We start from the raw sequence: 71348 nt of genomic DNA, 5'->3' as shown, positions 1-71348 counted from the left end.
GGTGGTGTCACTGCATCTCACGCCCTTCTCCCCTTCAACTGAATTTGTCTTTAAAAGCTGATCTGAGGGCATTCCATGATGCTTGTCCCAAAGCCAAAATTGCCAGCTGTGGCTCTGTCTGACCTGTGGGGATCAATGTCTCCAGCCACCCAATGGACCCTAAATGGCAGCAACTTGGCTATTTAAACAGCTCATCTGTTCTCCAACTCCCTCCAGCAGGTGTCCTTGACAGGATCTTCAGTCCATTCTTCAACCCTCCTTCCTTTCTTCACAACACAGCAATCCTTTGCAAGCTACTCTTACCTTCATCTCAATAAATATCCACCTCTATATTAATTCAAAGGATATAGTCAATAGGGCACTGGACTTTGATAGTCAGAAAACTTCTTTGTTTGAGGGTTCTATGGGTTGAAAGGAAGGGGACTGGTAAGTGATAGAAATAGTTTTTAAGCATCAACAAAACATTAAAAAAAAACAAAATAAAAGAGTCAAAATATCTGAACTTAAAATTCAAGCTCCACCACTCACTAGCTGTGAGACCATGGACAAGTCATTTAACTACTCAGAGACTCAGTTGAAAGCTCCTTAAGGACAGGATCTGCTTTTAGAGCCAGAAAATCTGGGTTCAAATTCTGGTTCTGCTACTTAATACCTGTGTAAGCTTGGGCTAAATAATTTCACTGCTCTGGGTCCCAGTTTCCCCATATGTAAAATGAAAAGATTACATTAGATAATCCCTCAGATTCCTTCCAACTCTAAATGACAATTCCATAACTATCCACACAGGAAAAACCAAGTGGATGAAGATTGGCTGTTGTCCAGAGTATGATATGCACATACCCACAGAGCTGATCTATCAAATGAACAACAATATTTAGCTGAAATCTGCCTCTCTTCAATTTACTCTTAATTCTACCCCTGAGACAAGATCATGTCCTATAGCTGTTTTTCAGATACATAAAGAAAGCTATCATGTCCAGTGCCAGCCCCCCATGCACAACCCACAGAGTTGGTCTATCAAAATATAGACCGTGGACAGTCACCATAAATGGATAATGAGCCAGGCATAGTATTGAACAAAAGGAAGAAAACTAGATGGATTGCTTTTGGGAAATTTTGTGTAGTGCTTTTAATGACTACATACCCCTTCAGGAAACAAAGCCCATTTTAAAAAATTCTTCTGGTGATATTAGATAGCTTTGATTGATCAAACACTGTAGTATATAAAGAATTAAAGATGCAAGTCACCTATAGGGTCTTTTCTCAGTACATGGTAGTCAAAAATTTGATACAATTTATTACCCATGAGGTATTTCACAGGAAATGCACTGCAGAAAATGTCATAAGAAGGTATGATGGTCATGCCAGCCAGTCATCCAGTAAAGAAGCATTTATTAAATGTCCACTATGTGCCAGACAGTGTGCTAAGTGCTGGGGATATAAAGAAAGACAAAAAACAAAATAGTCATGCTCTCAAGGAGCTCACAGTCTGGGTGGACCTGTGGTGGATTTATGGGACAGTAAGGACAAGAATCACTCAAGACAAGAAGGTACGGGTGAGTTATGATGTACAGTGATGGAGAGAGTACCCGCACTGACAAGATCCAAATCCGTTGATATACTTTCTACAGAGAACTTGTGAGATTTGAGTTCTAGGCCTGAGATTGCCATTAACTATCTATGCAACATTGGGAAAATCACATCACATTTCCCACTGCAAAAAAAAGTGAGGTGCGGACTAGTAGGCTTTTCTTTTTCCCTGTTCTACTCTTTTTAAATCTTTCCACAGCTATATTCTAGTCATATGCTCCATCTCACAAAGTCTCTTACATTGAGGTGAAGTGGGGTGGAGTGGGGCTGGACATGATAGCTCTCTTTATGTATCTGAAAAACTGCTATAGGACTTGCAGAGCAGGTCGAAGAGAGGCAGTTTTCAGCTCAATATGAGGGAAAACATTAATAACTATAGCTATCCAAAAGTGAATTGGTCTTCCAGTGAGATATGTATTGAGCCTATTATTATCCTACCTTAGAAATGATGAAATTGAGACTCAGAGAGCTGAAGTCACTTGCTCAGAGTCACAAAGAGAGTAGAATCAAACTAGAAATTAAGCAGAAAGTATTTATGGAACACTTTCGGTGTTTGGCCCTATGCTTGGTGCCGAGAAACATGGGGGCCATTTCCAGTTGTCCCGATCTGTATCTTGCCACTGGATCCAGGTAGCTTTGGAGAAGAAAGTGGAGCTGCTGACTTTGCACAGCCCTCCCTCACTTAAATCCAATTCTCTTGCAAGTCATGGCATCACCTTCCTGATGTCATGGTCCTCTTTGAGAAAGGACAAACAACAACAACAGCCAAGAAACAAGATTCAGTAACTGCCCTCAAGGTATTTACAGTAGGCTCGAAAAAATAACTCCTTATGAAATAAGGGAACCCAAGGATAGCATGGAGACCAGTGCCCCAAGGTGTGAAGTCAACTGGCAATGAAGAAAGTAGGAAAGAGATACATGCCTGCTGATTTTGAGGGATAGGGAGAGGAGTGCTTCTGGATCTGACAGCAATAAAGAAGAACACTAACCTGACGAGGTCCATGAAGGCATCAGCTGTAGGGATAGATTCAATGCGGCCCTCTCGGTGCAGCCCTTCTTTGGATCCTTTCCCAGGGTGGATGATGGTGACCATGAGGATGCCAATGAAGACTGCAATGACTGTTGTCACCATATAGTAAATAGCAGCCCGCATCCCCATCCGCCCTGAAGCCTTGTTGTCCAGAGATGCCATACCTGGGAGAAGCCACACAATTCAGCACTTTGCTCCACCCTGTCCAACAGATCAGTTCCTCTATGTGATGCTTACCTTACTTCCCCCTAGTCTACCCACCATTAATACCATTGTTTCATTGACTCCCTTCCCTTCACCTGTCCCTCCTCCCTATCCCAACAACTCTATTCCTACCGCTATCCAAATTTCACTGTACTCTTCAAACCCCACTCCATCCCTGCTTCGTTGGCTCTCCTCATTCCTAACCAATCCTCACCTGACCTACTGGCCTACCCTCTGGGTATATCCCTTTTCCACTGGTTCTCCCACCTTTACTTATCCCTATCATTACTGCACAACAACTTCTCCATCGCCATTATCATCCCCTCCTATCCTTAGACTTTCCAGCTCCCCTGTTGCCCAAAGTATGCCTTGGTACTCCTGGTTCTAGGAAGTAGGTATTTTCTCTGGCACAAGAAGCAGAGCAGGCCACGCTCCAACTTTCCCTCCGTCCTAGACATAATGGGTAGTTCTGGGAGTCACTTCATGGATGGCTTCGCAGAAGAATAACTCACCATATGGTCATTGACCAGGTCACTTTAGGGGCACAAAGCTATCCTCATCACAGAGAGCCTGAGAGCTGAATTTTCTGGAGCTCAGAGCTAAACCCTAATAAGGAGAGCCCTAGACTGGTATTCTCCAGTGCCCCACTTCAAAATTGTATGAGAATTATGTGTATATATTCTTTGGCCATTCATATTCCTACCCCCATCTCATAGGACCAATCCAGTTTTCACAAACCCTCAGCATATAGTACACACATATAGGCCACTATTGACCACTGCCATCTGAAAGCTACATTTTGACTCCCCTTATTCCCCCTACCAATGTTCCTCTCACTGTTTTGTCTTCTTGCCCTCATAACATGGCTGCATCCCCAAAGTCCAGCATTTTTCCATTGCCCCCTCCAAAAAAAAGTCTGGTCCATAAATGCTCTCACAACCTCATTAGTGAGAAAATGTAGAAAGAAACAAAGAATAAAAGGAGGTGACTCCTTAGAGCAAAAGGGAACTAGGGTTGGAAGAGTCGGGCCAAGTTGTTCTGAGTAGTTGGTGTGTGTCAAGATTTGAACAGGAAAGCTTGAGTCCCCAGACAGAATAATGGCTCTAATTTAAGTTATGATCTCACTCTAGGTCACCAATGACTGGTTCAAGGATCTGGACCAAGGTAGTGTGTATGTACATGTGGTCCTGGGCCAAGACAATATCCCCAGGTTTGGGGTGTTGGAAAGGGAGTGATAGTTCTGGAGGTGGGTGTAGGACCTCCTTACCTGTGATTAGGCTGGAGACAATGAGCGGCAACACCAACATTTGCAACATCCTCATCAGCAGCTCTCCAGGAAAAGAGAAGTATTTTATCTGACGATAGGTCAGCTGATAAGGACGAAGGGCAAAGGCAAGACTAATCCCTAAGGACCGAGAAGAAATCGGGGAAACAAAAGTGGTGAAGGACTGTGGGTCTCCTAAATGAGAAGCCGAGGGGCATCTGTAGGGGCTTCTGCTTAAAGGAAACTAACCAACCCCAGTCCATCAACAGGACAGCCCTAGACAATACCTCTTCAGAAGCCCATATGTATGTGATGAGGGAAGGGAGATTGTCTGTTTTCGAGAGTTCATAACCATGATCCATCCTGAACTACTCCCCAAACCCCATCAACACAGACCTTGTTCTAAAGGGCCATCCATCCAATACACACCCACTCCCCTGACAAAAGCATCTCTACCCACTGCTCCATGCTTACCTATGACCACAGCACTGACTGTGAGAAGGATGAAGGCATTTCTCCGAAGGAACCGGAACACTCGCTCTCGGTTCATAGTTTGGATTTGCAACCGGGTTCGGGCAGCACGCTGTTGCATGGAATCCTGAAAACCTTGTAGCCAACTCTGCCCCCCAAGGCGCTGGGAAACACTTTCCCTCAGGAAAAGACTATTGGCGTGGCTACTCATCCTTAGAACCAGTGCACAGTCCTGTGGAGACTTTGGAGGGAAAGCACACAGGGAGCCCCAGCTCTGGGGAGAAAAGAGCAAGGGGCTGAAAGGAGGGCAGCAAAGGTACGGAGGTGGAGAGAGTGGGGAAAGAAATGAGAACAAGGAGGGACAACATGGAAAGAAGTACATTAAGCTCCTTCACATATGGATGTTAGGTGCACAGAAGGGTGCAGGAACCTATGAGAAACTCTAGGTTAAGACTCCATTTGCAAGGTTGAGGTAGGAGTAGCTAGAACAGTGAGATGGGGTGGCTAGCTACACAGAGGCCTGCATGAGCCTAGAATCACATAGAGTTCTCCTTTTTCAAGCTGAGAAATATGTATGGAAATGGTGGTATTATCACCTGCATCAGAGGAGTCTGCTAGCAAAGAGAACTCTAGAGCAGGGATTCAGAACCTTTTTCTATCATGAACCCCTTTGTTAGTCTATGGAAACCCATGGATACTTTCTCAGAATCATGTTTTTAAATAAATAATATAAGATGCATAGAATTACAAAGAAAACCAATTACGCTGAAATACAATTATCAAAATATTTTTTTAAAAAAATAAGTTCACTGACTCCAGGTTAAGAACCTCTGCTCTAGGCTGACTGCTTCTGGTACGTACTCATGAGTGCTCACGAGAATGTGATACCAGTTGGATCACAGAGGAGACTACTCTCTACCTGACACATACCCAATTATCTTGGCCTTTCTGTTCTTTCAAGTGGCTCTGAAGGCCATAATTGCATAATATTAACTGAATAAACCCAAAGCTGTTTCCTTTCTACTGGGTACCTGTTTTCCGGTTGGTGTTTTCCTATTGTCAATTGCAAAGAAATTAGGCTATTGTCAACATTCCCCTTTCTAAGCTTTTTGGGGGATACTGTTGCTTGAAGGGTATTCACATTCCCTACTTTTTCTAGAGACCATAGTTCTTTCATTCTATCAAGTGATGCCCCTGCCCACCAATTATCTTGCAGTTAAGGATTGCTTGCAAGAATATTCCACCTTCTTCCTCATTTGGACTTGGATCAGGACCTCACGTGGTCATCTGAAGAGATGAATAGAAAGGACTAATTTCATACTAGGAATATAAGTTTTAGAGCTGGAAAAAAAACCTTAAAAGTCATCCAGTCCAGGCTTCTCATTTTACAAATGAGAAAAATGGGATCCAGAGAAGGTGAGGTGAGTTGCCCAAGGCCATATGGATATTAAAAAGCAGAGTTAGAATTCAAACCCATGATCCTGATTTCCATGATGCTATGAATCTCAAGTCTCATTGCTACTTCCTGAGTAAATGCATCAGGAACTAAGGTGGTGGAGTCCAAATGTAGCATTTCTATAAGTGTTGGTAATGACACTAAACCACCCTCAAAATGCCTACAGATCTGTTTTATTTCATGTGCACTGGTTGTTCTCCTTCTAATTATGTCTACAAAAGCTCCTGGAATAATCTCACTTAATTGGGCCTCACACCAAACTCTTTACATGTTAATTCTCCCCTCAAATGGTTTTTTATTTTCTGATGAGAAATTATTGCACTTAACCTTCTCACATTCTCCTCTACAATGTTTTTTTAAGATGTTGATACTCTTAAGTCTCTTCTACTCATGGCTGCCATGCCTCTGGTCTTGCCAAGTAGATCAAACATTTCTCTTCAGAGTCAGTTTTATGCTTCCTTTGGCTTTCTCCTGGTGGTGACTGTTGGGTACCAGTTAAATTTCTCTAAGAAATGGTGATAAAGTCAGTGTCTTTACTTATGGCTATTTTCTATTTCAGCGAGTCAAGTACTTGCTTAAATTGGGGCCATTAAAGCTACTATAATTAAATATAGTATCTTTTCATTTTATATTTTATTCTAATTAATATTGATTCTAATTTTTGCTCCAATTAGTCCACGAGCTGACTTCACAGATGGTTGATTCTCAAATGACTCCCACATCAGTAGCCAGTCATTTTCTCTCTATTAAGATAGGTGGTGCAGTGAGCAGATCTGGGTAAGTTACTCTTGGACGCAACTCCAGCTCTTTCACTCTTTGAAATATAATGTTCTAGGGGCAGCTAGGTGGCCCAGTGAGTAGAGTACTGGTCCTGGAGTCAGGAGAACCTGAGTTCAAATCTGGCCTCAGACACTTGACACACTTACTAGCTGTGTGACCTTGGGCAAGTCACTTAACCCCAATTGCCCTGTCTTTCCCCTCCAAAAGAAAAAGAAAAACAACCTAAGCGTTGCTTTAAAAAAAATCTGTTTTGTCCTGTTTGGGTGGCATGGCACAGCAAAATGATAGACTTATAATCTGGGAGACTGGAGTTTCAGGCCCCCACCTCTGACATTTGCTAGATGTGTAGCTGTGGACAAATTGCTTAACCTTTCTAAGTCTCAAGTATCCTTTAAGACCTGCTTAATTTTTGTCTACTAAATTATAGACAGTTTACAATCTGCATTAGTAAAAAACATTTCCTATTTCTATGAAATTATAGATCTTTAACTTTTAAGGAACAGTGAAGGTGAGAAGCTGAAGGTGTGTGAGCTGGGAGAAGTCCAAGGAAATTGGAAAAAGGAGAGGAAAAGTTACAACCTACTAATGGGATGGAGGAAGACCCTGAAGTAGCAAGCACACTAAGCCTATCCACCTCCATCTCACACACCCAAAGCTTCCCAAAGGCTCCTTTGCTCATTGTCCACTTTCCTCTAGGGGAGAGGTTTTCTCTTGGTCAGCTGGGAAGCCTGATGTTTAGGTCCAGGAAACAGAAAGTCCATTATGATATAATGTGGATATGGGTTTCACTTCCAGCTCAGCTACTTACACCTGTGTGACCTTGGGCAATTCACTTTCCCTCTCCAAGCTTCAGTTTCTTTATCTGTAAATTGAGAGGATTAGATTGAGGGATCTCTAAATTGAGGTCTAAATCCCCAGAATAAAGTCTCTTGGGATTGGGCTATGCAGATCCAGTCAATCCTTGGGGCCCCTAAGGCATTCTGAATTTATTCTCTCCCCCACATATACACTTTCAGGCAATCCCCTCCCCCCAGCCCTCAGGCATCCAACCCCTTTAGCCACTGGCAATATCTACTATTTAAGACTGCTGCCCTCTATGGGCCCCAAGAATTTCCTTCAAATAGAGAGCCCGAGGCACAGGCAAATGTACACAGAGAAGAGAAACAGGGGTAGGGATGGATAAGGACATCAGGAAAGGGGCACGGACACAGAGACAGGGACATGAAGGCAGAGATGAGAACCATGGACTTAGGGATGGAAAGGAAAGGAGGAATATAGATATGGAGTTAAGGATATAAACATAGAAATAGAAACAGGATGGGGACATAGATGGACATCAAAATGGCAACAGAGTCATGGAGACGTGGACATGGCTGGAGAGAGAGACGTGGACATGAAGATAACGACATAGACAGGGGGTTGTGGACAGACAAGAAGGAAAGACAAAGACACAGAAATGGGGATAGGAACAGGGACACAGAGATGGTACCCCATACACAAGGGCATTGTATAGAGAGATGGAGACGAGGACATACGAATGGGTACAAGGCTGAACAGATGGGTACATGAACATGGAGATAAGGACACAGAGATGCAAGTAGGGACAAAGAGATGGGAACATGGACAGAGAGATAAGGACCCAGAGACAGAAAAAGGGACACGCACACAACTGGAAAGAGAGACATAGAGAAATGGACAGAGATGAGAATGGACACACAGAGAGAAGATCAGATAGATAGATAGATAGATAGATAGATAGATAGATAGATAGATAGATAGATAACATACACCCACAGGGAGGTGGGACCATGGACACAGAAACTGAGACACAGAAATAGAGATGTGGATATAGACATAGACATGGAGACGAGGACTTGGACATTAGGGAAGGTGACACAGGCACAGTGACAAGGACACAGACACCAAGCCAGAGAGAGAGAGAGATAATAACATGGAGCATGTAGATGGGGACACAGGCATGAGTCCAGAGACACAAAGACAGAACACAGATCTAGAGGTGTACTGGTAGAGACCAGGGACACAGCCATGAGATTAAAAACAAAGAAATGGATATGTGGGCACAGGAACGGGGGTGTGCACCTGAGGTACGGACACAGAAAAGGGGATATATACATGAAGATAAAGACGTGGGCACAAGAATAGGGACCCAGAGACAAGGACATAAACACAGAGATAAGAACACAAACATAGACACGGGAAAAACAGGCACAGAGATGGAGCCACGGATATGGGAGTGAGGGCACGGACAGACCCAGACTGAGGAACAGACCAAGAGTCAGGAGCAGGGAGATGGGAAGTCAGTGTGCCCATGTGCATACCCAGATCCTTCCCCATCCTCCCATCACCCAAAGCCTGAGAGCCCAGGGCAGGATTTCACAGAACCCAGGATTGATCAAACTCACCCGGTGCCCTGGGGACAGCCTCAGCCCAGATGCAGCTGTGCTGCAGCCTCCCAGGTAGGCTGTTCACAGCCTCAGGGAGTTGGTGGGAATGGACCAGATGGGAAAGACTGAGCAGTGGCAGAGCCGAGGAGATGCCCTGGAGATGGCTGAGCTGCAAGAAAGAGGGCAGCTCCGAGGAGGAAGATGAGAATGGGAGCCCACGGAGTGATCCGGGCTGTCCCTGCACTCACGTGTAAGCAGAGGGGGAGGGAGAAAAGGAGGGGGACTGACTCTGGGGGACCAGGATTCCCCCGCCCACCCCTGATCCTTGGCTTCTCTCCTGTAAGCAGGCAGGAAGCCTCACTGGTGGGAAAGGGGTGGGAAGAAAGGTGTCTGTTGTCATGCTCTGGCTAAGCCTTAGCAGTTCCTATTCTGCTCTGCTCTCCTCTCCTCCCCTTCCCCTCCTAACTGCTGTGTCAGCCATACACAAGATGCTCAGGGAGGGGGAGGAAATAACAGACACACTGAATGTTCTTCCAGTTTCTGAAAGGACACAGTCATAGATTCATAGCAGAGATCATAGAATACTGAAGACAGAATATCTGAGATGAAAGGGACCCACGGTGATCATCTAGTCTCCACTCCAAAAAATTTACAGATAAGGAATCCGAGGACTAGAGAGGGAAAGTAACTTACCTTAGGTCACAAACAAGTTATCAGCAGGGCCAAGACTTGAACCCAAATCTCTTGACTCCCAAACTTGGGATGTTTCTCCTACATCATGAATTGGTGATAGCCTGAATTGAATCTGAACCCTGCAAAACCTCTGTCCCAAAGGGGATGGGTTATTGTTATCATTTTTGGCTATCCATCTACCTGTTTTGGGAAGGGAAGGGGCTTGAGGGGAAGAAAGATGGGAAAAGAGAAGACCAAAAAAATTAATGCGGCCGTAGACTGCTTTACAAGAGGCAGAGAGTATCTAGGATAAGTGACAAGGTAGCCCTGCTGTACTCTGCTCTAGAATGTTGAGTTTCATTCTAAGCACCATTTTAAGAAGACATTATTAAGTGGAACAATGTCCAGAGGAGGGTGCCAGACTTCAAATTCCTGCATTAGAGGGATGCGTTGATGGAACTGGGGGTGGACAAGTGAAGGCTCAGGATCATAGATTTGGAGGAGTGGGGGCCTTCAGAGGTCATCTGCTCCAAACCTTTCATTTTAGAGATGAGAAGCTATACATCAACAGAAGTGAAATGACTTGGCCAGCCTCACATAGGTAGGGGGCACATGGTATCCAATGAACTGAGGAGGGATCAGATGCATCTTGCTTCACTCCAAAGGGCAGAACAATGAGGAGAAGTTGGAGGGAGGCCAATTTGAGCTCAACTAGAGCTTCCCCAAAGAATAATGAGATGTCTCATAAGGTCATGAGTTCCCACTCCAAGCAAATTAATTCCTGGGTATGTTGTAGAGGGGATTCTTATTCAGGTATAGATTGGATTAGATGATGACCTTTGAGTTCTCTGCAGCTGGTGGCATAGTGGACAGAGCCCGGCCTGGAGTCAGGAAGACTTGAGTTCAAATCCAGCCTCAGACAGTAGCTGGGTGACCCTGAACAACTTAACTGCTATCTATCTGCCTCAGTTTCCTCATCTGTAAAACGGGGATAATAATAGCATCTACCTCTGAGAGTTGTGGGAAGGGGCAAGTGAAATAATGTTTATGAAGTTCTTTGTAAACCTTAAGGTGCTGTTGCAATAATTGTGATTCTGAGACACTTATTCCTGAGTTCCTAACAGCCAAGAAGGCTGGGGAAGAGCAGGGTCTGGTACTGTGTTACTACTCAGGCCAAGCTAAGAACAGGCACTTGAGGGATATCAAAGTCTCTGGTTCATTTGATTCTGTGATAGAAATGCCTCTAATAATATCCCCTGGTCATCCAGGGGTAATCTCACTGCTCCACTGTTCCAGAGTACACACCAGCCCAGCTCAGATGGAAATAGCCCACAGCTGACCCAACAGGGCTTACCACCTGGATTTGCAAGTTTGGGGGTCAGTCATTGTGCAGAAGTAAGGCTGAGGACAACTCCCATTTCTAGACTGCTTTGGAGTTCTTGCCATTCATAGCAGCCTTGTGAAGTGGACAGTGAAAATCCCTTTTACACAGAAGGAAACTTAGAGTCTGAAAGAGGTGAAAAAACTTGCCCCCAAACATAGAGTTAATTAGTAACAGAGACAAGACTCAAACGCAGGCTTCTTGCCTCCAATCCTTGTAATAACGTCCAATTCCTGGTGCTATTTTTTGTTTAATTTTGTTGCTGTTGTTGGTTTTTGTTTTTTGTTTTTTTACCAGATCTATGATTTTATTGATGTAGAAGAGCACCTGGTGAGGAACTTCCTCCACCAACAGAGATGGATTTTCTTCTGCAACCAGAGTCTTACAGAGTTGCACCAGGCAATGAAATCCTAAGTAACTTACTCTTCTCACAACAACCCTATGAGGGAGGTTGAACAAAATTATTTCAGAGATGAGGACAGTGACAGCCAAAGAGGTGGAGTCACTTGCCAAAGGTCACAGAGCTAATAAGTGACTGAGTCAGGACTTGAATCCAGGCCTTCTGACTCCCATCCCAGACATCTGTCCCTTACTTTAAGGAAAAAATTGAGGCTAATCCCTCAGCGGAGAAAGGCACGGGGCTAATTATGGTAGACTCCATCTGGGCCATCCCTACGGCCCCCAGAGCTCATTACGGGAAAGAAAGAAACTCATTATTAGATGTTGGATTGGTTTTTCAGTGTCCCCACCAGGGACCAAAACCCAGAGGCTAAAGCAAGGCTCAGCAACTGCAAGGGTAGCAAAGACTCCCTCCCTCCCTCCCTCCTTGAACCCATTCCTTCTCAGCTATGCTGCTAGAAATGACCATCTGGGCTCAGTTGAACCTCAACTGAAGTCAAAAGCACAGGGACAAGGGACATTTAGGAGGTTTGAGAAAGTCTTAATTGAAAATGTTTTAAAATCGTTTTCCCCACTCCTAGAGGCTTTTCCCTTTATCCTATTTCTGTCTGCTCCTTCTGCGTGTCCTTTGCTGGACGCTCTTTCTCTTTGTGACCCCAAATTGTGGGTATTCCTGAAGTCTCTATCTTCTGCTCTCTACTATTCACTCTCTCCCTTAATGAATTTATCTGCTCCCATTGCTTCAACATGGGTTACTTCCAAATCAGCCCTGACTTCTGACCCCATCTGGTCCTGAATTTTCCAGTTACATTTTACACCGTAAGAACTTTTTGTTGGTACACTGCACCACAGGATATCAGAATTTAGATTCGACAAGAAGGATCTAACCCTGAGTCCAAGTCCTAGCTTATCCAAGTCAGCTTCCCAGGAAATCCTATTCCCTCTCAGAACTAACACAAGGGCACTTTACCCTTGACCCCAGGGCTCTCTCCTTTCCTATTTTCTTTATCTTCACTGGTCACAGAACTTTAACTCATTTCACTAACCTTTAATCCAAGGCACCGAGCTTCCTACAATCCATCTGCTGCACTAGATCCCTATTCCATGCCACACAAGGAAAGGTTAAAGGAACTAGGGGTGTTTCTCCTACAGAAGAGAAGGCTGTTGGGGGTGGGGAATAAGATATATCCTTTCAAATACCTGAAGGGCTTTCAAGTTTGTTGATTGGTTTATTGATTCTTGGCCCCAATAGGGCAGAACTAGGAACAGTTGGAAGGGGAAAGACTAGAAGGCTGCATATTTAAGATAAATGTAAGAGGGGAAAATCCTAACAATTAAATCTGTCCCAAAATGCCTTGGGAAATAATGAGTTCCCTATCAATGTAGGTCGTTAAGCACTGTCAGGTGCTATAGAGGACATTTCTCTTCAGGTGCAGCTTGGACTAATTGGCCTCTGAGATCTCTCCCAGCTCTGAGATGTTGTGAGTTTTCTAGGTAATACTCACCTACACCGGCATTAGGAAAGGTATAGTCCCCACAGCTTCCAAATAGCACTGGTTACTTGGTGGGTCTAGCAGCAGTGTGCAGACTCACATTCAGGACCATGGATAACAACAAATTACCTCATTACTATTAACAGCATTAGGGATGAAGGATTCACAGGAAACAAACAGGGCAAGATATCCAGGATAATCCCACAGCTTCTAGGCAGGGGTAGAAAGCAAATCATTTTGTCACCATCACAAATAGAGTTGGAAGGCACCTCAGAGAATAGTTAGTCCAACCCAAATTTGAGGAAGAATCTTAGGTCTTTTTTTCTGAACTTGAAAAACACCAACAAACATGAACATTTCCACAGAAAAAACAGAAAAAATATTCTCCATTGTATACAATTTGGTTTTTTTAATATATAATAAATTCAATGAATTGATTTCAAAGCTATCTTGCTTATCTCACTCTCTCTCTGAACTTCTTTCTGTTCTCTTTTGTGCATTTTTAAAATGCTTCATTGGTGCTCTCTTTCCTTTCCTTGTTTGGTATCATTGGCAGCCCTCAATTCTACTACCCCCTCCGTGGAGAAAGAAAGGGAGAGGGAGAGGGAAAGGGAGAGGGAGAGAGAGAGAGAGAGAGAGAGAGAGAGAGAGAGAGAGAGAGAGAGAGAGAGAGAGAGAGAGAGCTCATTCCTTTTTGACAAATAAGCACAGTCAAGAAATATAAACTGATTCCTGAATGTTTTTAAAATTGTGTCACTTTCAGCAGATTTTCTTTCTGTATATATTTGGCTTCTAGCCATTCTTCCCAAATTCATTTGCTTAAGTGTGATTGCTGCTTACTCACCTAATACACATGGATATAAGGCAAGAAAGGAAGGAGGAAAATTGTGTTTCTAAAAGACCTAGTCTTAATATGGGATTTAATCCTGTAATCCTATGACCCTTTGAAGATTAAGTTGTAGAAATAAGCAAGCAAAAGCCCAGGCATTCACACAAGTTCTTTCTTCCCAAGTGGATTATAAACCCTCTAAGGACATACCTAGAAAGGGAAAGATATATATATAGAGATAGATAGATAGATATAGGCATAGGCATAGGCATAGACATAGACATAGGCATAGGCATAGGCATAGACATAGACATAGACACAGACACAGACACAGACATAGACATAGACATAGACACAGACACAGACACAGACATAGATATAGACATAGACATAGATATATCTTAATGTGGGCCACCAGTTCATATTTCTCACAGACTTACCTTTCAAAATGTCTCCATAACTATATTCCTCCTTAGGCTTTAGCAAAATTGAAGATCATAAGGGACATAGACAATGAAATATAAGGGGGAGGCCCTTTCAGAAAGTTCCTAACTGAGGGAATCCATTTCTAGAGCAGAAAGAATTGTGGAATAAGAGAGCTTATACCTGTCCTACTCCCTTCCTTGTAAGTGACAAACTTCAGAGCCCAGACCCTAAGGGAACTGAACTGGAGAGGATTCTGCCAATCCTAGACTGAGTCTCCCTCCTTTCTGAAATTGCACAGTAACCCTGGAAAAAGAACAGTGATAGCAGTGCCAAAAGAGTACTCAATTGAATTTAAGGCTGGAGGTGGTGGAGATAATGATAATAATTATAACATATTTATATTTAGTAGTAATTATAGCTTACAATCATATAGCATTTACTATGTACAGCTACCCATGAAAGAGCAAGTCTAGAGAGTCCAATTAAACTACCCATCCAGCACAGATGCCACACCCTGTGAAGAACTATCCCAGCAGCAAAGCAACCTACCTGGCTCAAGACATTCAGAAGATATGTCACAACCTGTGAGAAGCCACGCCAGAAGCTAAGCTACTTACTCGGTTACATCTGACAGCAGATCATCCCCTCTAGCTGAAATGCTAGCCCTATGAGGAGTGAGCCTTGCTAAGCTATCCATCCAAGTGAGATGCAGAACCCATCAGTAAAAGTCCACCACTGCTATTGATACCATCTCCCATTGTGAACTTCAGGAAGTCTACAGAGAGGATATCAAGGCTCTGCTTTTCTAGAGTTGAGTTGTCTTGGCCAAATGTATTTCTTTCATGAGTGTCTCACTACCACTGTACTTTGTTTCCACTCTCCCCTCAAAACCCTTATGTATTTATGGACAGTAAGCTTTGGAATTTTGAGGGAACCCTTTTGTGGTGCCACCCGAGTGAATATATTTTCTGATGGAGGATAATTGTTCATGTACAGTGAGTAGTCCACCATGGAGTTACTTCTAGAACTTTTCCAAAGCTACAGTTGCCCCTTTGTGGACCCAACCTACCAGCACCAGTGATAGTTGGGGGAGTGAGCCCAGAGGATAGCTACATTTGCAATTTGATTCAATGCAGCACCTATTAGTTGAATACCTCCTTGATGCAGAGCACTGCCAAATGGGGCAGGTACAAAGCTTAGTTAGGACCTGCTCCTTGTCTTCATGATACCTATAGTTTGCTCAGGAGATATACTGCATACACATGTAACTATAATACATAGTAGGTCTCATGTATTAGAGAGATGCAAAATAAAGTACTGTCTGGGATCCAAAGAAGAAAGGCTGTAATCAACTTCAAGTATCAGGGTAGGTATCCTGGAGGGAGGGACATTTGATTTGGGCTTTAAAAAATGAGTAGGAATTCGACAAGTGGAAAGTTGGAGGAAGAACATTCTAAACATAGGAAACAGCATCAGCAAATTCACCAAGACAGAGCAAAAAGTAGTCAAGCGTCTAGAGTACATGTTAGGGGAATGGGACACGAGGGAATAATATGAAATGAGGCTAAAAGTGTCATCTAGAACCATCCTATGAAGGAACTTTAACACCAGGAGAGAAGCTCAAAAGTTGTTCAGTGGGCAATAGCAGAAAGCAATTGAGGAACCTTGAGCACAGGAGTGACATGATCAAATCAATGTGTAAAAAAGATATTTTGGCAGCAATAAGAAGAATGGATTTGAAGGGGCAGAAAGTGGAGGCAGAAATACCTATTAGGAGGCTACAGAAATAGTCTAAGTGGGTGATAATGTGGGTCTTAATTTGGATGGTAGCCATGGAAATAGAAAGCTGTGGGGGGAGGGGTTAGATGGGACAGCAGTTGTGGAGGTGGAATTGATAGGATGTGGTGTCAGATTAGTGATGAGAAATAAAGAGGGAGAAGGAAGAGATAAAGATAGCAACCATGTTGTGAATCTGGCAAACTACATGTTTGTCTCACTCTGGATGCAAAGTGATATTGGCTTTATGCTGTGGCCGCAGAGAACCCAAGAAACACTGATAGGACAGAAATATCTGAAAGTTCTGTTAGTTTTCCAACTGTGGTCTAAGATCACAGACATGTGCTCTCTTCGTTGCTGTGAGAGAGAGGCAGCAGGCCTACTTTCCACCCACAGACCAGTCATCTTACATCTCCATACTGCACTTGCAGGGTCCCCCATTGGCTCTTGACTCTTTTCTGAGGGATGTGACCTTATTTCTCAAAGATAGAACTGATTCTAGGTCACATCCCCATGGAATGCATGAGCCACCAATGTGCTTAACTCAAGGAGAAAGGGAAGTATTTCCTAAAAGTAGATCCTGATGCCCCAGAAGAGAAGCCACAAGGGGCCCTGGAAAGGGGTCTTTGATAATTAACTGCAGAGGGACAGTGCAGAAACTAACTCCATGCTTTACTGAGAGAAAAGGAAAAGGGAAAAGTAGCTAGAAAGTAGTCAAGAGATAGGACTATGAATTGACTCTGACAACAACCAGCTGTGTGACCTTGATCAGGTCATATAATCCCTGTTTCCTTGTCTGCAGTATGGGGAAATACACTAAATTACCTTTAAGGATTCCTTCCAGCTCCAGCAGCATGTAATTCTATAAAATCCTCCCTATAAGTCCTCAATCCTAGAAAACATTGCTGAAGATCATAAAATCTTACGAGATAAACTAAAGATTTTAGGGTGTTTAGATTTATGTTTAGATTGTGGCTGGTATTCTCATTACTCCCAATATTTAAAGGTAAAGGATACAGAAGACATGAGAATAGTTTGGGATTTGAGAAGTAAAAAGTTAACACTGCCTCAGGAAGCTCTCAAGAGTGAAATCCTGAAAATACAAACAGAAACAACTGTAAAGAGGAAGAAGTGGGAAAGATGTGTAAAGACAGTAATGAAGAGGACAGGTGCTGAAACAGAATGGCGGGCAACAAACAAGTATAGATTAATGCATACATGATCTCTGCATTAATTGGCCTCGTAAAACTGTTTTTCTTTGTTAAAATGAAGGATTTCTTATAACAGGAATATTGGAAATGAATGTATAAAAAACTCATACTATACAGTATGCAAGTAAGAGGTATATATTCTCACTATAGATTTTAGTCTCCTGCTCAGTATCAGACTTAGTCTTTCAACTTCCAGAACCACTACCCTGGCTTAAGTCCTTTTAAGTTATCCACCTGAACTACTGTAAGAGCTACCTCTTTCCCCTGCTATCCTTTTCCAGTCTTTACCTTTCTCTTCCACCCTTCTGGAACTGCTGGTCTGCATCCTTCTGAGCCACAAATCCCAGGATGCCAGGCTATTCTCAAACCTCTATTCTTCTGTTATTAATAAACTTCCCCTTATCCTACCTCTTCCATCTCTTGCACTCATGAAAACTGGATAGTGGATGTTCCTTCTCTCATTTCCCACTCTGTTCCTCACTGATGCTTCCAGACATTCCCCCTACTACCAACACCCAGCTAGTTCTTTTCATTTAAAGTTCATTCCATTGACCTATGTGACTCAGACCAGACTCTACAGAGGCTTTAATGTCTCAAATTCAAGTCTCTTATCATCAATGGCCTGCTGGGCACCTCTTCCTGGATAGTTCCATAGCCATCTTAAACTCAATATTTCCAAAATGGAAATCATTATCTTCTCTCCTAAACCTTCCTCTCTTTCCAATGTTGCAGTTTCTGCAAAATGATTCATTCTCTTTCCATTCACCTAGGTTTGTGAGCTCAGCGTCATTCTTTAATTTTTCCCTCTCCCTCACCACTCCATATACAACCAGTTGCCAGGTATTATTGTTTCCAACTCTATCTTGCTCTACCTTCCCTTCCCATTGTGCTCCTTATCTTTCATAACTTTCCCTGGGTCTTAGAGATCTGCCTCACATGTCCCAACAACCTTCTTGCACTCAAGGACATATGATCCTCCCTGGGGCATAGTGCATCCCCATCCATTGCCTCACTGTCCCTTTGGTACTAGCTACTGGGCCAGGAAGAGAAGAAGTAAGCAAAGTACCCCTTTGTCACTTACCAGAGGTCTCTCTGAACCACACTTTCAACCACTTCCTCCTCATTACCCCAGGGTTGGAATGCAGGAAAATTTGAGAAGCTTAGCAGGGAAAGAAAGGGTCCTCTGGATGGGGGACAGGGAGGGTTGTCACTCCCTAGCCCACTTGTGGTCACCAGGCTGCACCTCTCCCCAGGGCAGGCTCTGGGGGAGCAGAGAGGGAACCCTTGACAGGAAGCCAACATGTATGTCTCCCAGGACACTCCTAGGCCACATTTTCTTCTTTGCACTTTTTTTTCCCCTTTGAATCTCATTTATCCCCAGAGTTTCAAGTACCCTCTCTATGTAGATTTCCCCTAAATCTGTCTCTAGGGCTTTAATGTCTCCAATTCAAGTCTCTTGTCATCAATGGCCTGCTGAGCACCTCTTCCTAGATAGTTCCCTAGCCATCTTAATCTCAATATTTCCAAAATGGAAATCATTATCTTCTCTCCTAAACCTTCCTCTCTTTCCAATGTTGCAGTTTCTGCAAAATGATTCATTATCTTTCTATTCACCTAGGTTTGTGAGCTCAGTGTCATTCTTTAATTTTCCCTGTCCCTCACCACTCCATATATAATCAGTTGCCAGGTATTATTGTTACCTCTCATTTCCATCTCGTCACTCCATTCTATTCTCTTCACTCTACTTTGCTTCAGGTCCTCATGACCTCTGACCTAGACTGTTGCAATAACCTCCAAATTGATCTCCCAGTTTCTAATCTTTCCCCTCTCCAATCCATTTTCCTCAGTCACCAAAATATACTTCCTAAGGTGCAGGTCCGACTATGTTGTGCTTCTGCTCAAAAATCTTCTGTGACTCTCCTTTGCCACTATGGTACATGAAATGTCACCTGGCTCATACTCAAAGCTTTTCCAAAGTGACAGGGTGTCCCAGAGCCTGGACTCCACCAGCATAGAATAGCCTTCGAGAACCCAAGCTTAGCCCCATGCCGTGATGGGGTGTCAGAAAAGGACATTAAAAGAGGAACATATGCACAACCAAGTTTGATTTGCTTCCTTCTAAGCTTCTCCTCCTTTGGATTTTACTATTATTGTCATTGGCTCCACCATTCACCCAGTCTGCCATATTCATAATCATTCATGTCGCATTCACCTATGAAAGAAATGAGAGGCTTAGAATCGATAGGATTTGACAAGTGATTGGATGTGAGGGTTGAAGGAAAGAAAAGTTTAAAGGAATACCCTAGATTGTATGAGGGTGAGTGGGTGGTGAAGAAAGGAGGCAGAGGCTGGAAATTTGGTGGTGAAGTAAAAGAAATAAATAAGATGACAGCTTCACTGCATAGCTAGGACCAGAGAAGGCATTTTTAGGATAGGAAAGATTTGAGCAGATTTTCAGAAGGAAAGGAAAGAGGAGAAAGACAGAGACAGAGACAGAGAGGAGAGAAAGAAAGAGAGATAGAGACAGAGAGAAACAGAGATCCCAGGAGAGACAGGCAGGAATGGAATCAAGGGTACAACAGGTTCTCTTTGGCAAGAAGAATGGCCTGCTTCTCCTCTGAGACCAGAGCAAAGGAGAAGTAAATGGAAGTAGATGCAGGGATGAAAAAAGGGGTGTCTGCCTTGTTTGGAGAAAGAAGGACAGGAGGAGAGGGAAGTCTGGGGTCGGAATGGGAGGGGTAAGAGGGCAGAGGAAGTGTTCCCCTCCCCCACTTCTGGAACCCCGTCCCTGAGTTGTAGCCCTATTCACCATGGTGACGGGAGGACTGCACTGAGCTCACTTCTACTTAAGGAGAAGGAAGGAGTCTCTTGCCGTCCCCCTACTGTGGGGCCCCAGGTAGGGGGCGGCAGCTAGGACCATGCCTGTGTTCCTGCATCCCCTTGAGCCGGCTCCTGAAGATCGGGTGGGCGCCCCAGAATGGCGACGGCGTACTCGGGATACAGTGAATGCTGCCCAGCAGCTGACGGAGCAATGTGGCAGAGACGCGGTGTCCGTGTGGCAACCCCACGAAGGCATCTCAGACCAAGACGTTGCCCACAGCAAGTCCCGACAAACTCACACGGCCCCCTGGCGTTTTCGCGTAGAGATGCTCAAGGGCGGCGGGACAGTGGAGCAGCCTCCCCCAGGGGACGGGGTCACTCTCTGGAAGCAGAAGCTTAAGCCCCCCGCGTGGCTGGCAACCGTACCCCTGCCCCTGCACAGGGAAGCCCGGGCCATTCAGACTAATGAGTATATCCAGAACTATGTCCGAGGGGTAAGGCTCTTGGCAGCTCGCCTGCGCCAGGCAGAGCAGGAGATCAACGAGCAGCTCCGGGCCCTCCTTCGGCAGAGGGAAATCACAGACCACAGGCTCAGTGAGATACGAAAGGGCCTGCTCATCAATGAACAAAGCAGGGAAATCCGGCTGTACCGGCCTGCCTCAGAGAAGGTGAGACCCTCTCTTCCTCAAGCCTCCCTCCAAGCTGTCAGGCCAGGGCAGAGAGATGAAACAAGCCTTCCAAACACCCAGAAGTCCGGGAGGTCTCTCCAATACTCTCATCAAACTTTCAGGTCAAACACCCTCCACTCGAACTCCCAGGAGAACAGAGAGCCCCTCCTAGAACCCCCAGCCTCCAGGATGTGGGATTCCCCACCCCCACCTAACTCCCAGGGGATCACTCCAAGGTAGCCATATAGCATATAGAAGATCAAATAGTTCTTTGTTCTCACCCCTCCTCCAAAAAAAAAAAAGAAAAAACCTCCCAGGAGGACAGAAAAGCCTCCAGCCCCTCACAGCCTCCAGGAGGTAAAATAGTCCTTCCCCCAAATTCCCAGGACATCACACCACCCCGCCAGGCACCTACAAACCCTCGGAGATCAAACACCCTTTCGCCTCTCAGTCCTAAATCCATCAACCCTTATCCCTGCTCTTTATTCCCCAAATTAAATACTCCTTCGTCCCACGGGAGACCAGATGCTTCCTTCTCCCTGAGCCCTCAGATGGGGCACACCTTCCTGGTCCTTTCTCTCTATATATACAGGGCAGATGTCTCTTATTTTCCTCTTTCTCTAGGTCACAGACAAAGCTGACACACTGCTCATGTGGGAGAAAGAGGAATTTCAGAGCCTGAAAAGGAAAATGGAAAAAGACATGGAGACCTCAGAGACTTTCCTCAAGGTAGGAGAATCATGGGGTCTCTTTTTCTCTCCTCTCTTTTCCACCTGCCCCTTTGGGAGAAGGTTACTTTTGGCAGCACACAAGGGAAATCTTGTGGGGAGAGCAGTTAAATCAGTTATCATTTCTTAATGCTATCGAAGTATGCTATAAAGAGTTTTGGCCTTGGAATCTCCACAAAACAAAAACAGATTTGAGTTCTGCCTAGGAGACCTTGAGCAAGTGACTTCCTCTTTCCATGCCTCAGTTTCCTCAGTCATAAAATGGGGATACTTGACTTATTCATGTGCTGCTGAACAGAGCTGGAGAATCCTCTGCTTGGTATTGAAAGTTCTCCATAACCTGCCTCCTCCCCAGGCTTTGCACACTTCATTCCCCTCCAGGTAGGCTCTCTCAAATCCAGCTGCATTGGCCAATTTACTGTCCCTCCCAGGTGACACTGCTATCTACTGTCTCTTTGTCTTGCACTGGCAGTACCCCATATTTGAATGGCACTGCCCCTTCACCCCTGCCCCTTAGCTTCTGTACTTCCCTCAAGATTCAGTTCTAACCTCTCCTTCTGTGAGGGGCTTTTCTAGCCCCCATCCTAACATTCCAATCTACATTGTGTATATCTTGTAAGCACAGAGTTATTTGTACGTGGCCCTTCCCTTCCCCCTCCACTATTAGACTGAGCTCATTGAGAGCAGTGACCATGTTTTTGCCTTTCTCTGTCTCCCAGGTGCTTAGTAGAGTGCTTGGCACATAGTAGGTATTTCCTCAGTATTTGTTGACTGATTGACCTTTGTGCAAATCAAATGAGATGTTATATGTAAAGCCTTTTAAAAACCGAGAAATGTCCTAGTAAGAGGAGTAACTATGAGTAAAATTTATTGTGCCCTGATACCAAGTACTGCTGAGCACACAAAAAAGCAAACAAGGCATCATTCCTGCTCTTTTGTCAATCTGATCCAATGGTTATTTATCAAGCACTTACTGCGTAGAGAGCCTTGCACTCAGTGCAGGACATATGAGAACAGTTATTAGGCAGCTTTTCCTCTCAAAGAGTTTAAAATCTACTGTGGGAAAACAACCACAGGCTCTTTGAGGTAGAAGGGGCCCCAGGGGTCATTAGATCTGCCTTGGACCTGTACAAGAATCCACCTTTAATAACCTCAACAAATGGACATCCAGCCTCCGCTTAACAACCTCTAGGGATGCAGAAGGCCCCTCCCTCCAGAGACAACCCATTCCTCTTTGGCACACCTCTCGTGGTTGGGAAATTTTTCCTTAGATCAGGCCTAAATGTGGCTCTGTTGCTTCCACCTGCTGCAGCTAGGTCTAGCCTTTGGGACCAAGCGGAACAAGACTATATGACAGTTCTTCAAAGTCTTTAATGAGGCAGCTAGGCAGCACAGTACCACAGTCCAGAGCACCAGACCTGGAGTCAGGAAGACTTGAATTCAAATTTGGCATCAGACACTTACTAGTTGTGTGACCCTGGCCAAGTCACTTAACCTCTGTTTGCCTCAGTTTCCTTATCTGTAAAATAGGGATAATAATAACACCTAACTCCAGGGGTAGCTATGAGCTTCAATCAAATGAGATAGTAATTGTAAAGTGTCTGGTACGTAGTAAGCACTATGTAAATGTTTGATATTACTACTACTACTACTACTACTGCTACTACTACTACTACTGCTGCTACAACTGCTACGGCTACTACCACTACTACCACTACTACTACTACTACTGCTACGACTACTAACACTACTACAACTACTACTACTACTACTACTACTACTACTACTGCTACGACTACTAACACTACTACAACTACTACTACTACTACTACTGCTACGACTACTAACACTACTACAACTACTACTACTACTACTGCTACGACTACTAACACTACTACAACTACTACTATGACTACTACTACTATTCATCACTTGAAGACAGCTAAACTGTTCCCCTGGAGTCTTCTCTTTTCTCGACTAAACATCCCCAAATCATCTTGCAGCATGATCCCTAACACTCTCTAACACCTGGTTGCCCTCCTCTGGACAAGTGCCTCCAATCCAATAGGTAACATAGCATAGAAGCAGAAACCATTAAGGTCGAAAGGACCTTAGAGGTCATCTAGTCCAGTGGCGTCAAATTCAAATAGAAACAGATGTCCAAGGGTCAAATGCACACAAGTCTTGACACCTCTGATTCTAGTCCAACTGACCACTTGAGTCAAGGAAGCCAGTGTGCTCCAGCTTCCTACCTGGCTGTGATACAGAATATGTTCACATCCCCATTGCCATGATTTTAGGGATTATGACATGTTTTCTCCCCAGCCGTCCTGTGACGTAGGTATCCATATGCCCATTGTATAAGTAAGGAAAACTGAGGCTGGGGCTGTGAAAGTGGAAATCACTGTGGAAGTGACTTAACAGTTAGAAAGCCAGTAAGTGACAGGGCAGGTACCCAGTTAAGACGCCATGTGCATCTCATTTTGCCCTCCAGAGACAAGGCTGTCTCTTTAGCTGTTGTCCACTAGTCCCTCAATATCCATTTTCCTAAGGTCTTCTCTGGAGTCCTGAGCTACACACACACAAATAAAACCAGGTCAGAGATGGGGGTGGGGGCAAGTCTAGACCCGTGATTTTATCAGTTTAGGGAACTCTTGCTGAAAGAGCTCCTGTGCTAATGCAGACCTTGCAACCTGTTCCTAATGCTTATTCTTAGAAAGTTGCCTGGGGACCCTGAGAGTTTAAATAATTTGCTCAGGGTCTCAGCCGGTAGGTGTGAGAGACAGGACTTAAACCCAGGTCTCACCAACTTCAAAGCTAGCTCTATATCATCCACCCCTCCCTCCCACCTCTTGGTGTTTTCTTATACAAGACCTATCTCACTCCAGTGAGGGTTGGGTCCAGTGTGAGGTAGTCTTCTCATCCTCACAAAGAGTGAGACCAAGGAAGAAGGGCAGGGAAGTATAGGGAGAGATTCCCATCTTCTCCTGGTCTGCCTCTCCCCAGAGGCCCCTGCCCACTCCCAGCCTCTCCCTCTCTGCCCACTGGAGACCCCTATGACTTCTCCCCACTTGCTTTCATTCTTGCCCCAAAGACCTTTTTGACCTACCCTCTTCTTTGCCCTCCTCCAGGCCCTGTCCAAATGCCGTGATGATCTATCATTTTGCTGTGAAGAGCGGCTTCGGGCGGTGGATCTCATGAACCACTGCTTGGATTCAGTGCTGGTGGAGGCTGGGCGTCAGTCCTGGATCAATATCAGCCGAAACCACACTCCCAAGGTGCAGGGTACCGCCAGCCCACCAGTCAACCCTGTGGGGGTCAACCCCCCAGGTGCGTCCTATCCCAGTGTGGGGACACTCTTCCCTCACCTGCCTGAGATGCAGTCCCCATGGAACTGGACAGACTTACACCTCTGTATCCCACCCCACACTCAGTAACTCCGAGCATCTAGTAACATGGGCAACGGCCTTTCATCATTAGAAAGGCAACATGGCAGAGTAAAGAGAGTGCTTACTTTGGAGCCAGGGAAATCTGGGTTCAAATTCTGCTTGCCACTTACTGGTGGTGTAACCCTGAGTCTCATCAGTAAAATGAGAGGTTTGGGCCAGAAGGCCTCTAAAGTCTCTTCCAGCTCTAAACCTATGATCCTATGATACTACTCCTAATGAGCTTGTGGGCACCTACCCTCCCACTAACACCCAAAGTGACCCTCTCCAATAATACATATCCTGGGGAAGCCATTAACCTTTCAGTGCCTGGGCAACTCTTCAACGCTGATGACTTATGGAGCTCCCTCAGCTGCATCTGTGGCTGGAGTTTCCTTATTAGGCATTTTCCAGGGATAAATACAAAAGTCCTAAACTTCAGTTCAAGAAATCGACTTCAGAAGTCACAGATATGAGACGCATTGCTAGATAGCAGCATGGTACCGTGGGAAGGATGCCAAACTCTTGATACAGGATCTTTTACTTGCTACTTGTGGGACCTTGGGCCAACCACTTTCCCTCTCTGGGCCTTGGTTTCCTCATCTATAAAATGAAGGGGATAGACTAGATGGCCTCTGAGGGCCCTTCCACCTCTCAATCTATGGATTCTATGATGTTATAAGACTTCACAAGACAAGAGATGTGACTAGAGAGCATTTGGTCTGAAAAATATCTGAGAGCTTCAGGGACTTCATGCTTAATGTAAACCAACAGTGTGGTATGGCAGCCAAGAAAAACAGCCTAATCTCTTGCTTTCTTAAGAGAGGTACAGCTTCCTGGGATAAGGAGGCAATGGATAATTCTGCTTCCCCTGGTAAGACATAGCTGAAGTGTTGTGTTCAGTTCAAGGCATCACAGTTTAGGAAGGATCTTGATAAATCGGGAAGTGTCTAGAGGAGGACCACCAGAGTGGGGAAGGATCTCAAGTCATCTCTCAGCTCCAGGCATCTTTTCCGCCGGTTCCCCATGCCTAGAATGCTCGCCCTTCTCAACTTTGCCTACTGATTTCCTTGGCTTCCTTTAAGTTCCAACAGGAAGCCTTTCCCAATCCTTCTTAATTCTAGTCACTTCTCTCTGTTAATTACTTCCTATTTGTTGTGTATATACCTTGCTTTGTATAGATATGTTTGCATGATAGTTCCCCCATTAGATTGTAAACTCCTTGAAGACGGTGATATATTTTTTGCCTCTTTTTGTAACCCTAGAATTTAGCACAGTGCCTGGCAAATAGTAGGTGCTTAATAAAAGTAATCATCATATTAATTATTTTAATATGTTATTTAATATTTTAATATTAATTAACAATACTATTATAATAAGAGTTATTGATGATTGAAGGAACTTGGGATGTTTAGTCTAGAGAAGAGAAGGGTGGGATGGGGGAGAAGGGAGGAAGATGATCACCACCTTCAATTATTTAAAATGTTGCCAGGTGGAAGTGAGATTAGGCTTAAATTTGAGGTAGCTAATGGGATAAGAGTGCTGGACTTGGAATCAGAATGGCCTGAATTCAAATCCAGCCTTAGACGCTTACTAACAATGTGACCCTGGGCAAGTCACTTAACTTCTGTTTGCTTCGGTTTCCTCAACTGTAAAATGGGAATAATGGTAGCACCAATTTCCCAGGGTGGCTGTGAGCATTAAAATGAGGTAATATTTATAAAGCATTTAGTGCAGTGCCTGGCATATAGTAGATGATAAGTGCTGTCTTTTATTATTAGCTATTACTATTATTTACCCTCTATCTTGCCTCAGTTTCTGCATCTGTAAAATGAGTTTAACAATCGCATCTACCTCCCAGAGTTGTTGTGAGGATCGAATGACATAATGTATGCAAAGGGCTTTGCAAACCTTCAAAGCGTTGTAAACATTAGCTATTACTATTATTATTCCTGTCGTCGTCGTTGTTACTATGCCTCAAAGCGTAGAACTAGGTCAGTAAAAGTGTCTGAGGCAGGATTCTAATTCAGTGCATCCTGGTTCCAAGTCCAGAACTGTTATCCCATGTGCTGTCTTAAAGAAGTGTAATCTCACACTTCCACATGGCAATATTTAAAATACTTGAAGGCAGTTAGCATCTTCTTCCCCTCTTCCCCCACCCCAGCCTTCTCTTCTTTAGGCTAAACATCCCCAGTTCCTTCAATCATCAATAAATCAACTTTTATTAAGCATCTACTATTTGCCAGGCACCGTGCTAAGTCCTGGGGATACAGAAAGAGTCTGGCCGAAAGTCGCAAAGAGACAAATTCAGGTGTGAGGTAAGGAGCTTTCTAAACACAAGAACGATACAAGCGTGTCATGGATTCAGGAGACAGGGGAGTCCCCCTTACTGGGGCGGGGGGAGGGGACGGGGTCTTCAGGTAAAGGCTGAGTGACCATCCAGAGATGCTTTTTCAGGAATGGGTTGGTCTGAAGGGCCACTCAAGTCCCTTCCAAGTCAGAAACTCTGATTCAGGAACTACCTCATTGACTTTGTGAACCTCTCCTCCCTCCACCCTGCCCCAATGCTCCTAGTAACCCTGTGAGCATGGAACATGGAACTCCTAATGACTCTATGAGCATCTGCTCTCTCCAGTAATGATTCCAATGAGCTTGTGAATATCTCCTCCTCAGCAATCTCTCCCCTGGTGCCATTGAACCCTTCTGGCACCATGTCTAGCAGTAATAACAAATAATTAATAAAAGCCTTCCTTTCTATAGCACAGAAAATTTATACATACTTTCCTGACCACAACCCTGTAAATTAAGTAGAAAGAATTATTTCCCACCATCTTTAAAGATAAGGAGAGTGAGAGCCCAAGTGTCTTACCTGAGGTCATACAGCCTAGACCAGGGGTGGGAAACCTCTGGCCTCAAGGCCCCATGTGTTCCTCAAGTATGACCCTTTGACTGAATCCAACTGAGGACCTAGAGGGCCACTGTGGCCTTGAGGCCACAGGTTCCCCACGCCTGGCCTAGATATAGCCGGACAGAGATTTTGAGGATGCCAAGTCTAGTTGTTAAGAGAGACCTATAGAAAAACAAAGAGAGACAAAGATACCTGAGAGAGACACAGAGACAGACAAGCCTCCATAAACATAAACAGAAGGAGATAGGGGAAAAGATGGTGGAAACTCAGTTGTCTTGGAGAGCTCTTCCAACAGACACTTCCTCTGTCCCCTCAGAGTGTAACGTGGCTCTGGAGGATGCCAAACGACTACTGGTGGAGGGAAAAACGGTACTGGAGAACATGATCAAGAGCGAGCATCATGCCCATACCTGGCAACTGCATGTCACCAAGTCTGTGGGGAATTCTCTGTCTCGAAAGATGCAAGAAACTGTGCAACTCAAGGTGAACTGGATGAAGGGGTAGGGCCATGTTCATGGACTGGAGTTGGGTGGGCATTACAGAGGAAGGAAATATTTATTAAGCACTTACTCTATTCCAGGCTCTGTACTAAGAGCTGGGGATACAGATACGAGCAAAAAAGCTAACCACTGCTCAAAAGGGGCTTACCTTCTGATGGTGAAGAAAACAGGCAAAAGGGAGCTGGAAAGTGGGAGGTGGGATAGGTGGGGGAGGAATGAAGGTATCCAGAATATGGCATGTTTTTGCGGTCTGGAAGCCAGGAACAGGGACAGGAGGGGAGTGAAGGCTAGCCTGGGCCCTTCCACAAAATGGAAGATCAATGGACTACCATGTCAAGAGTTGATTGGTAGGGTAGTTGGGGATTAATAGCGAATATATGTAGAGTTGTTTGGATGTTTGAGTGAAAGCCTCACAGGGGTTCAGTGGGAGCCATATTTGGAATTGATTTGAGGGAAGAGATCATTTGAAGGCTGGTTGGAGGTCCCGTGGAGTTAGTTGGGACTGCACATGGAGTTGGATGGTGATGACATTGAAGTATTGATTTCAGGGTGGTTAGAGGCCTAGTAGAAGTTAGAGGTCTATGTAGAGTTATTTGGATGGCTAGTGGAGAGCTACACACGGAATTTATGTGTGAAGTTGATTGGGGGGGGGCATTTGGCCCCTACTTGGGGGCACTGTGGAGTTGGTTAAGGGCCTTGTGTGGAATTGGTTTGGAAAATAGTTAGAAGTTGTGTTTGAAATGGACTTGAGGATGGTTGGGAGTAAGTGGAGCTCGATGGTATCATACATGGAATGTGGGAGGGATAGTGCCTATGCATATTAATTATTATTATAGCCATTATCATATTATTTTAATTATTGTAATTAATATTTTTATATAATTGTATCTTTAATAATTATGATAATTATTAATTAGTTATTATAATTAAATATTATACTGTTAATTAATATGCATATTAAAATGGTTGTGAGATCTTGGGTAATTTAATACAATCATAGGATCATAGATTTAGAGCTGGAAGGAACCTTAGAGGTCCTTGAGTCCAACCCTCTCATTTTGTAAGTGAGAAAATAGGTACAAAGGGGTTAAGTTACTTGCCTAGAGTCACTCAGCTAGCATATGAGGCAGTATTTGAATCCAAGGATCAGCACCCTATCCACTGCACCACACTGTCTTCTCTCAGGAAAGGATCAACATGATGACTGGTCTCATGAGAGGGACCATTCACCGATGCCAGAAGTTCAAGGAAGAGATTCTTTTCACAAAGGAACTCAGCAAGGTAGGGAGGGGCCTTCCTTGAGGACAGGCATGGAAGGAGGTCTGGGGAAGATAGAAGAAGCTGGGAGGCATGTGCCATGGAGGGGGAGGGGGCTGTCTCAATCCTCAATAACTTCATACTCCATCCCCAGGGTCCTGTGACTCAAAAACACGCAGAAACCAGAGAGAAGGTGGAGAGGCCCATGGTGCGTGTGCTCCAGAGACATGTTGGCACCCAGCTTCCAGAAGCCAGTCGCCTTTCTATGGTACGATCTCACCCTCCCATCTATAGAACCTGACCTTCTTTCCTCTCCCCTCCATCTCCTTCCTCTCCATGTTCTCCCGCTCATCTTTCCTTTTCCCCTGCTGCCCCTTTCTTCCCTCTTCTCCCCAAACTCTTCCTCCCTCAAACGATCAATCAATAAACATTTATCTGATGCTTACTATGTGAAGGTCCCTATCTTAGGTGCATTTAGGGTTAGAGTGGTGCAAAGTTTAGATGAGAAATGATCCTTGCCCCCACAGATAATTCATACACGCATGCACACATACACACACACACACACACACACACACACACACACACATCCTGAGGTAAGTGCATTAGACAAGTGAAAACACCAGTGAAGTCTAAGTAAAGTGATTTTACTTAGGGAGGGGTAGGGGAAGAATCCGTGAGTTTTTCTGGAGAAGAAAATAGTACTTGGGCTAAGCTTTGAAAGATAGGTAGGAATCTGACAGGTAAAGAGGGAGGGAAGTATTATGGGTATGGGGAAGCTCTTCAGTAACAGCATGGAGGCCTGAGGGCACAGGTGCATATGTTCATGGAGAAGAGAGATGGAGCATAGAATATAAGGGAAATAGTCATAGGTTAAGTTTGGAACAATAGGATGATTCAATAGGCTGTGGAGGGTTTTTAATGGTGTCAGTAGAGAAGTTCAAACTTTACTCATTAGGCAATAGAGAGCCACTGAAGATTTTTGAGCAAAGGAATGACACAGCCAGATCTAATGAGAAGAAAGTTTCTTCTAACAGTATGAAGGATGAATTTTTTGTGGTTGTTGTTCAGTCATGTCCAACCAGTCCATGGGGTTTTCTGAGCAGATATACGGGAGTGGTTTGCCATTTCTTTCTCCAGTATGTTCCCATTTTACAGATGAGGAACCAAGGCAAATAGGGGTTAAGTGTTTGGCTGCTCACAGTCACGTAGCTAGTAAGTATCTGGGGTCACATGTGAATTCAAATCCTCCTGACTCTAGGCCCAGTGCTCTATCCACCTAGCTGCCCCTAGTATGAACAGGATGAGTGACAGACAGGAAAGGAAAATATAGTATAAATCTATTTCCAAATTTTTCCTAATTTTTCTCTCCTTACCAGCAAGTCATCACTTATAACAAAGAGGTAGAAAAACCTGTAAGAAGCTTTTACTATTGCAAAAGTCCAGACCAGTAGAAATGAAAGGCCTATACTATTCTTAGACTAGAGAGAGGATAGTCATTGGAGAAATGTGATAGAAATGAAATTGACAAAACTCAGTCACTGACTAGCTATGAGAGGTGGGAGAAGGGAGAACTCTTCCCCTGAAGAGTTAAAAGTATAGGATCATAGATCTTCAATTTAGAGCTAGAAGGGGCCTTAGAGGCCATCTAGTCCAACTGCCTTATTGAACGGTTGACATTAAGTGACTTGACCTAGGTCACTCAGGTAGTAGGTAGCAGAGCTGGGATCCATCAGTACCTAAGTCATGATGAACTAACTCAACCTGGAAAGTTGGATGTCATAATCCAGGCCATAGTGCAGTCTTGGGCCACTTAGTTTTCCTTGCATAGATTGTTGGGTCACTTTCTTTGGAGTGGCCACGGATCTTATCAAGAAAGCCTCGTAATGTTCTAGAGTTACTATTCTATTGCCTCATCGCCTAAAGACAGGAACAGCTGGAGGACTTCAGCATCTCCAAGGAAGCCTTCTTCTATTTAGAGTCTACATAAGACAGCCTTAGAGATAGTGGTGAACCCCTTTGACAAACACACCTCTCTTTTATGTTTCACTTAATATTGATAATAGTAATAATAATGGCTAGCATTTCTATATGCTCCCCCAAAACTCTCTTTATTTCAAACTTACCTATTACTATCGATTACTATTACCAGCATCACCCCTGTTACCTAGTCCCACCACCCTTGACTCTTCACTCTCACCTGTCCTATCCAATTGGTTGCCAAGTCTTGCCAATTCTACCTTCACCTCTTGTATTATGCCCCCTTCTCTCCTCTAACATGGTCACTACTTTCCCATTACCTTACTCCTGGATGATTTGCAACTGCCTGCTAGTTGGTCTCCCTACCTTAAATCTCTTCTCATTCCAGTTAATCTTCCACTAAGCTGTCAAATTAATCTTCTTCAATCTTATGTTTGACCTTCCTTCCTCTCTCTCTCTCTCTCTCTCTCTCTCTCTCTCTCTCTCTCTCTCTCTCTCTCTCTATCTCTCTCTCTCTATCTCTCTCTCCGTCACACACACACACACACACACACACACACACACACACACACACACACCCCTTTCTGGCACAGACATAGATCCCATCAGGTTGCTCAGATGACATCCCTCCTCATAGATAAGACTAGAGAGCAATGATATTCGTTTACTAAAGCATTTATGTAAATTTCTATGCTTGTATGCGGGCACTGTCCCATGTATGTGGCCTGCGGGCTGCATTTTGGACAGCCTTAGGGAAGACACTAGGGAGCTGCCTCTTAAACAGTTTTGATGATGTGTAAGGAGAGCACCTTGGAGAAGAGACTGGACCATGTGTGAACATTCCCTAGCTGGTTCTGTTTGGCTGAGTAAGAATAAGAGCCACAGAAATCCAGGCTTCCTAATGTAGTTTCCCAACCAGTCAACCTCCAGTCAACCATTCCTTTTGTTGTTTGGTTGGTTTGGGAAGGCAGGGGAACAGACCTGTGGTCACACCCAATGAGGAAACTCGCTCCACCAATGTAGATGGGTGCCCATTCTGCAGTGCTAAGAATAGCAAGGGGCTGTGACTTCTCCAGGGTCACAGTGGGACTCGAACCCAGATCTTTCTGGCTCTCTAGCCACAAGGACCTCTCTGCTAGTAATCATTCCCTTCCCATTTTCCCTAAGTCTCACGCCGGGCTGGATGCAGGTCTTTCTCTCCCACCCATCCCGGTTCATTCTTTATGTAGAGGGGGTCTCCTAAGTCCTTCTCCATGGCTCACACTGTGTCTCCCTCCACCGCCATCCCGCCCCTCCCCACAGGGCACCGAAGAACTGAAGCGCCAAGCTATGAGAATGGATAAGGACCTGGAGAAGCTGACAGCCACCAAGGAGCACCTGCTCAAGTGCCTGCGCCACAAGCAGATCGGTCATGATGTGGATTATGCTGTGTTGCGCCTGCGCCTACGCCAGAGCCATCCACATGTGTCCTATGAGCAAGTCCAGCGCATGTGCCACAATTGACCCCTACCCCACCCCTGCCCTTGCCCTGGTCCCTGCCCCCGATCTCCAATAAAAGTCAGGTTGAAGATTGAAAGAGCTGTCCAGTGTCTCTAACTCTGCTGCTTCCTCCTAGGATGAAGCAGGAAGGGACCCCTTGTTGTACAGATGGGAAAACTGAGGCCCATGGAGCGCAAAGGTTCACAGGTTGGCGGGGACAGGATTCGAACCTTGGTCCTCTGCCTCCCCCTTCAAAGGACTTTGATCTAAGGCAGGGATGTCCAACTTTAGGTTTTTATTGAAACAATAGACAATACATTTTGGTTTGCCATTTTAGTGAGAGCTCTGCGGTAGCTCTGCGACTTCATTTACTAGGGCATTTATGTAAATTTCTACGCTTACATGTGGGCCGCATAAATCGCACTGCCAGCTGCATGTGGCCCACAGGCTGCATTTTGGACAGCCCTGATCTAAGGCATACTGTGAGAGAAAGGAAGCAGCCTGCTAGCTAAGTAGAGGCTGAACACACACACACACACACACACACACACACTTATGGGAAAGTTAAATTTAAACTGCCTGCATGATAAAATGTCAGAGCTGCAAGAACAGGAAAAGAGCTGACCTCAGCACAGAGAGTGAGCTAGAAGGGCCTGCAGAGACCATATGGGTACACTACCCTCCTTTTTTCAGATGGAGAAACCAAGGGCCAGATAAGTGAAGGAACTTCCTGAATATCACAGTGGAAGTCTGTGGGAATGTGACTATAACACAGGTCTCAGATTTCCAGTCTAAGGTTCAGGGACATTGAATTTTTAGAAGTGCAAGGGACTTTAAAGATGATCCAAGTCAAGCTCTGGACCCCTTTGGCAGCTGGTCTGTGGAAGCCTATGGATCCCATCTCAGAATTATGTTTTTAAAAGCATAGAATAAAACACAGAGGATTACAAAGGAAACCACATTGAAATACAGTGATCAAAAAATTGGGGGAGGAGGGGCAATTGGGGTTAAGTGACTTGTCCAAGGTACACAGCTGTCTAAGGCTGGATTTGAACTCAGATCCTCCTGACTCCAGGGCCAATACTCTTATGCTCTGTGACACCAAGCTGCCCCAGTCAAAATACATTTTTTTAAAATGAGTTCACAGACCCCAAGTTAAGAATCTCGATCTAGTTAAACTATTGATTTTACAGATAGGCATTCACTTTTGATCACTGGACAGTGTTCACCACAGAAAAGCCAGCCAAGTGGTGCAGTGGATAGAGCACTGGGCCTCAAGTCAGGAAGACCTGAATTCAAATCCTCACTCAGACACTTCCAACTGTGTGACCTTGGGCAAGTCACTTAACCTCCATAAAATGGGGATGATAGAGCCTACCCATAGGCTTGTCGTGAGGATAAATTGAGATGGTACTTGTATAGTATTTGTAAAATACTTTGCAAACCTTAAAACATAGCTAGTATTGGGTTAACTATTACATAGATTTAGGTTTTCTTGGCATAGTGATGATCACAACGCACAAAGGCTAACAAGTTCACCTTGGTGCAGATGGAGAAGAGTATAGAACAGAGGTGCCCAAATTTATTTGACCTACTGCCCCCTTTAAAAAAAATTACTTAGTGCCCCACTGGAAATCTACCTTCTTTAACCCTTTAGCATTTTTTAAAATTTTCATCATTTCAAAAAATATAGTTTAATAGTTTATTGTAAATTTGTGGGGTTTTTCCTGCATTGATTTTTTTAAGATAGACCAACCATTTTATTTTCCTCCGATCAGTTCAGGAATGTTCATGGGCAGATAGCTCTTTACATGGGCTTTGGAGGCGATCTGGGGGCAGCACCTGCAGGTCTGAATAGGGGTGGGGGCGTCCGATCCTTCAGAGCGTCACCGGAATGATTCCTCACTACCTTGCTGTGGATTGTGCAGCTCACATAGTAACTTAGTTTCACATACAGTTTGGGCAGCACATAGGAGTCGAAGACACTGGCCTCGGAGATGTCCCTGATGGCCACAGCTTCCACGATGTTGAGGATGACAAACTTCTTGATGTCCTTGTCCTTGGGCACACAGTGGGCGCAGTTGGTGCAGCGGATGGGCTGCACATGGCCGTGGCCCTTCTTGGCGCGCCCATTGTTCCTCCTCTTCTCAGTCATCTTGGAAGATAGAAACTGAAAAAAAAAAGCATTGAAATTTTAATGACACAATATTGTGTCATGTAACTGTATAGTACCATATTGCAAACAAGTCATTACACACACATATTCCTGCCTATGCATGCTGGACTTCCTGACAATATGCGACACGCCAGCCTGCCCACACTTGCTAAGACCTGTTGGCGGACTTGTATTATGTGTGTTTATTTGGAAAATAATGTAATTACTATGACTTTAATTCTGTTACACAACAGATGAAACATATATGAATAGTTTTTCAAAACTTCCTTCTCTTCTTTCCTTATGCTTCTACTGCCTCCTTATTTTTCTTCAATGTCCCTCCAGCTGCACTCAGGCTACTACTGCTCCCCTGGATCATTCCAGCATCCCCCAGTGGGTGGTATTGCCCATTTTGGGAACCTATGGATAGAGTATATGCAGTGTACAATGAGAAGAGAAAAGGACCCAAGACGAAGCTTTGAGGGACAACCAGGCTTAGGGAGCGAGATGTGGATGATTGAGAGCAAAAGAAGATTGAAAAGGAGCCATAAGATGAATAGGAGAAGTTGGAAGGAAGAACTGGGAGATCATTTGATTGATGCACTGAGTTTGAGATTGCACAGGAGCATCTAGGGGAAAAAATATTCTTAGCCTTGGAAAGGACCTAAAAAGGCATGTAATTCACAGATAGGAATAGGAACAGGAGAGCAATCAGGGATATCAGTCATTGTCATTATAATAGCTTAATTCTATACCATGTTAGAGGATAAAAAGCTCTAAAGTAACAAGTACAAGTATCAGTATCCCTCTTTTACTGATAAGGGCCAAAAAATTGAAGTGACTTCCCCAGAGTAACACAGAAAATAAGTACTGGAAGTGTTCTCTCCGATGATGCTGACTGTCTTCCAAACAGAGCACTGTATTGTTTCATAATGCTTTTATATTCATAAATGCATACACAATGAGCTCTAATAATAAGTCAGCTTCACAAGGATGTGAAAGGTTATATAGCATTCCCATTTTACAGATGAGAAGACTGAGGCATAGCAGCTAAGTGGTTCTGCCTATACCATACCACAATTAAGTGGCAGAGCTAGGACTCATGGAACAGTACTCTTTCCACAGTCATAGTGGAAAGTGGGAGTCATTCAATTCAGTTAGGTAAATTGTTAAGCATCCATTATGTGCAGGCCAGAGAGCTGAGCATTGGCAGAGATATAAAATTTGAGTTAAGTTCTGGTTCCTGCCCTCAGGGAGCTGCCAGTCTAAGAGGTAGAAATGACAGAAACACAATTATCTGTACTATGCTTCAAAATCTATCTAATGCTTCAAGAGATGTGCAAGCTCATCAAAGTAGGCATTTCCTCTAATAGTGCAGAACAAAAGCTATCCAACCATCACCTGCTGTGTAAATGCCAGTTGTTATTTATTATTAGACTGCAGTCACCAGGCTTCTAGTCTGCTGATGTCTTCATTAACTGAACCTTCTACTGTCCTCCTGCTGGGCTCCACCAAAACTTATAGAGCAATGTAGGTGTCTGGTAGTAAATGTTTAACAACTAAGGGGAGGCAGGGTGGAGACATATGAACATACACTTTTGAAAAAGTTTCTATTGATGTCTTCTGTTTATTACATCATCATAGTTGTCCCCAGTATCCCTCCCCTTTCCCTCCTAGAGAGCCATCCCATAGCATAAATAGTACTTTTTTAAAAGTTAATTTATTTTTAGTTTGTTGAATAAAACAAGAATTTCCATAACATGGTATAATAAAAAATATGATTGCATGTGAAACTGTAAATCTACTATATATAACTTGCTATTCCTTTTAAATATACAACAAAGTTATCATGTAAATTCCTTTTTTCCCCCTTCCTTCCACCCCCTCCCCATGACACCATTAAACACAAATAGGTATGTGTGTATATATATATATATGTATATGTATATATAAACATATATATGTGTGTGTGTGTAAAATTATTCTATACATACTTCAATTTATCAGTTTTTTCTCTAGATGCAGATAGTGGCTTTTCCTCATATAATAGTTAATTTGGGTATTTCCATTAGTTAAAATTTATTTGCTCAAAGTCCTTCTTAAAACAACATTGTTGTTACTGTATACAGTGTTCTCTTGATTCCGCTCATTCTGCTCTTCATTATTTTTCCATGTTTTTCTAAGATCACTGAGCTCATCATTTCTTATAGCACAGCAGTATTCTATAACAATCATATACCACAACTGTTCAGCCATCCCCCAGTTGATGGGCATCACTGCAATTTCCAGTTCTTTGCCATCACAAAGAAAGCTGTTATAAAACATTTTACAACATATGGGTTCTTTTCCTTTTTCCCCAATTACCTTTGGAAATAGACCTAGTAGTGGTATTGCTGGGTCAAAGCGTATAGGAAGTTTATTAACTCTTTGGGCATAATTCCATATTGTTCTCCAAAATGGTTGGATCAGTTCCCAATTCAACAACAATGAATTAGTGTTCCAATTTTTATACATCTCCTCTAACATTTTTCACTTTCACCTTCAATCATTTTAGCCAGTCTAGTAAATAGTACTTTTAAAAATAAAAAAAAAGGAAGAAACAGAAAAAGGGAAGGAAAATGAGCACAACTGATCAGCACTTTGAAAAAGTCCAAAAAGTTGTAATATAGCACCTGTGGACCTCCCGCCTCTTCAAGGAGTTAGTTGGGAATGCTTTCTCATTTCTCATCACTCAAGTCATGCTGGATCTTTGTTATATTCATTTTTAGAATTTTTAAAATATTTTATTTCTTCCCAATTACATATAAAAGCAATTTTAACCTTTGGGTTTGGTTTTTTTTTTTAATTTTGAGTTCCAAATTCCACCCTCTCTCCCCTCCCATTGGGAGCAAGCAAATTGATAAAGGTTATAAATGTGCAGTCATGGAAAACATGTCTATATTAGCTATATTGTGAAAGAAAACACAGACCAAAAATACCCCAAGAAAAATAAGATTAAGGAAAAAAGATTATGCTTCAATCTGCACTCAGATTCTACCAGTTCTTTCTCTGGAGGTGGATAGTATTTTTCATCATATGTCCTTCAGAACTGTCTTGGACCTTTGTATTGCTGAGAAGAACTACAACATTCACATTTGATTAGCATACAATGTTGCTGTTACTGTGTACAGTGTTCTCCTGTGTTTTTTTTTATTTAACTTTGTATCAGTTCATGTAAGTCTTTACAGATTTTTCTGAAAACATCTTGCTCATCATTTCTTATAGCACAATAGTATCACGTCAAAACTTGTTGAACCATTCCCCAGTTGATGTTCATCCCCTCAATTTCTAACTTTTGCCACCACAAAAAAGCTACTATAAATATTTTTGTGCATATAGGTCCTTCTTTTACATTCTCTTTTGATGTGTGTGTGTGGATATGTGTGTGCACTGTATCTTCTATTTACATTGTTGCAGTCATTGTGTATATTGTTTTCTTGGCTTTGTTTACTTCATTCTGTATCAGTTCATATAGATCTTTCCATGCTTCTCTGTATTCATCACATACCATTTCTCACATCACAGTATTCCATTCTGTTCCTATACCACAATTTGTTTAGCCATTCCTCATTCAATGGGCATCTACTTTGTTTCCAATTCTTTGCTGTCAAAAAAGTGCCGCTATAAATAATTTGATTCATGTGGGTACTTCCTTCTTACCAGGAGTCTCCTTGGGGTATAATCCCAGTAATGGAGTCTTTGGTTCAAAAGGTATGAACATCTTAATCACTTTATTTGCATGATTCCAAATTGTTTTCCAAAATGGTTGTATCATTTCACAGCTCTACTAACAATGTATTGGCGTGATTATCATTCCAAAACCCCTCCAACATTGAATTTTGCCATTTTTGCCATCTTTGACAATTTTCAGGGCATGAGGTAAAACCCCAAGGTTCTTTTGATTTTAATTCCTCTTAGTATTAGATATTTGGAGCATTCTTTCAGATGATTATGAATATTTTACAATTCTCTTGAGAACTGTGACCATTTGACCATTTATCTATTGGCAAAAGGCTATTAGTCGTGTGTGTGTGTGTGTGTGTGTGTGTATGTGTGTTGTTCATATAGCTTGTATATCAAACCCTTATCAAAGGAATTTGATACAAAGATTTTTTCAAATTCAACTGCTTTTCTTCTTATCCTCTGTGCATTAATTTTGTTTGTGCAGAAGGTTTTCAGTTTCATGTAACCAAAATTATCTCTTTTATCTTTTGTAATTGCCTTTATCCCTTGTTTGGTTAAGAATACATCTTCTAGGGGCAGCTAGGTGGCACAGTGAGTAGAGCACTGGCCCTGGAGTCGAGAGGACCTGAGTTCAAATCTGGCCCCAGACACTTGACACACTTACTAGCTGTGTGACCTTGGGCAAGTCACTTAACCCCAATTGCCCTGCCTTCCCCCCTGCAAAAAAAAAAAGAAAGAATACATCTAGAACAGATAATGAAACATACAGCCCATCTTTTAGCAGAGGGATGCATACCAGGAAGGCAGAGTGTTGTAGACACTGTCAGATGTTTTCATGCCATCACTGTTTCAGTTATTTTAAACTGTCTTTTATTGCTATGAGGGAAAATTTTATTCTGTAGTGGGAGAGAGCAACATATACTCAAATGAATGTGCTATAAAAACAAAAGATATCAATAAAACTTTTTTAAAATAAAAAAGAACACATGTCCTCATAACTGTGAGAGGTATATGATTTCTCTTCTATTTTTAATAGTATGATCTTTAATATTAAGGTTTACTGTCCATTTAGAATATACCAGGGAATATGGTATAAGGTGTTGGTCTAAGCCTAATTTCTGCCAGACTGCTTTCCAGTTTTTTCCCACAATTTTTATTGAATAAGGAATTTTCTCCTAGGGTAATTTGCTCTCCATTTTGCCAAACACTGGGTTATTGAGTTCCATTTTTTCTGATTTTCTCTTTTCCAGTCAGCATAGTTTGAAGTCTAGAAGTGCCATTTCCACTACATCCCTATCTCTTTTCACATTTCATTTGATACTCTATATATTTTGTTTTTCCAAATGAATTGTCATTTTATCAAGTTCTCCAAAATTCTCCATTGATAATTTGATTGGTAAGGCATGAAAAGTGTAAATTAACTTTGGTAGTATTTTATTATATTGGTATGGCCTAGCCATGAGCACTGGGTATTACTCCAGCTATATATTTGTTCTTTATTTTTTTAAGGACTAGGTAATTTGCATTGACTTTGCAACTGAATTTATACAAGTCTTTTTGTTCTTTGGTAAACCAATATCCAAGCCCTTTATGTATTTCGTAGTTATTTGGAATGAGATTTTTCTTCTATTGTTTCTTGGATTCTGTTATCATTAGACAGAAATGCAATTGATTTCTGAGGATTTATTTTGTAGCCTGCACCCTTGCTAAAGTTATTGTCTTGATTAGTACCTTTGCTGATTCCCTAGGATTTTTCAAGCATACCATCATATAATTAGCAAATAGGGATAGTCCTATCTCCTCTTTAGCCTATCTTTATTTCTTTAATGTATTTCTCTTGTCTTATTACTGTAGCTATCATTTCCAGAACTATATCAAATAATAATGGGGAGAGTGGGCATCCTTACTCTTGTATTTATTGGAAGTGTTTCTAATGTATTCCCATTGAATATGGTGTTTGTTTTTTGTTTTAAATAATTTTTATGATATTAAAAAATCCCTCTATGCCTATAATTTGTGGAGTTGGTCTTTTTTAGCATAAATGTGTGTATTACTTTGTTAAAGTCTTTTTCTTCATCTATTGAAATAATCATGAGGTTTTTAATATAACAAGATGATTGTTTTCCTAATGTTGAACTGAACATACACTTTTAAGTTTAACCTGCATTATTAACACTTTCTTAAGACTAGACAACCAACAAAACAATAAATCAAGCCCTGATCTGTAGTGATTGCTATTTCTGAGGTATAAAGGCTCACACTGAACATTTAGCAATGGGTTGTTGAGTTGGTTCTATCCTTGTCCTTGTTCTCCCAGATATCTTCCATTGGAATTTTCCAATGTGCTACAGGCTCTCCTCTAGGCTTTTTGATATCTCTTGGGACTGAGTACAGCACTTAGATTACCTGTTATCCATCACTCTTGGCACATGACTAGGCCATTTCCTTCTTTGATCATCTATCTCCTGGGTGGTATCTTTTAAACCATTTTTCCACACCAGTCATGCCTGGTAATATGCTACTGTTTACTCATGCCCACTATGCCCATCTTGACATTGCTCTTTGGGTCACCGACACATAATATTACATAAGGGCACCATAGGAGTACAAATAAGGTGCTGTATACAAGGTACAGAGTGGATAAGACTATTACCTATAGGAGAGATTTGGGAATAGAGAATTAAGATCACTAGGATGATGAGGTAACTAGAGAATAAATCATATGAGGATCAGTTGAAGAGCAAGGCAATATGCATTTATTAAGCACTTACTAGGTGCCAAGTACAATGCTAAGTGGCGTATGTAATACAACTACAATCAATAAGGAAAACAGTCCCTCCTTCAAGGAGCTTACATTGTAATGAGGAAGACAGTGATAGTAATCGCTGACATTTACATAGCACCTCCTGTAACCAGGCCCTGTGCTAAGCACTTTACAACAACCCTGGAAAATAGGTCTTATTATTACTCCCATTTTATAGACGAGGAAACTGATGCAGACTGCAGTTTTATCAAGTCCTAAACAGCTAGTGTCTGAGGTCACATGTGAACTCCGGTCTTCCTGACTCCAGGCCTGGTTCTCTATCCATTTCACCAACATACGAAAAGCTAAAAATAGGTGTAGGGGAAAAAATCCTCACTTGGTGAGCATGGTGGCAAAGTCCAGAAAGTCAGAAGCAGAACCAGGAGGGTAAGGGGCTCTTTAGTCTTAGGAGGGACATGGTGTTCAAGTATGTGAAGGATTGTGATATAATGAATAAGACTTGTTCTATTTGGCCTCAGAGGGCTGAACCAAGAAAAATGGGTAGAAGCTATAAGGAAGCAAGTTTCTGCTTGATGTACAGAAACACCGCCTAACAAAGCGTTCCACTTATGTGGAATGAGTTGCCTCAGGAAACCATGGACTTCCCATCACTGGAGGACTTCAAGACAAGGAGGGACATTACAGAGGGGACCCTTAGTCAGGTACCGGCGCTACGCGGTCCCTTCCAAACCCAAGCCTCTGCACTACTGCAGCAACAGGTGTAAAAAGCAGAGTCCTGTGCTCATGTGAGGCTATTAGCATTTATTATTAATGATACCATGATCCTCTGACAATTTGCCGAGGGAAGTGGCATGGAGACAACAATGGAAGGCACCATCTCGGCCCAGGAACGTTCCAGCAGAGGGAGTCCCTTGTGGAAACTTTTCCCAGCCCTGGCTCTGTGCTCCCTCCAACCTGCTGACACTTTAGGCCTCCAGCTATCTCCCTCCCTTCTGTCAGGCTGGTGTTTTTCAACAGGTTGTCAAATGGTAATTTCCTTCCTTGCCCCTCCCTCCACCCATCACTGATTCTGATCAGCAGTTTGTCAATTTCTTCTTACCACAAGGAATCTGGCAAGATGACTGCAAACACTGAGTGAGGGTTTGGCCTCCATTGTCTTCTTGTACTCAATGCACCTCAGCAGCCTCAATTCCTCCCTCCTTGTTGATAAAATCAGACTGTTTATGAAAACTGAGCTAATCTTTTAATTGACTCCCATCTTTTGAGCACTTCCCAACTTATATCCATTTCTCTGTAAGAGAGGCAAGGCAGTATCACCATTTTCCAGGCGAGGAAACTGAAGTTCAAATGAAGTGATTCACCCAAGGTACACAACCAGTTATTACCAAACAGAGAGAGGCATGGCTGCCAAACACAACTCCTATTTATAATATAGTATAATAAACTAACTTGTAAAATTCTATGAAGAAGGGTCAGGCGATCAACAAGCATTTATTTAGAGCCTACTATGTGCCAGACCCTGGGAATACAAAAATACAAATTAAACAATTCATGTCCTTGAGGAGTTTAGATTCTATGAGGGGAGGCAATATAGTTATATATGCTTACGTAAATCAATCAAATGCTTACTATATACCAACAAGCACTGGCGATTCAAAGGCAAAAGTGATATATTACCTGCACTCAGATAGCATACATTCCAATAGGAGAAACAAAACATATATACATGTATACCCAAAACAGATATGGATGAACTTCTGAGGGAGAGTGCTAGCAGCTGGGAGGATAAGGAAAGGCTTCATCTAGAAGAAGGTGGCTCTTAATCTGGGTCTTGAAAGAAACCAGGGATTCCAAGTGGTGGAGGTGAGGAGGGAGAGCATTCTAGGAATGGGGGCCAAACAGAGCAAAGAAAAAGAGATAGGTGATAGAGAATCACAGAGTAAGAAATAGAGTTGGCCATTATGACTAGGTCACAGAGTGTGTGGCCAGATTATAAAGAAAGCAAAGGAGTTTAAATGTGATTCTAGAAATAATAGGGAGTCACTGGAGTTTATTGAGTAGGAAATGACATGACAAGACTTCTGTGTTAGAAAATCATTTGGGCAACTATGTGGAAATGAAATTAGAGGAGAGAATGAAAGAGATTTGAGGCTGGGAGGCCAACTAACGAGGAGTCTATTGCAGTAGTCCGGGTGAAAGGTGATGACAGCCTAAATCCATAGGATGGCTGTGTGAGGAGAGAGGAGAGGATGAAAACAAGAAATGTTGTGAAGACAGAAATGAAAACATTTGGCAACAGATTGAATAGGTCAAGTAAGGGCATGGGGGCTGTGTGAACAAGTATGAGCCTGAGGTTCCAAACCTAGTACCCTAGACAGTAACAGAGAAAATCAGAAAAGAAGATGGTTTGAGGGAAGACATAATGAGTTCTACCTTGGACTGAGTGAGGTTGAGATACCTCTAGGGCTTCCATTTTGAACAAATAGGCTCTTGGTGATGTGAGTGAGACTGGAGCTCAGGAGAGAGGCTAAGGCTGGATATATAGATGGAGAAATCATTTACATAGAAATTATCATTGGACTCATGAGAGCTAAGGAGTTCAGCAAGTGAAAAAGTAGAGAGAGAAAAGAAAAACTTTGAGGTACACACACAAGTAGAGGAAAATGATATGGATGGGGTTCCAGAAAAGGAGACTGAGGAGGAGCAGTAAGATAGCTGGGAGGAGAACCATTATAAACCAGTGTCACAAAAACCCAGAGAGGAAAGAAGATCCAAGAGAAGAGGGTAGCCAAAAGTGCCAAAAGCTGCAGAGAGGTCAAGAAACATAGAGATAGAGAAGAGGCCACTAAATTTAGCAAGGAAGAGCTCACTAGTCATTTTCAAGAAAGCTGTTTCAGTTGAGTGATGAGATCAGAAGCCAGAGCACAGGGAGAAAAGAAAAGAGTGAGAGGAGAGGAAGTGGAAGCAACCATGTGTAGATGGCTTTCTTCAGGAGTTTGGTTATGAAAGCACAAAATCATTTTTATACAAAAGAATGCTGGAAAAACTGAAAGTGGAACTACCATTTCTACTCACTCCTCATTCATTTGGTCTTTTTTTTAAAATCATAATCTCTCTGCTTCTCCAACAACTAATACATTGTCACCTCTGAGGCTAAAAGGGCCTGGATATTTTTTAAAGGCTGATTGTAGTACAAAAATATTAATAGCAGCTCTTTCTGTGGTGGCAAAGAACCAGAAATCAAAGGGATGCCCATCAATTGGGAAATGGCTAAACAAGTTGTGGTATATGAATGCAATGGAATACTATTGCACAGGAAATGAGGAGCAGATAGATATACTTCAGAAAAACCTAGAAAGACTTATATGGTCTGATGATGAGTGAGAGGAGCAGAACCAGGAGAACATTATACACAATTACAGACACATTGTATCTGTGATGACTGACTTTGATAGACTTGGCTCTTCTCAGCAGTGCAAGGTTCTACGACAACTCCAAAAGACTCATGATGGAAAAAGCTATGCACATCCAGAAAAAGAATTATGGAGTCTGAATGCAGACTGAAGCAAACTATTTGCTCTTTTTTTGTTTTGTTTTTGTTTCTGTTTTGTTTCTTCTTTCTCGTGATTCATTCCATTGGTAATAATTCTTCTTTAAAACTTGACTATTGTGAAAATATGTTTAGTGTTAAGGTATATGTAGAACCTATATTGGATTGCATGCTGTCTTGGGTGGGGAGGGGGAGGAGAAGGTGGGGGAGAAAATTTGGAACTCAAAAACTTGAGGAACTGAATGTTGTAAACTAAAAATAAATAAATAAATTTAAAAGAAAAAAAATTTTAAAGACTGATTGTATCCAACACATTGGATTGGGCCCTAGCAGAGATTCATTATTGAAACTTGTCCTCTCAATTCCTACCAGGCACATCCAGTTTTCAGATTTTGCCTTTTCTAATTTTTCTAACATAATTTTCTAATTCTCTTTGCCTACCTCCTCACCAACTCTCAGAGTATACCCATAAACTCCATTCCACGTGCCATCCCTTCCAAGAATTCAAAATGATGCGAGATGTTACCCACTGACCCAAGGGCCTTCTGTCACCACATCTCCTAGATGACCTGGAGGGCAGCAATCATGCTACATTTCTATGACTGGCATAGTGCCATTTGTAGATCATAAAATCACAGAGCTAGAAGGAACCTCAAAGAGTATCTAGTCCAGGGGTGGGGAACCTGCAGCCTCAAGGCCACGTGTGGTCCTCTAGGTCCTCAAGTGTGGCCCTTTGACTGAATCCAAACTTCACAAAACAAATCCCCTTAATAAAAGGATTTGTTCTGCAAAACTTAGACTCAGTCAAAAGGCCTCACCCAAGGACTTAGAAGGCCACATGTGGCCTCAAAGCTGCAGGTTCCCCATCCCTGATCTAGTCCAACCCCCCAGAAGAAATTCCCTCTACAACATCCCCTACAAACACCCATCCAGCCTCTCTTTGAATATTTCCAGAGGCAGGAAATTCACTAGTTTTTGAGACAGTCTGTTCCACTTTGGGACAGCTTCACCTGTAGGAAAGGTTTTCCTTATATTGAGTTCATCAGCCTGTTCGTAATTTCCACACATTGCTCCTAACTCTGCTCTCAGGACAAAGTGGAACAAATCTGTTTCTACATGATGGCCCTTCAAATATTGAAGTTGCAGACATACTCTTTGTCTCCTCTTCTTTTGAGCTAAGCATTCCCAGTCTCTTTAGCTGCTATCCCCCTCCACTAATTCCCCTTTGGCCTCACTGCTCTACTTCAATTGTTCTCTCCAAATTCACTGGTGACTTCCGGTATGATGCAGTGATAAAAATAGCAGATCTGGAGGCAGAAGACCTGATTTTGAATATCAGCTCTACCATTTACTAGTATCTGTGTAAACTTGGGTAAATTATAACCTCTCTGGGCTCCCGTTTATTCATCTGAAAATTAAGGAAATTAGATTCAGTCAATCAATCATCCATCAAGTGCCTACTTAATAGCAACCTTGTTATTGAGAAATCTTTCCTCCTGCTCCTCCTGCTCCTCTTGCTCCTCCTGCTCCTCCTGCTCCTCTTACTTCTCCGCCTCATCCTTGTCCTCCTTGTCCTCTTCTTCCTCTTCTCCTTCTCCTCCTTCTTCTTCTTCCTCTCCTCCTTCTCCTCCTCCTCCTCCTCCTCCTCCTCCTTCTTCTTCTTCTTCTTCTTCTCCTTCTTCTTCCTCTTCTTCTTCCAATACTACTACTTATGCTTCTTCTCCTTCTTCTTCTTCTTCTTCTTCCTCTTCTTCTTCTTCTTCTGCTTCTTCTTCTTCTTCTCCTTCTTCGTCGTCTTCTTCTTCTTCTTCTTCTTCTTCTTCTTCTTCTTCTTCTTCTTCTTCTTCTTCTTCTTCTTTTTATTTTTCTTTCTCTCTTCAGTTTCCTCATCTGCAAAATGGGAAGCACTTCCTCCCAGGGTTGTTGTTGTGGAAGGAGACAACAAGCAAACACCTATGTACTAACAAGAAGCGGCAAGTAAATTGGGGATAGTTTCAGAAGGAAGGCACTAAGATTAATGAGGACTAAGAAAGGCTTCTTGTAGAAGAAACTCAGACTCAGTAAGTACAAGAAGTTGAGAAAGCAAGAAAAGCAAAGGTGTAAGATATCAGTATTTATTACTCATGGAGCAGGCATTTCAGAGAGCACAGTGGGAAAGATGAATAGCTTTAGAGTGAACCATTTCAGGAAAGGGTTGGGTTTAAGGGGATGTGAATAAAGGAGTGGGCAGTGGAGAATGGAAGGCAAGATTTTAACAATGGCAGGTAGGAGTTCCAAATCCCTGGGAGGGAATGGGTTTTATGGGGTAGAAGTATGTTAATTTTTGATGAATGAGTTCTGATAGATTATCTGCTTTGACCTTGGATGGAGTTGTCCTTGGGCATCAGCCCTTTCTTCTACTTCTGAATTACTATGAGCCCCTTAAGGCAATATCCAATAGCCTTTCCATTTTCTTTTTTTATATAATAGTTAGAACAATTCACACATTGCCAAGAGTCATCTTCCTGATGTCAATGTCTGATATCCCTCTCCTGCTCAAAAATCTTCAGTAGCTCCCCAGTGCAAAAATTTAAACTCCTTACTCTGGCATTTAAGGCCTTCTACCATCTGATTCCAATCTACCTTTCAAGCCTCACTTATTCATTCATTCATTCATTCAATAAATAGTTATTAAGCACTTACTATTTAATGCAATTCCCCTTCATAAACTCCATGTTCCTGCCAAATGGGACTACTTTTTATCTTCTTCTGATCTCATCAGCCTCCATGAATTCACACAGCCACCGTCTCTAATGCACATAAAGTCTTGTAATGCAGTTTCTCTTGGGCTCATCTCCATTTAATGGTAGCCTTCACTTTCTTGAAGGCCTAGTTCAGGCAATACCTCCTCCTTGATGCCTTCCCTAGAAGTCATGGGATTTTGAGGTAGGAGGAAACTCAGAGATCTAATCTTATAGATAAGGAAACTGATCCCTTTCTCCCTGAATTTCTCAGGCCCCTCTATTCAACCCTTTCACAGGCATTTCATTATTTTCTAGCATTTTTAACCACCAGCTTAAAGCCCAATTCTATTCAGTAGAACAAGGATCTATCACTGGGCTTGTACTGCATTTACTCTGATGATCATATGCATCCACCCTCCTGAGCAGAAGAGCTTAGGGAGGTTTAGGATCAGAGGACCATAGAATCTAGAGCTGTGTAGGACCTTAAAGGCCATCTGGTCCCACCCTATTTTATAAATGAGAAAACTAATGCCCAGAGTGGTTGGGTGACTCGTCCAAGGTCACATAGGCAGTTATAGAGGCAAGATTTGAACTCAGGTCCTTTGACTCTAAGATGGTACCATGTTACTTCCTTCAAACTCTGAGCATAGACAACTTTCTATCCCTCAGCTCTGCATCTGTCTATGGCTCAGTGCCAAATGATTATCTAGTTCAGCAGTGTCAAACTCAAAGAGAAATGAAATACATTTGGAATGTATGGAATACAAATCGAAATAATACATAAGGATCCCTGCAGGCTACATAATGACTTGGAAATCCATGTGTGTGTGCGCGTGCGCGCGCACTCACATGCGTGTGCATACGTAGACTATTTTTTATTAATACATCAACACATTAAAATCAGATAGGAACTACATTTTAATCTGGCTCAGGCTTTACTCAGAAGTGTTGTAGGATACATGTAGGCCATGTTTGACACTTCTGATCTAGGGGTGTGAATTATTTACCCAATTAGAACAGCTCGGAGCTACCACCTAATGGCAACCCTCATTTCTTCTTTGACTAGATATATTTCCATTGTGGTGTTTGTCCTTTGTTCTCAAAGAGGACCATGACATCAGGGAAATGATGGCATGACTTACAGTTGACTTTGATTTGAGTGAGAGAGGGCTGTGCAAGGTTACCAGCCTCACTTTCTCCTCCAGAGCCGTCTGGGTCCAGTGGCCTGATATTCATCAGGATGACTAGAGATGGCCCAGGATGCAATGGGAGACCCTGGCCCTCTCAGGCTAAAGTCTTTTCAGGTTCTCACTTTGAATGAGGTAATGCCCATTCAGTGAATAGGCATCTATGCAGTTTTTGTTGGGGAAAAAAACTAAAATGAATAATTGATTAACCATCCAAAAACTATATCATTTTTCTGTTGGTTTAAAGTGAAAAGTAGGAAAGTAGAATTCCAGAAAAACTCAGTGAATCATTACTGTTTGCCATCCGTGCTCATCACTTCAGTTTTTCATCAGTCAATAAAATTTACCCTTTCAAAAAAAAAGTTAATCAAGGGATGGCCCCTTTAATCAAAACTCAAAAAACAAATCGAACTGGGAGGGGAAGACCCTCAGGGTTCTTGGCCAAAAGAAAAACAGTTACTATTTAGTATTTCCATAAGCCCTAGTTATATGATCTTGGTATAATGGAGTTGACTTCCCACAAAAAAAACAGCAATGCTTGTAGCATTAGGATAGAAAAGATAGAAGCAATAAATAATACATAATAAATCCCACAGACCCTCCAAGGTCCCCAACAGTACCACGTAGCTCATAATCTTATCCAAACCAAGGAGTTATCATCACCACCACCACCATCATTAATATAATAAGTTAATATTTGTGTAGTACTTTAAGGTTCACAAAGCACTTTTACACATATTACCTCATTTGGTCTTCACAATAGTTCTGTGGAGTAGATGATGTTATTTTAGAGATGAGGAAAGTCAGGTTGGCAGAGATTAAGTGATTTCCCCAAGATCTAACAGCTTATAAATATCTGAGGTTAGACTTGAACTCATGTCTTTCTGATACCAAGTCCAACGCTTAATCTATCATGACTCCTCTTTTAGGTTAGCTCTCCATGGCAGTATCTCTGTGAATGGACAAAGAAGTGTAGACAATATAACAAAGTCCCTACTCAGTGTCCCACTGCTATATCCAATAGGACCAGTCATCAGAAGACAAAGACTCTGAAGGAATTCTGGACTCAGGAATTATAACAAGGGGGTTGTATTTGGGATCCAGGTGGCAGAAGAAAACAAAAGGTCCCATGGCCTGTGATATTCTCAGTCTCAGCCAGACCTGTCACTGGCAGGGACTTCTGACCTCAACTTACCATAGCTAGCTCACCATTCCCAGAGTACTTTGAATGGACCCAGCAGCCTGCCCTGATAAGGAGAAACCTGCTGCCACCATGTTACTTTGATGTCTCTCTCCAACTTTCTCTCTCTTCCAGCCCTCCTCTGCCACAGTTGGGTCATGCTATCACTTAACTCCTCTAGGTCTCAGTTTTCCCATCTGTAAAATGAGAGAATTATAGTCCATGATCTCTAAGGTTCCTTCCAGCACTAAATCTAAACTTTGCTCCCCAATAAACAGTCGAAATTTGGTTGTCCCAGTAACCTATCCCAACACTGAAGTGAAATAGTGGGTAGAATAAGTTCATTCTGTCACATAGCCATTTGTGTGCTTGACTCATCTCTCTGCTAGATTGCAAACTCCTTGAGGGCAAAGACTATTTCATCTTTGTATTTCAAATTTTCCAGCTAAAAGTCTTTCATTTAACAGGTGCTCATTATTGGTAGTAATAATAGCAATATACTGGTGTGGTTTGCCATTTTCTTCTCCAGCTCATTTTACAGATGAGGAAACTGAGGCAAACAGGATTGAGTGACTTGCCCAGGGTCACACAGCTAGTTAGAGTCTGAGGACAGATTCGAACTCAGGGAGATGAGTCTTTTTGACTCCAGCCCTGGTGCTCTATCCACTGAGCTACCCAGATGCTCCATTCAGCTCCTTGAGGTTTGAAATTGTTTTTAACACTTTATTTAAAGTCCTTGTTTAACTGCACTGAGACAGTTCATTCCCTTTTACCCCTTGATTCTCTTCATTCTCCTCCTTCCACTGCAACCTTACTCCTTGCCCCCTCCCTTGCCCCAAACTCTGGCCATTCCCCAAGGCTCAGTCCTCCATCCGTGGGATCTTCCTTCTACCCTTTCTCCCTCCATACTTATCCATTCTCATGACTTCAGCCATCAATAAATATTTGGTGGATAGAGGAAGGATAACTCTCCCTATTCTATGACTGCCATGTTATTGACTTTAGAGCTAAAGAGAGATCTCAGAGAATGTCTAGTCCAACAATGCTTCATTTTTATAAATGACGAAACTGAGTCAATAGACTGGCCCAATGTCAACTAGGTATAAAGAAGCAGAAGGATTTTTTCCAGTTCTGACACCAAATCCTGGCTTCTTTTGACAATATCACTCTACTTCTCTGTCTCTACACCCAAACTTGAATCCCTTATCTCTAATATGTACCAGAACACTCCAATTCTCTGACATTTTCCAGGTGCAAATAAGAAATCTAGACCAGTGCCAGGTGATTTGATATGAGAGACAGTGTGAGGCAGCAGAAAAAAGCTTTGAGGATCTGGGTATGAATTCTGTCCCTGCTACTCATTACCTTTGTGGCCTTAAGCAAGTTACTTAGCCTCAGTTTCCCCACCTGTAAATGAGGGAATTATATTAGATGACCTCTAAGGTTCTTTCTATCTCTAAATCTAAAGCTATAATCCTACAAATACCAACATTCCCTCACACTCCAACCTCCAAGACAGAGGAAGATTTAAGGATGCATGATTTAAGGCACATTTGAGTTATCTGGAATGTCCCTAGAAGGTAGCCCCCTGAGGAAGGGATACCTAGGCTTAAGTTCCCCACATGTGGAGATAGTCCCTGTGAAGATGGTTTTCTTTTCCATATATGTAGAAGGAGTTGGTTTCTGAGGCTCTGCAAGAGCTGGAGGCAGGAGAAGAAAGACAGAGACAAAGAGAAGAGAGGAAGGAGAAGGAGGGGGGAAGGGAAGGAGGGAGGCAGACAGATAGTAAAGAACTGACAAGATAAGGCAAAAGCTATGAGAATCCAAGGACTCAGGGATTGAGTCCTGGTTAATGGTTGGGAGGTGATAGTCCAAATAGTAGTGGCAAGACTACTGAAATGAGTCAGGAAATAAGGTGAAGGCAAATTGCCGGGTTAAAGGGAAGAAGGTGAGGTAAGTTCCCAAGATGAAGGGAAGGAGACAATTTTATGAAGGATTGCTGAGGTGTCTGCTCTACATAAATCCTCAGAGACACCAAAGGACTTCTGGGAGCTGAAGTCAAAGAGGAGATCATTGGTCTGATAAGAGCCCTAAAGTAGTTATTAAGAGAACCAAAAGTTTACTGAAAAGCCTTGGGGCCAAAGGAAGTTGGATTGTCAATGGAAGAGCCTGAGTCAGAATGGAAAGTGAAGCTCTCAGACCCTAAAGATCTCTGAGCAGAACTTGGATGACCATCTGTCCTTTTCCACGAAAGAAGGCACTTCCTAGCTCTGAGATTCTGTGATTCCACCAGGACAGGCAACATTTGGAGCTAGTGGCATCCTGAACTAAGGCTACACAAGGCAGATTTAGCACGGCGACATCGTTCCCTCACTCCCATTTCCAATCCTCCCTTCCGTTCTTCGTCTCTTTCTCGGAGTGCATGGGAGTAGGGGGAGCCATAGAGACTAAGAAAGTCTCCAGTCACCATCCCAAAGTGCAGCAATGGTCATGTCCCTCCTCTGCTCTGACATGTGAGTCTTTTTTAAAAGAGGTAGGGTGAACTGTCAGCACTGTAAAGTACCTTAAAGATCTAGTCCAGCCCCTTTGTATATGGAGAAACTGAGGCCCTGAGAGGAAAAAATGATTTGCCAGTCAGTAACAGAGCACATCCGAGGTAACCTGACTCCAAGTCCACTGTTTTGGGGTTTGAGAGTTCCCCCCACCCAATACTACAAATCAAAATATCTATGCCTAACTTCCCAGGCCCTTCATAAACTTACTCCACCCCACCTACCTGACCTCATTTCCCAACATCCACTTGTCTACTCCAGTTGGGCAGGTTGATTTTGTTGTCTTAAGAACACACCTTGCTCAACCCCACCTGATCCCTAATTCTGGAACCATCTCCTCAGCTTCTGCCACCTTCTCCAGGTACCTTAGTCTTCCCACTACCTTCATTCTTTCCCTTCTTCATCCTCCCCACCCTCCATTTACACAAACTCCAAACCACAAAAGTACATTTTCTAGAAGCACAAGTTCTAGCAAGTCCTTTTAAGCTAGAGAGACTTCAAGTTTCACACTGGATCATGTGTCTGTCATCCAAGGACCACCCTGGCTAGGTTCATAGAAAGCTAGCCACCATGTAATGAGGGAATTTTTTAGCCATATGATTTCACCAGGACTCTATACTAAGGAGCATATGACTTCAGGATTTTAAGAGCTGAAAGGGACCATTGAGGTCATCTAAGCCAACCCTCTCATTTTACAGATGAGAAAACTGAGGCCCACAGAGGCTAAGCAATTGGATCATAGGATCACAGACCTCGAGCAGGAAAGGACCTCATAGGTAATCAAGTCCAACTGCCTTATTTATAAATGAGGAGACTGAGGCCCAATGAAGTTAGGGAATTTGCCCAAGTTCACAGAGATAGTAAATAGCTGAGCCAGGATGCAAACTCAGGCCCTCTAACTCTAAATTCAGCAGCTTTTCTCAGTATGGTCATGAGTAGAAGGAGCACCCACATGGAAGAAACTATGGAGCCTTGAAGTACGTATTCATGAAAAACAAGGGCTAGAGATAGGGATATGATAGGAACTGGTATAGATTAGGAAACTCCCTTTACCATCAGGTCAGCACAGCTAGGTGGCATAGATGAGTCAGGAAGACTCATCTTTCTGAGTTCAACTCTGGCTTCAGGCGCTTATTAGCTATGTGACCCTGGGCAACTCATTGAACCCCATTTGCCTCAGTTTCCTCACCTGTAAAATGAGCTGGAGAAGGAAAATCTTTTAGAAAATTCTAAATGTGGTCATGAAGAGTCAGACACAACTGAAAAACAACCAGACAACAACAGCAGTACCTTCTCTACCATTTATAATCTTAGGAAGTTGCCCAAAGCACAGAGGGGTTAAATGCCTTGCTCAATGTCACACAGTAATATATGTTAGAAAGAAGACTCAAGGCTGGCTGGCTCTAAAGCCACTCTATCTACATTGCCACTCAGAAAGAAGAGAATAAGCAAATTCTGGGACAGCTAGGTGGCACAGTGAATAGAGCACTGACCCTGGAGTCAGGAGGACTTGAGTTCAAATCCAGCCTCAGACACTTGACATAGCTGTGTGACCTTAGGCAAGTCACTTAAGCCCAATTGCCTTGCCTTCCCCCCTCCAAAAAAAAAGAATAAGCAAATTCTGGAATTATAAATCAAGGGAAGATCACTTGAAGTGCATCCAAAAGAAGTCTACCCTATCTCAGGCCAGGAATGGCCTGGGCACCTAAGTTTTCTAACCTAGTCATTAATGAAAGTTCCCCAAACCAAGATGGGGTTGAAGGAATCTTCAATTTAGAGCTGAACAGAATCTTAGTCTAACTCTAACCCTTTCATTTTACAGATGATGAAACTGAGGCCCAGGCAGAGCCAAGATCTGAACTGAGGTCCTCAGACTGGATAGGTGGTGTTCTCCCCACTGTACTACAGCCCCAACTGAGAACAGAATGTTCTTTTCAGAATGTATCCAAACTGATTGGGAGACTTTCTCACCTGGTTCTCCGCCTCAGGCTCATTGATTCATGGTGTTTTTCCATCCTCCTTATAGAAAGGAAGACTAAAGAGAAGCCTGAATGGTAGAGTAGGAAAGAGGAGGTTTGGAGCCCGACAATCTGGCCTCACATCCCAGTTCAACCATTAGGCAATACTGAATACCTATAAAATAGAGGGAGGGGCTTGACCTCTTTAAGATCCCTTCCAGCTCTGAATCTAAGAAACACTCAAAAGAGTTACAGCTCTCACCACCTTAGAACGATTGAATTGATCCCAACACAGGTCATCCCCCAAATTCCTGAAAGGCTCCTCATTTCCCCAACAGAGTCTCTTAGAGACAATGAGTCTAGCTGTTTGTCACTGTTCACAAGTTGTATGATTAAGGGTCCTCTGCCTTATACCAGGCAGCTTCTACAGGTTGGATCCCCAGGAACCCCAATCATTATACAAGGAATAATATTAGAACATCAGAATTGGAAGGACCATCACGGATCACCTACCTGAACCTCCCACCCAACAGAGGGTATCCCTTCTACAAGATCCCTGAAAAGTAGTCATTCAGCCACTCCTTGAAAACTTCCAATATCGGGAAGCTGGCTACCATTCCAATCAGACCATCTCACTTTTGCTTAGCTCTAATTATTAGGTTATTTTCCTTATAATGAACTGAAATCTGCCTCACTGCTCCTACATTTGACCCCTTGGACTAAGCAGAATGAATCTAAACCCTTAAAATACTTGAAGGTAATTATCACGTCCCCCCACAAAGTTTTGACTTCTCCAGGCTAAGCATCCCCAGTTCATTTATTATACTGAATCATTTCATCATCTTGGTTGCCCTTCTTTGGATGTGTGCTGGCTTATCAATGGCCTTACTAAAAAAAAATGGTACCCCAAACCTCAAAGGTTGGGAAGAATTTCATTAAGGGGAATAGGGGTGGGGACAATGTTGTTGGGGTATGAAAGGTAAAGTAGTGAAAAGAAGTTGGGGGAGAGAAGATCAAAAAGGGGTGAGTTTTGATCAAGGATAGATATGATGATGATACTAAATGGTGGGGTGAAAGCATAACTAACTCTTCTGTGATTCTGAATAAGATTGATGAGAAGAGCGAGGGCAAGGGTGAGGAGGCAAAGGTGATAGTGAGAATAAATATACACAGGATCAGAATTTGAGGGAGAGAGATGTTAGGAGTGAGGTTGAGGATGGGAAGGCTGAGGAGGGGTGGGGATGGGGAGGCTGAGAGGGGGATCAGGATGGGAATGATGGGGATGGGGAGACTGGGGGTGGGGATGGGGAGGCTGAGAGGGCGATCAGGATGGGGAGGACAGAAAGTTAGGGGATGGGAAAGGTGGAGAGGATGAGGGTGGGGGAGGTTGATTAGATGGTGGAGAAAGTTCTGCATGCAAGAGATACTTAATAAATGTGTGTTAAATTTAAATGTTGAAGACCAGACTGACAGAAGGCACCTTGCTGACTAAGCTCTTGAGAAGGTTGCCTGTGAATTGTTGAGGGTCAAAATTCCTGGCCTCGGTGTCCCTCGTGTTGCCAGTCTCCCCTCAGGCAGTAGGTCCTACTTGAGCCTTGCTTGGGTGGTGGCCAGGGCCTGTGTGCTTTGGTGTTTGGCCAAATTTCCTTACCCAGGCCTGTGTGAAGGGAGTTTCCTTTTCTCTCCACTAGTTCAAAAGGAAGTCAGAAAGAGCGTTCAAGCCACTGTCAGTCAAGGTGACAGCCAGTCTAACATAGACGGTGCCCTCTCCTCCCCACACAAGGCACATTTCCTCTGCCTAGTGCGGCAAAAAGTGGGGCACAGAAAAGGGAAGGAGTTTGATGATGCACCTGTGATCTGGACCATCCTCAACACTGAAGACCTGGGTTCAGGACCAGGACTGAACCCTCCTTCCTCCTCCAAGACCAAGTCATCCTCTGGACCCTTCTTCTGTGGGGCTGCTGCCCTTGTAGTAGGTGAGTGCTGCCCTCTTCACTGGGACTTGTCCAAGCCCTGGCTCCCAGGCATGGTCCCCAGTGCCCTCTCACCAGTACTTGGTCCTTCTCTCCCTCTTCTCTCCCAGCCCACACTCCTCCTTCTATCTCTCTCCTCTCTCTTCTTTCCTCTTCCCCTTCCCCCTCTCCATCCCATCCCTTTTTCTTCCTCTTCTGCTTTTCCCACCTCTCCCCTTCACCATACCTCCTCCTCCTTCTGCTCCTCTCCTCTACTCCTCAACCTATTTATCCTGTCCTCTGTCCCCCTCCATTCCTTCACTTTCTCCTCTTCTACCTCTTTATCACCTTCACCATCTATCCCTTGCTTCATCCTCTCCTCTTTTTCCCTCCCCTTTCTCTTTCTTTCTTCTTTCATCTTTTCCCTCTCTTCTATTTCTTCTCTTCATACTCTCCTCCCTCCCCCTTCCCCACAACCCTTCTCCTCTCTCTTCATCTTCTCTCCCTCTTCTCCTCCTCTCCCCTTCCTCTCTCTTTCCCCTTTCTCCTCTCTATATCCTCTCCTCCTCCTCTATTTCCTCTCTGACTCTTCTCTCTCTCTCTTCCCTCATCCATATGGAAATAGCTTCATTGTCTGATAGGATTAAAGCCAGGTTAGAGCAAATCATTCATTCTCTCATTCATTAAAGAACTATGTAGTCATTGACAACCTCCTCTGGGCAGGGCCCTGTTCTGGATCCTATGTGAGATTCAGAGGACTAAGGTACACAGCCTCTCCTCTGCACAGACACCTAAGATAAATCTACAAATAACCACAGCACAAAACTGAGAGAGACATTGTGTCCTGGAGATTCAGAGAGTGCTCTGATAGTCCAGATAGTTCAGGGGTAGCACCATCAGGAGTCTTCCATCCCTTTGGGGCTGCCCCCTCCCTTTTAGAGTCACAGGCTCTGCCATCCTGCCTACTACCCTTTTGGTGAATTCCCTAGAATCTGAAGAAATCTTGGGAAGAGCACAAGAGCTGGGGTATCAAGGGACTTGGGTTTAAATCTAGGTTCTGCCACTCACTACTTGTATAACCTTGGGTAAGTTACTTTCTCCTCTCTGGGCCCCGGTTTCCCTGTCTGTAAAGCAGGGGACAGAGATTAGATCATCTCTAAAGTCTCTTCTTCCCTTGCTCCTTAGTCAGCTTCCCTGGCTTCCTTTGAGATTCAACTCAAATCCCACCTTTTACAAGGTTTTCACAGTTTCTTCTCTCCCCTCAGGGAGAGTACCTTTCCTCTAAGATTGCCTTGCATTTCCACACTTGTATGTACACACCTGTTTGCACATAACCCCCACCATTAGAACTGGCTCTCCTTGAGGGCAAGGAGCATGTTTTTGCCTTGCTTAGCACCTAAAAGCACCTGATAAATGCATCTTGACTTGAACCTTCCAGTGCCAAATCTTTGACCCTGCAAAAATCTGTCACTTGTCAAACATTTTCCTCCATAATATGGAAGAAGAGATCATGGAATCAGCTTCAGAGTTGGAATGGATACGAGGGATCATCTATTCCCTCCAGTTTTACAGATGAGGGAACTGAAGCCTAGGTCAGGCATGGGCAGTCTGGCATCACTGAGGCTCTAATCCGGGTCTCTTGACTCCATGCCCTGTGCCCTTCCCATTACACTGTATATGATCTCTCCTCAAAAGAGGGGACTTTGGGGTCACTTCAACTCTACCTCCCCTGATGAACACAATGGGAAACATTTCCAGTCCCTTTATTCCTCTGTCCTCCCCAGAAGAGCTTCCATCTGATTCCTCCACACCAACTCCAGCCCCACCTGTTCCCTCAAGATCCAACCCTAAGGCCCTGGGTGTTAGGACAAGAGTGAGAAGACATGAGCTCTGAGGCTGAGCAATCTACAGATCAGGTGGGTTCACGGAGGCTGCAAGAAGGGATGAATTAGAGCTCATAAAAAGAGGCGGAGGTGGGGGTGGGGCGAGGGATCAGGAGGGGAGAGGGAATGATGAGAACAATCCCACTGAGCATGGGGAGGGGGGATAAAGTAAAGTCAGTAAGTCTGCAGGAGTAAGACGATCCCCAGGCCCATTGTGCTCTTGACCTGTATTCGGACCTAGGATGCTTATGACATGTCAGATGCCCGTCTGGCTCTGACCCTGTGTATCACCAAGAACCGAGCAGGATCAGAAACTGATGTGAAGGCCCTGGAGCAGATGTATGAGGCCCTGGGCTTTAAGAGCACAGTGAGAAGGAATATTCCAGCTAAGGTATGGCACTATCCCCCCCCCACCTCCCTCACCACAGACTCTGGTGAGGGATAGGTCTAGCCTGGGGGGTTGGGGGGTGGGCAGGAGGCAGGGCCATGGTTTCTCTTCTCCCTTCCTCAGACCATTACATGGGTGAGTTCTAAGCAACCATACCCCCTGTCTCACTGACCTGTCTCAGCCAAGGCTCCTAGACTTGAGTGTCTTCTGTGACAGGGCTTCTGGGAGGAGCTGGAGAAGTTCCGAGATGACATGGACCAGACGAAAGACCCAATAAGCTGCTGCTTTGTGGTGCTTATGGCCCATGGCGAGGAAGGCATACTGCAAGGAATCGACAGCAACACCATTGAGTTGGACAAACTCTTTACCCTGCTTAACAACGAGAACTGCCAGGCCCTTCGGGGCAAGCCCAAGGTGTTCATTGTACAAGCCTGCAGAGGAGGTAAGTAGAGGAAAAGGGAGGAAGAGGAGGAGGAGAAAAGGAGGAAGAGGAGGAGGAAGAGGAGGAAGGGGAAAGGGGAGAAGAGAAGGAAGAAGAAAGGGGGAAAGAAGAAAAGAAGGACAAGGAGGAGGAGGTGGCAGGATCTTTCTAACCTGCCCAGTCCAGCTTAAAACCTGGAGCTTAGGGCCCAACATAGCAAAGAGCTCCACAGAGCCCAACCCAACACCCAGATCCCAGAGTCCAATGTCCATAGCTAAGAGCCCAGCCCCAGAACCCAGAAATCTCACAGACCTCTTAGCTCAGAACCCAAACCGGTCCAGACCCTAGGACCTAGGGAACTCACAGTCCAGTCTAGATGACCCAACACAGCCCAAAGTCCAGCATTTGTTCCTATATCCTTCTTTCCTTGTTCTCAGGTAACTGAGCCCTATTAGGACTGAGCTGTTCCACCTCTCTCCCTGTGGGGTCTCTTTCTGAAATTCATGCCTTTACCTGTACTTTTTAGAGCAGAAAGATGCTGGTGAGGTGGTTCAGCCAGCAGAGACTGGAGGGACTGTCCTCTTGTCAGAGAAACAGCCTCCCAAGCTCCCAACCTTCACAGACGCCCTGCATGTCTTCGCCACTGTGGAGGGTAGGAGCTCCCCTTCTGCTCCCTGATGCCCCTTCCCTACCTTTCCTACCCATGGCCTTCCCCATTCCTCCTTCATAACCCTCCTGGGTCTCCCTGCATTCCTTCCTATAACCCTCAAGAAACAAGGAGAATTCCATCGTGCCCCAACATTTTTCCTCTAAGACCTAATACCTCCCTCATGCAATCTCCTCTCTTGGGCTGGCCCTTGCATAATACTAATAACCTTCCTGGATTTCCCAGGATACATTGCCTACCGGAATGAGGACGATGGTTCCTTTTTCATCCAGACCTTGGTGGACGTGTTCACGAATATGGAAGGCCACATCCTGGATCTCCTGACTGAGGTGAGAGGCAGAGGAGCTGATTAGTCCCAACACCCTTCTTCCTACAGGCCCTTTCCTTTGAGGCTTGAGCCTTTCAGACCAGAAATACTGCCTACCTGAGACTAGGAAGCATGAAAAAGAATGGGATGTTGGACAGAGGAGGAGGAGGAGGAGGAGGAGGAGGAGGAGGAGGAGAAGGAGGAGGAGAAGGAGGAGGAGGAGAAGGAGGAAGAGAGAAAGAAGAAAAAGGAAAAGAGAGAGCACTAGATCTGAACCTCAGATCCCAATTGTGTAATTTCTAGCTACGTGACCTTAGACAAGTCACTTCACATATTTGGTCTTCAATTTACTTATCTATAAAATGGGGGTAAATTTCATGATGGTCAATAAGGTCTAGCTCTAGATACTAGGAATCCATAGCCCTCCCAACTCCTCCCATCCTTGTCCTCAATCCTCACGTCTCTCCTCCCCAGTCTCCCCTCCTCTAGCTCCAACCTCCCTGTCCTCTCCTTCAGCCTGATATTCCAAAGGCATCCAAACATGTCAATCCAGACTGCTCAAAAACTCAATTCAACCCAACTCAATAAACATTTATTGATCACTTACTACGTGCCAGGTACCATGCTAAGTACTGGGGATACAAAAAGAGGCAAAAACAGCCCCTGCCCTCACAGAGCTTACAATCTAATGGAGACCACATGCAAACAAATGCGTACAAAGCAAGCTATAGACAGAATAAATGGGAATCGATCTAAAAAGGGAAGGCACCGGAATTAAGAGAAGTTTAGGCAATGGTGGGATTCAGCCAGTTTGCACCATTTCAGTAGAACTGGTATCTAATTTTAGGTTGGGTTTCAGAAGGGTTGTTAGAGGGGGTGGGACCTATGCCCACCACATCGGCGGCAGGGGCAGAGCCTCGGCTCCATTCTGTGGAGAACCAGTTGTTAATTCATTTGAATCCCACCACTGAGTGTAGGAAGGGCTTCCTGTAGAAGATGGGATTTTACTCAGGACTTAGAGAAAACCAGGGAGGTCAATAGCTGGAGTGGAAGGGAGAAAGTGTTCCAGGCATGGGGGACAAGCCAGAGAGAATGCCCAGAGCTGAGATATAGGGCCTTGCTTGTGAAACAGCCAAGAGGCCAGTGTCTCTGGATCAAAGATTACATGTTGGGATGTAAGGTGCAAAAAGAATGGACAGGTAGGAGAAGGCTTCAGTTGACTCCCTTTTTTCTTTAGTATAGAGCACAAGAGATAGCTCAGTGGCACAGTGGATAGAATGCTGGGTCTGGAATCAGGAAGTCCTGAGTTTAAATGCTACCTCAGAAACTAACTATATAGCTCTGGGCAAGTCACTTAACCCTGTTTGCCTCCATTTCCTCATCTGTAAAATGGATTTTAGAAAATGACAGACCACTCTGGTGTCTCTGCCAAGAAAATCCCAAATGGGGTCATGAGGAGTCAGACACGACTGAAAACAATTAAACAACAACAAAATAGAACACAAATGCTTTGTTTGGCATCTAAAACTTTTTGCAGTCTGGCGCCAACCTGTCTTTCAAGACTGATTGCTCATATTTCCCTTCAAGAAGTCTAGGCTCTACGCAGACTGTTCTACCCCACCATTACTTGAGAACCCACATCCCACCTTTGTGTATTCACATGGGCTATTCTCCATGCTCCTTCTTCTCATTTCCACCTCTAGAAATTAGCCCCCTTCGAGACTCGGCTGAGGCATCATCTCCTTCAAGACGCCTCTCCTGAATTCCCCAGTGGTTCATGTCCCTTGCCCAAACCACTGATTTATCTTTGAAGATGCCCTATCCTCCCATAGTAGAATGTGAGCTCCTTGAGGGCAAACACAGTCCCATTTTTGTCTTGGTATTTCTAGCATCTCTTAGCACACAATATGTTTAATAATGTTTGTTGATTGGCTAGTTCAACCCCCTTCTGTCCTCTTATTTTTCCATACCTTCTCTTTTTTTCTTTCTTTCCTTCTCTCCCTTCTTCTCTTTCTCCCCTCTTTCTTCTTCCCTCCTATGTTTTTCTTCCTTCCCTTCTCTCTCTTCCTCCTTCCTCCTCCTCTCCTCTCCCTACCTCAAAAGCCAGACAAACCAGGCACCATCTTTCAGCCAATGACTCTCCCTAGCAGACAGACTCAGGCACCTCTGCCTTCACAAACCCCAGTCTCTCTCCCTGCTATGTCTCCTTCCTATAAAGCAGAAGTCCCCTTCTCATTGGCCCATGCCATAACCACACTGAGGGTTTTAAGGGCAAGGGGATGCTGCACCCACCAGGAAGGTTGCTCTCACCCCCACCTATGTAGGCTCTGGGTGCCTCTAACTTATTCCCAAGGCCTTACTTGTACAGAGGTCCTGTCAGCACCCCTGGTAATGGCTACTCCCCAACAAGGCCACCAGGAGAGCCTGAGGCTCACCTTGAATTCCTCTGTCCACCCAGGTGACCCGGCGCATGGCTGATGCTGAGCTGATGGAAGGAGGCAAGCCTAGGAAGGTGAACCCTGAGGTCCAGAGCACTCTCCGAAAGCTGCTCTATCTGCGATAGTAGGAGAGATCTTGCACTGAGGCGTCTTGACTTCCTGAGCCAGTGAGCTCAAGAGCTGGTGCCCAGAGGCCTTGGAGAGCCAGAGAAGCTGGAATGTGCCTGTGTCCTTCCCCCCTCCGTGCCCAGGTCATAGCTATCCTCCTACTCAGCCCACATCCTATCCCTCTTACTCGCTTCACTCCCCCAACTTGTTATCTATCACTTCCCATATAGAAGAGGGCCTGAGATCAGGGGCAATGTTCAGCTAGGGCCCTTGAGTCTCCCTAGGATCCTTTCAAAGATCAGTGATTTCATTGACACTAATGCATATCCCCACTATGTCCCACCTTAATAGAGAGAGGTCCTTCTTGAGTCTCTCCTGTCCTCTGAGAGCCACTCCTCTGGTGACAGGCCTCTGCTCTTAGCTAGGCAAGTCTTGGGACAAAAGACCAACAGCCCACCAGTGGACCAGTGTTCAAAGCATTTTCCTGCCTGGACATGCACTCCACTGCCACAATCTGTAAAGTCAAGTGGTCACATCAAAACTTTGTAATTTTTATCTGTGTGGGCCCCCCTCCACTACTCATGCATATTGCAAGTTATCCCTGCCTTCAGGAGTTGCCCTGGCCAGATGACAACCACCACCACCACCAAACACATCTGCTAGCCTTCTGATGATGGGCCTTTCTGATCATAATTGGACTGATAATCACTGGCATATACTTAAAGATTTTCTCCAGCTTCTGGTCAACCAACATAGCCTTTGAGAACCCAGGGTCACTCTTTTGCCACAACAAGGCAACAGAATTAGATTCATCTGCCTAAAACATGGCTTTATCAAGTCAGAACTCCCTGGTCTGGCATTCAAGGCCTTCCACAATCTGACTTTAACCTTGATCTGCCACCTTATCTTCCCCCTCCTTTACAACACACACCCTCTATTTCAGTCAGGCTGATCTCCTTACAGTCCCCTCCATATCACAATTTACTTCTGCCCTCTGTGCCTTGGCCCACCACATTTCCCATCCCACCCCCATCAGGTGGACTGGTTGCTTCTGTGTACCTGCTGTATCCCCCATAGGAAAATGCAACCTCCTCAAGGGAAGAGACTTCACTTTTTGTGTTTGTATCCCCAGGGCCTGGCACACAATAGGTGCCTAATAAATGCTTGCAAAGCTGAATTGTCTATCTTCCAAGGCCCAGCTCAGGCCCCACCTCCTCAGAGCCTTCCCTTACTACTCTAGTTCATGATGCTCATTCCTCTTCTGACTTAATCCAGAGTCTGTCCCCTACAAGCAGCATTATATGCTTGATTATATTATGCTTGAATGGTTTCCTGTGTGCATCCTATTAATAACAATGAAGATAACTCCCATTTCTAGAATATTAATGATTTACAAAATGCTTTCATTAAATGACTAAATGTTGAACCTGAAACTGGGCTCATTATCTTTCTCCCCAGTCTCACCCATCTTCCAAACTTCCGTGTTCTGTAGAGGACATCGCTATCCTTCCAGTCACCAAGGTTGATATCATCCTCACTCTCCTTCATCCTATGCAGCTAAAAAAATTGCCAAATTTCATCATGTCTACATCCTAACATTTCTCATATCTGGCCCCTCACTACTCCCAGAGCCACCATCTTGGTTCATGCTCTCATTACCTCTCAAACAGAATATTGCAGAAGTCTCCAGGTCTCTCCCCTTTCCAACATGTTCTATACCCAGCTGCCAAAGTGGTCTGGTCTGACCATTGACACCACCTCCCCTACCCCACCCAAGGCAGATAAGTGGAACAACGGATAAAGCAGTGGACCTAGAGTCAGAAAGACTTGAATTCAAAACCTGCCTCTACTATGTGTCTCTGGGCAAGTCACTTAACCTCTGTTTGCCTCAGTTTCCTCAATTATAAAATGGGAATAATAATGGCATCTACCTTCCAGAGTTGTTGGGTGGACCAAATAAAATAAAATTTGTAAAGCTCTCAATGCAGTGCCCAGCATTTAAACACTTGCTTTGTCTTGCCTTTAAAGCGCTTCACAACCTGAGCCCAACCTATCTTTCTGGTTTCATTATAGATCAGTGTCTTTCCTATACTTTACAGTCTGGGCCTTTTTGCTATTTCCTACACCCGACAGTCGATATCCTACTTCCTTGCCTTTATACTGGCTGTCTCCTATGCCTAGAATGAACCTCCTCCTCACACCCATCTTGTAAAATCTCTTATTTCCTTCAAGACTCAACTGAAGCACAACCTTCTACATCAAGCCTCCCTAATACCCCTGACTATATAGTGCTCTTCATCCCTATCTTCTTGTGTTTGACTGTCTTCTGTTTACTTGGTATTTGTTCTGTATCTACTTAGATGTGCCCATATCATCTCCCAGATAGAATGGAAGTTCCTTGAGGACAGAGACTATTTCATTCTTTGTCCTTGTATACCCAGTGCATGCTTCATTTGTGATCTAGATCATTCCTCTTTAGGCAACTTTGTGACCCAGCATCCCCTAGGGCTTCTCATATTGACACTGAACTCAGTGCAGACACCCAGTCGGCATTGAAAACTAGAGTCCAAATGACTCTCCTAGGCACAAACAATTCTGCAGCCTCAGACTTCCCTGTAACTAAGATTATAGATACACACCACTACGTTCCTCCATAACACCCTGAACAAGCCAATCTCATCTGGTCTCCAAAGCTAAGCAGGAACAGGCTTTAGACAGGAGTCTGTCTAAAGAATATCAGGTGTATGGGCTTTTCTCTTTCCTTTCCTTTCCTTTCCCTTCCCTTCCCTTCCTTTCCTTTCCCTTCTTTCCTTCCTTCCTTCCTTCCTTCCCTTCCCTTCCCTTCCTTTCCTTTCCTTTTCCCTTTCCCTTTCTTCTCTCCTTTCCTTTTCTTTTCTTTTTTGAAAGAAAAACAGTTTAGCTAGTAGATAAAGTCAGTCTTGATTCCAGGAAGAGCTGGCTTCAAGACCTTCCTCTAAGGGAAAAGGACCTATTTGTATAAAAATATTTATAGCAGCTCTTTTTGTGGTAGCTAAGAATTGGAAATTGAGGGGATGCCCATAAATTGGGGAATGGCTAAACAAGCTGTGGCATATGATTGTAATGAAATACTATTATGCTATAAGAAATGACAAGGAGGATGATTTCAGAAAAACCTGGAAAGACTTACATGAACTGATGCTGAGTAAAGTGAACAGAACCAGGAAAACATTGTACACAGTAACAGCAATATTGTATGACGAAGAATTGTGAATGAATTAGCTATTCTCAGCAATACAATGATCCAAGATAATCCCAAAGGACTAATGATGAAACATATTATCTGCCTCCAGAAAAAGAATTTATATTGTTTGAATACAGATTGAAGCATGCTATTTTTCATTTTCATTTTTTTTCTTTTTTCACAGTTGCAGTTAGAGGATATAAAGGGATTAAAATTTAAGTAGAAGAGATGTTCACAAAAAAATTCTAAAATCCCAGTTTTAGAGCCTGAAGGGACAAAATGTCAGTATGCAACAAAACCTTAGAACATAAATACAGAATGTCCAAACTAAATGGACCTTAGAGCACAGAATGGTCAGAACTGTGAAGGATCTGAGAAAAAAAAGAATGCAAGCTATCAGACCTAGAAGGGACCTTAGAACGTTAAATATTAAGACTATTAAGAACTGGAAAAGACCTTGAGTTCATCCAAACACCTTCATTTTATAGGTAGGGAAATTGGGGCTCAGAGAATGAATGAATGAAAAACATTTATTTATATGAGCAGAAAAAACAACAGTCCCTGCTCTCAAGGAGCTCACACTGTAATAGGAGGGGGATAGAAATAGGAGGGAGGAAGGGCAGGGGTGGGGGGCAGAGAGAGAAAAAACACATAAAAGAGAGTTTGATTGCAGAGTAGATAGAAAGTCCCCAGGGTCCTAAGGACACAGATATAAGGTAGATGGCAAGGGCCAGGGATCTGGAAGAAATAGTGGCAGGGCAGAGAGTAAGGACATATTAGGATACATTACAAGGACAGATGGATGGTCAAGTCGGGGGTTCCTCCATCTTGCTGAAAGGATTGGAGAAGGTAGGTCCCATCTCACCCAAGCAGTGTGAGCCTTCTTGTTGCTCCCAGTGAGTCAGGGTCTGGGCAGCCTGTAGGAAGGAGGGGGAACGGACAGGAAGGAAGACGGGAATAGAGTTGCTCAAAATTATACTGCTACACTGTAACATTATACTGTCATATAACTAGATAATTATACTGTTATACTGTAATAGATCTAAAACTAGAACACAGGTATCCCAATGAGGGATTTAAAATTGTAAATTATCTGTATACATTATTATGCAAAATATCTATATAACAAAGCAAAATCCAATCACCCAAAGTTTTTAAATATCAAGATGCTAACATTATGTAGACAATGAAATGTACCTAATTGAAATATTCATTTAGTTGTTTTGACATCACAAAAAAACGAGCATTCATGGGTCGTATTTATACTCTAGATTCAGGGTCTAGATTTAAAGGAAAGAATTCTTCTATCATTCTATAATCATCTATAATCAATATCTATTAGCATATAACATATATTATACATGATATATATAATATATACTATCTATAAGCAACAATAAAAACAACTCACATTTATTTGGCACTTTCCTTACAAGAACATTCTAAAGGTGATGTAAACTTCTACCCCCTCCCAGGGAAATCTGCCAGATCCCTATGGGACAGAACAGACCAGAACCTTCCACCTCCTCCTCTCCCTTCTTGTGACTAGGAGGTTCCTCAGTTAAAAAAATTGAAGCTCAGGGAGACAGAAATCACTCACCCAGGGTCTCACATCTAGTAAGTGTCAAATCTGAGATTGGAACTCAGACTTCTTCTGACTGATTCTAAGTCTAATGCCCTTTCCACTCAACTATTCTGCTACTTTTTACAATCCAATAATTTCAAAAAGTGAAACAGAATTCAATTCAATCCTGAGTCCAGATTTCAAAGGCTCCAGAGTCATAAGGCCATAGAATTTCAGAGCTAAAGTCAGACCGTGGGATCATTGAAATGTTTCCTCAGGAAAAGAGTGAGTGAAAGTCAGTCACCAAGAATTTTTTTTAAGTATTTAGTATATTCCAGGCACTGTGCTAATCACTGAAGATACAAAGAAAGGCAAAAACACAATCCCTACCCTCAAAGACCTCACATTCTAATTCAGGAAACAACATGTAAATTGCATACAGATTATATACAGTATAAATGGAAGGTAATCTCAGAGGGACAGTCTTGGGGGTGTGGAGGTGGGGTATTGGGGATATGAGAAGAACAAAGAATAACCTGCAGAAAATGGAAAGGATTTCAGCTGACTCTGGAATGAAGCCAGGGAAAGAAACTAAGAGGTAGAGGTGAGGAAAGAGAATATTCCAGGCACGGGGTGGGGGAGAGGGGGAGGAACCAGTGAAAAAACATGGCAGCAGGAGACTAGCATGCCATATGCAAGACAAAGCAAGAAAGCCAGTGTTGCTAGATCATGGAGTATGTGGAGAAGAGTAAAGTGTAAGAAGACTAGAAAGATAGGAAGGAGTTAGGTTGTAAGGGGCTTTAAATGCCAAATAGAGCATTTTAAAGTATTACCACTGGACTCCCAGAACTTTGGAGGAGAAAGTGAGGCTGACGACTTTGTGAGGCTCTGCCTCACTTAAATCCAATTCACAAGCAAGTCAAGACATCCCCCTCATGATATTATTGGTCCTCTTCAAGACCAAAAGAGGAACAACAACAACTCTGGAGGTAATAAGCAGCCACTGGAATTTATTGAGTGGGTGTGGGGTACAGAGAGGAGGGAAAGGAGTGACCTAGTCAAACCAGAGCTTTTGGAAAATCACTTTGACAACTGAGTGAAGGATGACTTGGAGTGGGAGGAAAACTTGGAGCAGGGAGACTAACCAGAAGGTTATTGCAATAAATCCAGGCAAGAGGTGATTAAAGGCTGTTCTACAGTGGTGGTTGTATGATAAGAGGAGAGGGCCAAATGTATGGGAAAAATCTTTCTGACTATGCCAAGTTCACATCTGGAGAAGAGAGAGATGAGATATTCCAGGAACAGGATGAGGAGAAGGGATTTGTTTCCCAAATGAATGGAAGGTCATAAGTGCTGAATACTAGGTGAGCCCCTAGGAATCCCTCGCCAAGCACCACACTTTCCCAAGATCACTTTGCCCTACAAATTGACTCTTTGTCCTTCTCCCATATCTGCAGGGCTGAACTTTCTTGCTCTTTCCATTGGCACTACAAGTTCTGTAAAGGTCCCTGGGGCACTGCATGAGAGCTGTGCCTCTGTGTTGACTGATCCATTAATCACCGCAGTTTCAATGCTGACTCCCTCATTGATCACGGTCTGTTTTAGCCACATCAGTCTCCTTAGATGATTCTTCTCTTCTCCTCAGCAGAATCAGCTATATTTATGACATCAGAGTTCTGGGTCTGATTCTGACCAAGGAGTGAGTTAATAAAATAGAAATGATGGCAACCTTGTCAAGAAATGATCGCACCATCTTAGAGTTTATGATAGGCAAGAGGAGAGTGCCAGGAAGTATGTGTACTCTTGTAGGGAAAGTTGGATCAAAAGAGAAGGAATAAAACTGTCAAGAACAAAACTCTCATGGCATAAATACAAATAATTCTGATGAGGAAAGAGGAAAAATTGTCTAAAGAGGAGGCAGTGCCCCAGGGATATTTACAGATATAGTTTCATATGTATCTCTGAACTTGTTGGAATGTGACTCAACCTGACTGACTTTAGAAGAGTATACTTCATTTAAAAGGAACTGATTGGATAAAAGGGGCTAAATTGATATCCTCGCATTAAGATCATGTGGTCATAGATTTAGAGTTGAAAATCCAACTATTCCAATTCCTTTATTTTATTGAAGAGGAAACTGAGACTCAATGAGATTAATTGACTTACCCAAGATCACACAGATAGTATGTGACAGATGTAATATTTGAATCCAGGTCATCTGATTCCAGTGCCAACATTTTGCATTATATCATCCCGGTTCTTTAGTTAACCTTATTTGCCGTTCCTTCTTTAAGGAACATATATGGACATGTGAGGTCTCAGCTTTGTTTCCATTCTTCTGGGATATTGTTGCCCACTGGTCCTCTCCACTGATATCCTTAGGTTGCACTTGTTATTCTGGGTGGTATCTAGCACAATAATTGTATGTGGGCGGTTTTCTCCCTCCAATTTTACATTCAGATTGTAATTTTCTTTTTTCTTTTGAGGACTGCCGTGATTTGGAAAAGAAACTAGACATTCTAAATGAGCTTAGTCCAGTGGATGGAAGTTACATGAAGGTAGATTTCAGTTCAGTGTGAAGAACTCACTACCTGTGTGGCTCTGAGAAAGTCACTTCACCCTGTTTGGCTGTTTCCTCAACTGTAAAATGAGCTGGAGAAGGAAATACTGAACCACTCCAGTATCTTTGCCAAAAACTCCAAATGGAATTGTGAAGAGTCAGACAAGACTGAACAACAAGGCTTGTTTAAGCTAACTTTGTCCACAGATAGATGAAACCCAGCTATTGAGCCCTTTGGGTAAACAGTATATAACCACGGCTCTGTGGGTTGAGCAGCAGGTATCAGAGACCCCAAGGGACCACCTTGTTTCAGGCTGCTTTTACCTCCTATAGGTTTTACCTGACAGTCAAATGAGTATGTTTTTTATTCAAATAATTGTTTCTTTGAACCCACAGGCTGAGAGAGCTCCATAGCACTGAATATCAAATCCCTTCCAGAAAACCATGTCATTCCTCTGCTCAAAAACCTTCAGTGGCTCCCCATTGTCTTTAACCCATACACATAGCCTATTGCTATGAGACTCTCCTCATTAATAGTGATCAATGCCCTGTGTCTGTGTGAGGAGTTGGGCAGAGTTGTTGAGAGCAGGAAAGAGATCTCTTCAATCTCTTTGGGTCTCACCAACTCCACCCACATGAGATATGAGGGTGTCCTTGTGTGGTTTGAAGGAAGACCACAAGAGATATCTCTACTCTTGTCCTCCCACCCTTCTCAAAGGGAGACTTGATTTCCTACCAGGAGGTTGGGGCCAGCAGCTTGGTCACTCTGCTCTCCCAAGAGAGATGGGATACTGAGCTAGAATTATATCTAAAACAGAAATCAGAAAAAGCGTAGGTAAGAGAACATATATCAGATAGTACAGTGTAAAGAAGCTCTCCCACAGTGACTGAGG

At 43.4% G+C, this 71348-nt stretch overlaps 4 protein-coding genes across 4 annotated transcripts in view; 2 read left to right on the top strand and 2 right to left on the bottom strand.

Annotated features, from left to right (window-relative positions):
* SLC1A6 (solute carrier family 1 member 6) overlaps positions 1–4778 on the bottom strand; it is a 14732-nt gene extending 9954 nt beyond the window's left edge. Inside the window, exons 1-3 of the mRNA XM_036769470.1 lie at positions 4563–4778; positions 4092–4229; positions 2580–2784 (exon numbers count right to left, since the gene is read on the bottom strand). Of these exons, the coding sequence (XP_036625365.1) occupies positions 2580–2784; positions 4092–4229; positions 4563–4770 (551 nt within the window). The 5' untranslated portion in view covers positions 4771–4778. The remainder of the gene's footprint in view (positions 1–2579; positions 2785–4091; positions 4230–4562) is intronic.
* Positions 4779–20216: 15438 nt separating this feature from the next.
* Positions 20217–33246, top strand: CCDC105 (coiled-coil domain containing 105). The gene is made up of 7 exons (XM_036752325.1): positions 20217–20875; positions 21500–21604; positions 24735–24933; positions 28253–28419; positions 29622–29717; positions 29848–29961; positions 32976–33246. The coding sequence occupies exons 1-7, from the start codon at positions 20306–20308 to the stop codon at positions 33174–33176; spliced, it is 1452 nt and encodes a 483-aa protein (XP_036608220.1). The 5' UTR covers positions 20217–20305; the 3' UTR covers positions 33177–33246.
* Positions 33247–34959: 1713 nt separating this feature from the next.
* LOC118833717 (40S ribosomal protein S26-like) lies at positions 34960–59403 on the bottom strand. The gene is made up of 2 exons (XM_036741099.1): positions 59340–59403; positions 34960–35322 (listed from the first exon to the last, which is right to left on the bottom strand). Exon 2 carries the CDS (start codon positions 35305–35307, stop codon positions 34960–34962), a length of 348 nt encoding a protein of 115 aa, XP_036596994.1. The 5' UTR covers positions 35308–35322; positions 59340–59403.
* On the top strand, positions 58780–63125 carry CASP14 (caspase 14). The gene is made up of 6 exons (XM_036741098.1): positions 58780–58812; positions 59021–59170; positions 59384–59609; positions 60115–60240; positions 60481–60584; positions 63021–63125. Exons 1-6 carry the CDS (start codon positions 58780–58782, stop codon positions 63123–63125), a joined length of 744 nt encoding a protein of 247 aa, XP_036596993.1.
* The last annotated feature ends 8223 nt before the right edge of the window (positions 63126–71348 follow it).

Source organism: Trichosurus vulpecula, chromosome 1, assembly GCF_011100635.1.
Source record: "Trichosurus vulpecula isolate mTriVul1 chromosome 1, mTriVul1.pri, whole genome shotgun sequence".
Taxonomy (NCBI): domain Eukaryota; kingdom Metazoa; phylum Chordata; class Mammalia; order Diprotodontia; family Phalangeridae; genus Trichosurus; species Trichosurus vulpecula.
The sequence above is the reverse complement of the archived record's forward strand: the minus strand, read 5'-3'. Positions and strand labels throughout refer to the sequence as shown.

What these genes read in the sequence shown, in the direction of transcription:
- CCDC105 (XM_036752325.1), top strand. Translation starts at nt 20,306, where the DNA reads ATGCCTGTGTTCCTGCATCCCCTTGAGCCGGCTCCTGAAGATCGGGTG. An exon ending in AAGAAACTGTGCAACTCAAG is followed by an intron (nt 28,420 to 29,621) that starts GTGAACTGGATG and finishes GTCTTCTCTCAG; the next exon opens with GAAAGGATCAACATGATGAC. An exon ending in AAGCCAGTCGCCTTTCTATG is followed by an intron (nt 29,962 to 32,975) that starts GTACGATCTCAC and finishes CCCTCCCCACAG; the next exon opens with GGCACCGAAGAACTGAAGCG.
- CASP14 (XM_036741098.1), top strand. Translation starts at nt 58,780, where the DNA reads ATGAGCTCTGAGGCTGAGCAATCTACAGATCAG. An exon ending in CTGAGCAATCTACAGATCAG is followed by an intron (nt 58,813 to 59,020) that starts GTGGGTTCACGG and finishes ATTCGGACCTAG; the next exon opens with GATGCTTATGACATGTCAGA. An exon ending in TGTCTTCGCCACTGTGGAGG is followed by an intron (nt 60,241 to 60,480) that starts GTAGGAGCTCCC and finishes TGGATTTCCCAG; the next exon opens with GATACATTGCCTACCGGAAT.
- LOC118833717 (XM_036741099.1), bottom strand. Translation starts at nt 35,307, where the DNA reads ATGACTGAGAAGAGGAGGAACAATGGGCGCGCCAAGAAGGGCCACGGC.